Source organism: Barbus barbus, assembly GCF_936440315.1.
Source record: "Barbus barbus genome assembly, chromosome: 49".
NCBI classification, from domain to species: domain Eukaryota; kingdom Metazoa; phylum Chordata; class Actinopteri; order Cypriniformes; family Cyprinidae; genus Barbus; species Barbus barbus.
The window spans coordinates 18,483,978-18,556,066 of record NC_136727.1 but is presented as its reverse complement, the minus strand read 5'-3'; the positions used below and the strand labels follow the sequence as shown (position 1 = coordinate 18,556,066).

The 72,089-nt window shown below is 42.4% G+C and overlaps 2 protein-coding genes and 1 pseudogene across 3 annotated transcripts in view; 1 reads left to right on the top strand and 2 right to left on the bottom strand.

The window, feature by feature from the left end:
• LOC306867614 (sialoadhesin-like) overlaps nt 1-6,805 on the bottom strand; it is a 12,308-nt gene extending 5,503 nt beyond the window's left edge. Inside the window, exons 1-6 of the mRNA XM_079413378.1 lie at nt 6,756-6,805; nt 2,577-2,612; nt 2,034-2,306; nt 1,827-1,961; nt 1,471-1,641; nt 554-835 (exon numbers count right to left, since the gene is read on the bottom strand). Coding sequence (XP_079269504.1) covers nt 554-835; nt 1,471-1,641; nt 1,827-1,961; nt 2,034-2,306; nt 2,577-2,612; nt 6,756-6,786 — 928 coding nt within the window. The 5' untranslated portion in view covers nt 6,787-6,805. The remainder of the gene's footprint in view (nt 1-553; nt 836-1,470; nt 1,642-1,826; nt 1,962-2,033; nt 2,307-2,576; nt 2,613-6,755) is intronic.
• A 17,198-nt stretch (nt 6,806-24,003) lies between these two features.
• On the top strand, nt 24,004-27,391 carry LOC306867512 (NLR family CARD domain-containing protein 3-like; annotated as a pseudogene). Its single transcript has 5 exons — nt 24,004-24,062; nt 24,133-24,243; nt 24,580-24,664; nt 25,295-25,487; nt 25,642-27,391. The product of its transcript is annotated as an NLR family CARD domain-containing protein 3-like (transcript).
• Nucleotides 27,392-41,467: 14,076 nt separating this feature from the next.
• LOC306867615 (sialoadhesin-like) lies at nt 41,468-63,401 on the bottom strand. Its single transcript, XM_079413379.1, has 9 exons — nt 63,359-63,401; nt 55,759-55,794; nt 55,218-55,484; nt 55,011-55,145; nt 54,656-54,826; nt 53,451-53,735; nt 43,095-43,337; nt 42,891-43,004; nt 41,468-42,509 (listed from the first exon to the last, which is right to left on the bottom strand). The coding sequence occupies exons 1-9, from the start codon at nt 63,387-63,389 to the stop codon at nt 42,475-42,477; spliced, it is 1,317 nt and encodes a 438-aa protein (XP_079269505.1). The 5' UTR covers nt 63,390-63,401; the 3' UTR covers nt 41,468-42,474.
• Nucleotides 63,402-72,089: the final 8,688 nt, after the last annotated feature.

Below are 72,089 nucleotides of genomic sequence, written 5' to 3'. Positions count from 1 at the left end.
GCTGTCACTCACTTCAATTTATCCTTTATAATAATAATATCTTATTTACATTGTGTCTATGTGTGGCGTTTAGCATTGAGTGACTTCTGACGGTGTCACCTTGTATCTATTTATTTATATCTGTATTAATATATTAATATATCTTATGTTAACCGTTTGCACACACAAGCATTATCCGACTCTGCTCCTGACTGCAGACGCAGGTTTACAAGACACTTTTTACAGCATTTTTCTGTTAATTTCTTGACTTTTCCTCTCTTATGAACAACACACTTTAGTACACGATAAAAGCTCCTTGTGTTTTCTCAGTTTGACTGATTTGAGCAAATGTTGGGTAAATGACGGCACGATTCTGGATAAATTTAGAATCACAATATTTTTATTTATTTTTGACAAAAGTGAAAGTTTGAGTAGTGGCTTATTAGTCAAAGGTTATTATTTATTAGTCTAGCGGACTCATTGTTATTCAGGAATACGATTGTGTCGGTGACTGAATTGATAACATAAAATAAGGGCTTTTGTGAAATGAATAAATACAGAAACACAGACTCACGGTGTACAGTGATATTAACAGGAGGATATTTCTCTCCAGATTCAGACACACACCAGTACACTCCAGTGTCATCTGGGATGGTGTGTCTGATTGTACATGTAGATCCTGTTTGTGATCCCCACACTGATGATGAACAATCTTCCAGACTCCAGCTCTCTGTGTATCTTCTGACTCTCCATCCAGTAGAGTTACTCTGGTCCTCACAGCTCAGAGAGAGAGAGACATATGTGAAGTGTTGAGTTCTGTTGGGTCTGACGATCAGAGAGACTGGAGGAGAAACACCTGAGAAGACAATTACAGCTACAATTTAGAAATCAAGTCAAGACAGTTTTATTAATAAAACACTTTACGCAACTTACATTGTTTCAAAGCAGCTTTTCAGAAAAAAATATTCAAGTTCTAATAACTGAAAATTTATAAGTCTTCACTAAGTATTTATATTTAAAACTACATAAACAAATTTATACCTTAAAATATTTGTCATTACGTGTTGGTATAGTGTCTAGAATCAAGGTTTGTTTACAATTACATAACAATTTAAAAAAACTATTTATTAAATAGGTCAGAAGATACATTTTTATTACACTTATTTGATTATGTTCTCTGAAGTCCACTTATGTAATTAACACTTTTGTGCCACAGTAGTTATATTTGAGTTTTTCATGACAATTTTCCACCGTTAGAATTGAACATTTTACATTTGTTGCAGCTAACCCAGGAATCAAGGTGTTGCTCGTTAGTTTGGTTTATTTAGGCACTGCTAGTAGATGCAGTAACTACACCTGACAGCAGAAGCATCTTTCTCCATTCACACCATTAATAAGTAGCTGTATATTATGACAGGATAACATTTCAAGACACATCAAGCTTCAATTTCCAGAGTGTCTCATTCATTCTGTGGTTCAGTCTGAACTCACCAGTGACCCATAGTGGCTGTTTGTTGCTGATGGTTGTGTCATAGCCTGGATCTCCTCTCTTTGCTCTGCACATATAAACTCCTGTGTGCTTTATAGCAGCAGAAATGACAGTGTAGTTTCCTCCAGCTCCTCTGCTGCTGTCTGAGAGCAGATGATATTGATTGCTGTTGTCTGTATAAAGTGAAAAAGTGCAGTTACCTCAAGTCATGAGCAGACATTTATACATGAGTCTTATAAATTACCTTTATTGGTATAATCAGAGTATTCAGATTGATTAAGTATTTTTAATCTCTACAATATTTTTTTATGAATCCAGTTTTTTCAGATGTTACTTCATGAAGCACATTATATCTTACCTGATGAGACAGTTACAGTGAACCAGCTGAATGTCCAGCCTGTAGAGGAGCCCTCAACCTCACAGATCAGAGTCACTGGATCTCCTTCAGTCAACCACGTCTGTGGAGAAACACTTAAAACTGCTTGGGCTTTATCTGAAATCGAGAAATCCCTCATTAATAACATGTTAAACTTGTGTGTGAATGTGAAGAGATGATCAAACTCACCTGATACTGTCAGTGTAACTTCATCAATGAGGTGTGATGTTCGTGATCCTCCGCTTTCTGCTCCATAACAGAAGTATTTACCTGCGTCAGACTCAGTAACAGAACTGAATGTGTGTTCCTGTAGTTCACTGAAAGCATTGCCTGAACCATCTTTATACCAGCTGTACTGCCAGCTAGTGACTCCTTCAGCATATATGTCACATCTGAGAGTGACTGTCTCTCCTCTGAATACATGTTGAGCAGGTTTGATGGTCACTGTGGGTTTTGGGGTTTCTGTACAATGACAACAATTCACAATACAATATAGAAACAGTTGTGAGTTTTTTAATAAAAGTTTTCCAACAGAAGATCTTGTCTCTGTTCTGATTTCACAGAGAATGCAATATATATATATTTCTGCTGTTTTTGATGGATGATATATTTTGTGTTTCTTGTCACACCTCAGAATTGTCACATGAATAATTAAACTTGTTAAAAGGGTGCATTTATAATGCAATTTAATGTAGAATCACTCATATGAAAATATGAATTAAATTGACTCACCTTCAGTATGTTGAGAGTAGATGTTTGAAATCAGCACTAAAACAGAGAGAACAACTGATAATGTGAACAATGAACTGATAATTTCAGTTAAAATCCAGTCTCCACACAAACTACTGATGCAGCACACATTTATCTAGGTTTAATGTTTAAACATTGTTATATGCTTGAACTGTTTTAGTGTATCTATAGACCTTATTTGAGAAGGCTAAATTGATCAAACATGCCTGCCGGTCTGCTGCTGGCAGCTTGGTCGTTACTTTAAGAAAGAAAAATACGTATTTAATGAACAAAAAATGCTCCAAACATTTTTTCTAAATTAACTTAATAAAAAAACCTAAAAAGAAATATAATAATTTTGCCATTACACACAAAGCTGAACTATTTTAATGGCTGAAACGAGCTGTTTTTTTTGGGGGGGGGTAAAGCATGCTCAGGTCGGTAATTCTGATTAGAGCCCTGCATTTCGGCCCAGGCCAGACGGGCCCCGATTTTTTTACGCCTCTTGGGCCGGGCTTCGGGACAATTTCCAGTCATAGTTCAGACGCGGGCCGGGCCTCGGGCCTGTTTTGGGTTTCTCCTTATTTTTATATTGTAGACATCCATCGATTAGTGATGAAAAAATCACCGCGCTGGTGGAAACAACAGGAGACCGGGACTGAGAGCAGCTCGATGGTGTTTAGTGTCCCGCAGCAGCAGCAGGTGACTTCAGCGCAGATGAAGAGTTCTGCGTTCTAATGCATGCAATAGGCTAAGGCTTGCTGCAAAACCCCAGCAAACATAACCATGAATGTGTCTACGGGAAATACTAAGGAGATATTTGAACTATTTACTAATAAACTAATGTTTTCTGAGTCTGTGTCGCAAGGATGAAGTTGCTGATCCTGACTCTCCGTCTCCTCATTAGACGCGCCTTTAGAGAGAAATGCATCTTTATTGATTATGATTAAGATTATAATAAAAGAGTTTTTGTTTTCGATTGTTTTATTTCGTTTAGTAATAATTTAAAGCTTTCTATAGATATATTTATCATGTCTGTGAGGCATGTATTTGCTCAGCTTCGGTTCAAGGCGGCAGAAAGCACATCATGTTTGTTTTCTTTGTTTTATAAAATAACTACCTTTTGTTGGTTTTGTGAGTGCGCACAAATACAAGTAGACCCTTTACAGGTCCGAATGATGTATTACTCTTACTGTTATAAAAAAAACAAACAAAACAAACAAAAAATGACAGTGTAGGCTATTTTAATTTGTTTCCACTGAAAAAAATCCCAAGCTGGTGCCTCCACGTCCTGCAGAGCGCTTTAGCTTCCACTCTCCACACAAACTGAGATATAGGCTAGCGCACATTATTATTATAGAACAGGTTTAACGTTTAATCATTGTTATATGCTTGAACTGTTTTAGTATATCTATACATTATTTTATGCAAGTCCTGATGATATGAGAAGGCTCAATTGATCAAACATAGGCTTTGATCAGCTCATGCAGCTGGCCGCTTGGTCATTACTTTAAAGAAAAAAAAAAAACTTTTTATTTAGGCTATTTAACGAACAAAAATGCTCCAAACAATTTTCTAAATTAACAAAATATGATAATTTTGAACTATTTTAATAGCCGAAACAGTAGTATAAGCTGTTTTGGGAGAAGGGGGAAAAAGAAGGGCTCGGGTCGGTAATTCTGATAAGCTGTCGGACGTGGACCGGGCTAGGGCTTGAGCGTCTCGGGCCAGGGCCGGGATAGGGCCTGAGCGTCTCAGTCCAGGGCCGGGATAGGGCCTGAGCGTCTCGGTCCAGGGCCGGGATAGGGCCTGAGCGTCTCGGGCCAGGGCCGGGCTAGGGCCTGAGCGTCTCGGGCCAGGGCCGGGATAGGGCCTGAGCGTCTCGGGCCAGGGCCGGGATAGGGCCTGAGCGTCTCGGGCCAGGGCCGGGATAGGGCCTGAGCGTCTCGGGCCAGGGCCGGGCTAGGGCCTGAGCGTCTCGGGCCAGGGCCGGGATAGGGCCTGAGCGTCTCGGGCCAGGGCCGGGATAGGGCCTGAGCGTCTCGGGCCAGGGCCGGGCTAGGGCCTGAGCGTCTCGGGCCAGGGCCGGGATAGGGCCTGAGCGTCTCGGGCCAGGGCCGGGCTGGGGCTTGAGCGTCTCGGGCCAGGGCCGGGCTAGGGCCTGAGCGTCTCGGGCCAGGGCCGGGATAGGGCCTGAGCGTCTCGGGCCAGGGCCGGGATAGGGCCTGAGCGTCTCGGGCCAGGGCCGGGCTAGGGCTTGAGCGTCTCGGGCCAGGGCCGGGCTAGGGCCTAAATTTGAGGCCCGTGCAGGGCTCTAGTACATTTTGTCATTTTATTATGTTAAGTTTTACTTCTGTAGTTATTTTGGTGAAAGTAACTCAAAAGTAATACAGGAGTCATGTAACGCATTACAATTCTGAGAGTAATATTGTAAGATAAGGCGTTACTTTTAAATAACAGTAATAAGTATTGTTATTCTTGATTGTATCTTATTATTTTCAGTGAATTTATTGTTTAATTTTTTTTTTTTTTACAAAAAGTTAATCTATTTTTGGCACAACATATGACATTAAAAATGGCATTACAACGGTTAAAAAAATACTTTGATTCAAACATCACCTTTATAATAGTAAGGTTAATTTCTGTCATTGATCAGAAGGTGTTCCTAATTTATTTATTTTTTAAGTAGAAGCATTAGTGCTCCTGAAAAGAAACGTAAGTGTAGAGTCCTTACGAATGTAATGTTACCTTTTTAAAACCAATTGAAAACATTTTTGCAAAGTGTAAACTATTAAATATAATCTACAAATCATGTAATACCGTACCGCTAAATAAGACGTGTTTTGAGGACTTGGCTAATCCGGCCAATGAGAGACAATCATTCTAATATTTTATGAAATCATTCATTCATTTCACTAATCAATGTTGTTGTTTTTTTTATTAAACACAAGAGGTCATTAATAATTATATTATAAGATGTACAAATTCAAACACAACGTATCTTTAATTTGGGCAGAATTTCAGACGCCTGTCTTAATGTACAAGAAGGTTTAGAGAAAATATGACAAGTTGTTAATGAATGTTTTCATAGATTATAAATGGTTTTATGATTAAATACATCCGAAAGGTAATCTAAAATTACCATTGTTACCCCCCCCAGGAGCTGGGGTCCCACGGGTGGATTGATCTTCCTCCTTGTGGTGGTTGTTCTTTATCGTGTGCGGTGTACACTTTGAGTGTTTGATCAGACTGCACGGGACGGGTGCGTGTGGACGTGTACCCTTGTAAAACCAAACTCTACATTGATTCCCGCCGTTTGGAGCCTCAGCCCTGCCGGTATTATTCAGTTTTTGTTTGACATATACAATAATTGCTACCTACTAAGTTGGTTTGTATTATCTTTTTCCTTTTGTAATTTGTTTTTGTTTGAAGTGGGGTGTCTAGTGTCTCTTGGTTTTACTGTACAACATTTTAAACCATGTCTGTATTAATAAACATTTGTATTTTTATACGTTACTCACGTCTCTTGCCTAATTCTCTGAGGGGACCGAACCTGTTTGCTTTATTACTCAATTTGAGTGGTTTGAGTATTTTCCCTGGGGTTAACTCCTAGGGTGGCATAGTCTGACTTTCTTACTAGTAAAAACTTAGGCTTGTGTCTCAAAATTGCACCGCCCCGCCACATAAAGATGAACAAATATTAAGATATCATGTGGGGACTATATATGTGTCTAGATAAACATGAAAACATCTGACTGGTATTTTATAGATTTGGTCACAGCAGAAAACTGTTTAGAGAACTTGAAGGAAACCGTCTGATCACGAGCAGAAGAATAAAGACAAACTCTTACTAACTGTGTACTAGTGAATATTACGATAACAGCAACAATAACTGCAAAACAAACCAACAGAACTGATTCAACACCATTACACATCACAAAACTGACTGACTGAACAAACACTGATCTACAACACAACAGAGTGCATTTCTCTTTCACAAACAGCACTAACTGCACACTTCCTCTCTCAAACTCATCCTTCACTCATATATCATGGACTACAGCTGGATCTGAAACTCTGAGAGCAGCAAGAAAAGACATAAATCTAGGAACACTAAAACACTTGATCATCTACATAATATAATAATTCCACTGAAATACATTTAGAGAAAATAATACTCACAGAGCACAAGAGGAAGTGGACTGAGCTCCATACTGACTGAATGATGACCGACGGTTAAAGACACAGACTGTGTTAAAGACTCAAGACTTCCTGAAACCGGCAGTCAGATCTTTAGAAACATTGTGACAGACTAACGACATACAAATATACCTCATGTGTTACAGAAGATCTTTTGATAATGTTGATAATCTTGTAACATGTTTTGACAGAATGTCAGACTGAATAACATGCAAGCTTTCTACTGAAATGTTGTCGTGACCCGCTCAGTATTAAATTGAACAGGATTTATGTGCTATTATGAAAAGTTGTATTCTGGTGTGTTTAATGAACAAGAGAAATAGAGCAATATTTTGATGGTTCTTTTTTGTAATTATGGTATTAGCTGTATTTATAATGATGTATTTATATGACAATAAAGTGAACAACTGCTGCTCCTCCTTCACTGGTTCGTGTGGTGAAGCTGAAACAGAACAAACCACAACTATGAGCTCATCTATCTATTTATATTCTATCAGGCCTCTGACACTGAAATATTTGTTCCTGTGAACACAGTTTAATATTCATACACCAAGGCAAGGGATGGGCATTGAAACATATTTAATGATTATGATTCCAGTTACAACAATTCAGACTACACTGGTATGTTTCACACTGTTACTGAGTAGAAATTGAAGCAATAACATATTCTTATAAATATGTTAAGCCTACATCAGCCATGCATCAATATTTAACTGAGAGAATGATGTGAAAGAGGAAGTACAAGAGAAAGAATAAACAGCTTGCATTAACTTCTGATGATGAATTTCTGATGATGCTGTGATGCTAAATAAAGCACATGTGTGTGAAGAGAAGCTCATATCAGTGGTGTTCAGATCTTGTTTTGTTAGTTCTTCTTGCAGAATGAGAAATGTTGATAAAACTAAACACATACGAATTTTTATCAGTTGAGAAGCATCAATATTTATAAAAAATATAGTTTCTTTGGTAACACTTTCTATGAAGCCTACATTTATAATAAATTATAAGGGTATTCTTAACGCATTATAATGAATGTATAATGCATTATAAAATACCTTATAATATGTTATATCATCTTATAAATAATCAGTACAACAATTATAATACATTATAATGTTTACGCATTTGTGCTTATAACTTGTAAGATTATGATTATTCATAACACACAATGAACACCATATTAAATCTAATTTTACATTTATAATGGACTATATATCTTAACATTGTTTGTTTAAGATCTGTACAGTATCTTTCTACATCTTGTAAGTGGTTAGGTGTGGAGTGTTATTTGAGTGTTCCCTGTGAGGCTAATATTAATTTTGATGTGAGCTAGTTAATAATTTCAGCTGAAGACAAGAAAATGCAATGTTTATATGTTCGGTTATATTTTATTTTGATGGTCCCCTTAGTCTGTTGACTATAAGCAACTTTCAACTAACCCTCATTATTAGTAGAGTATTAGTAAGCTTAGGTTAAGGTTAGGGTAGAATGTTGACGTACTTGCAGAGATACTTATAGTCAGTTTGTCTGTTGGGGAACCACCAAAATAAAGTGTTAGCATATATTTAGCAGACATACTACTTGTTACAGAGGAGGTTCCTGTGCCGCCTCCCTCGCACCACCAGAGGGAGCCATCGCCTGAGTATTAGTTTTTATTCGGACTCCATTTCCCATAATGCCTCATACCTGGGACTGATTGCACTCACACACTTGCATCTCATTAACACACACACACATATAAGCTGCCACATCACATAGACACTCCGCGAAGTCTTGATTTGCCCCGGCTGTCATTTCTGAGCGTTATTTCCCTTTTCTGTGAGTTTTGACCTTGGACTGTTTACCGTTATTGATTGTTTGCTGCCTGCCCTGACCTGGATTGTAATTCGGATTCTGATTCTTGCTTTCTGCCCCGATCTTCTGCCTGTATTCACAACTCTGTCTCTGCCTCGCCTACATTGCTGTTTGCTGTTGATTGACCCTGCTTGTTTGACTATCCCGAATAAAGAGCTGCAAATGGATCTAACTCCGTCTGGTCCTTCGCAACACTACTAATACTCCAGTGACTGCTAGTTGACATGTAGTTGCAGAGTTACTTATCGACAGCTGTCTAAAGGGTACCATCAAAATAATCAAACTGATATTACAATAAAAATAGTTCAAAGCAAATATGTCATATTACACATTCATCTGATCTGATATCTGATATTATGGCTGTTTGAGAAAAAAAAAATATTAGTAGTATTATTACTATAGTGGTCTTTGATAAAGTAAAGTAGAATATGTAAAGTAGTATAAAAGATGGCAAGATATGAGATATATAATACATTATAACTATTGTAACTTAAGTGGATGCAACATGTTCACTGTGTTATAAATCATCATACTCTTAAAAGATATAACCACAAATACGTCAATTTTATAATACATCAAAACTGTTCTTATAATATGTTATATCATTTTATGAATATGCATAAGGTTTTTTTTATAATGCATTATGCATTCATTATAATGCCTTAAGAATACCCTAATAATGTATTATAAATATGGGTTTCATAGCAAGTGTTACGTTTGTTTTTTTTGTAAATCTCTATTCATATTACAATTTTTCTCAAATAATATATGATGCTTAGACACTAAAATCAATTATAAAAGCCAAATGTCACACACATAGAAACAAAGCACATTTTTTAAAATATTTCTCAGAACTATTAACACTATTCTGGTGTTTCACGGCTCTATTCAGCTTTTGACTCCATGTGTTCCTGTTCAGTAGCGTTCACAAACCATCAATGCCACCAAAAGCAGCAGTTCTCATCATGTGAACACTAGTATGCAGCATTTTCACACTCCAGTCAGAACCACAGGATGTGTAAAAAAGAATAACATGTGAATTCATTGGCTGTTGATACAAAAATGCAAGCTCAAATCTGTTTTAAATTTGATAGTTTTAGTTTTAACTGCAGGTTAAATGTAAAGAAAAAAAAAACATGTAGCATTTTGTTCCAAAGTACAAAATAATTGACATGTAAAACCTGATTGACTGCAGTAAGAGGTTCATTTGCTGCAAGAATGTTTAACAAAGCATCAGCTCCAGAATTAGGCAACGTCTTTATTAAAAGAAGGAAAACATGAACAGTTCAAAATAAGAAAAACCTACAAAGCAGTGATACAAGTCAGAAGACTTCCATTAAAGTAAAGTAAAAAGTAAAAAAAAAAAAAAGTCGTGACGTATGGTGAAAAGTAAAAGTATGGTGACCCATACTCGAAATTGGTGCTCTGCGTTTAACCCATCGAAGTGCACACACACAGCAGTGAGTAGTGAACAAATGCACACACACACACCGTGAACACACACCCGGAGCAGTGGGCAGCCATTTTATGCTGCAGCGCCCGGGGAGCAGTTGGGGGTTTGGTGCCTTGCTCAAGGGCACCTCAGTCGTGGTATTGAGGGTGGAGAGAGCGCTGGACATTCACTCCCCCCACCTACAATCCCTGCCGGCCGGGGGCTCAAACCCACAACCTTTGGATTAGGAGTCCGACTCTCTAGCCATTAGGCCACGACTTCCCCGGCCACGACTTCCTCATTAAGAAATGAGGAATATACTTGCTTATAAATTACAGTGTGGATTCATGTGGATATAATTTGTAAAGCAAACAAACATCACAGAGACTGAATAGCATTGCTATACTGAGCCTTATATTAGGACTGAACTGCTTTATAATAGGGGTGTGTGATATTTACCATTGTTATGCTAATGACACACAGCTCTACTTTTAATTTCAAACAAATCTCAGACTGCATTTCAGCATGAAAATCAGACAGAGCTTCTCGTCTCTCCAACAATACAGCACAACTTCACCATCCAGATAAAATCATCAATAATCAAACCAACCAGTTCAGCCAGAAATCCTGGGTTAACCTTTGATGACCAGCTGACCTTCAAAGACCACTTTGCAAAGACAGCACTGTCAAGCAGGTTTGCACTGAACAACATCAGGAAGATCTCATCCAGGCTCTTGTCATCTTGTCAATGCTCTTCTGTCTCCACTTCCAGCATGTGCAATCAAACCTCTTCAAATGATCCAGAACACAGCAGCACAACTGCTCTTTAATGAGTCCAAGAGAATCCACGTTATACCTCTCTCCTGTCTTCACTGGCTGTCTGTATCACGTTTCAAGACACCGATGTTTGCATACAGATCAGCAGCACTCAGGACATTTGTAAGTCACTCTGGATAAAAGCATCTACTACATGAATAAATGTAAATGTACTATCTATGATAATATTGTAAAGGGGGTCGCACACTACATGAGAAGCACAGCAGCGCGTTGTGTCACATCTTTAAACTTGGAACACATTGTTTTCTATGAGTGTACACACACCGGCGGCACCCAGCTACGACTCAGGACCTTGTTCAAATTCCCGCACCACCACAAAGCATCATCTACATAGTTTTATATTAAATAACATCATATTTGTCTCAAATCGTTGTTAATACATTATACCAAGATTCCACTGCTGCAAAATAATACATTAAATTTAGAGCTTGAATAAAATGTATAACTAAATGTATAATAAACAAGTTCTTTTAATCTTTTATTTTTCTCTTGAGACATTTTTACGTACGCAAACTATTTCAGTATAGGCCTATGTAACGTTTGCCTGTCGTGATTACATTCACTGTCGTCTGCTGCCACCTACTGGATTTACCAGGACACTACCATCACTTCAGGTAATTTAAATAGTGGAGTAGCGTACCGCAATGGACGACGAAAAACTAATCAACGAAGAAGGGAAATACCCAGATTTATATCCAACAAACCATAGATTCCCAGAACGCTCTCCTGACCTCTACATTCTGATGCCTGTACATAAATAATCAGTCAATAAGCCACTTCTTCTTCATAGTTTATTGTTCACAAAACATAAGAATCTTATGAACCATGAATTAAATGGTATTAAAAAATAAATATAACTTCCATTTAAAGAAACGATCTCAATCTCTGAAATGAGATATGAACATTTTAAACAAACAAAATTTACATCAATAGGTATGAAAATGTGTACGGTGAACATGAAACTGTGAACAACTTCTCCAACGTCTTCACTTCACCATCAGCTGCAAATCAAAAACAAAGGGAAAAAAAAGACATGAGTCAGATAGAAATTATAGGCCTAACAATTTGACTGTTATTACTACAATTAATTTGCCCTGCAATAATTTAGATGCGCATTACCGCATACGTGACGCGCAGTGAAGATAATAAACTAGGGTATTAGTTTGCTTCTCATAGAAAATATTTGTGCAATGAGTTTGTCAATCATCACATACAGTACAAAGAAAAACCGTGTGTGTGTGTGTGGGGGGGCAATAATGAAGTTTTGCTGATGTCCTGTAGACTGGTGTTATGATATTCACTGCACAAATACTTTTTACATTCATCTAGTAATTATACTTTCTAAGTTAAAAGTTTAGATTTTAGGCCACTCATCCCTAGATGTCGCTGTAAAGTTACAAACCTTATTAAAGCTAATATCAGCCTATAAACCATGTCAAAAATAACAAGAGAAAAATGGATTTTGCATGAGGTACATTGAATCATTGAAAATTAAAACAAAACTGACACGATTGCTTACCATTTTAAATGCCTGTGTGGGGCACATTTTAGGACCATTGAATGAGGTCTTCAATCTCACTGGCCTTTAGAGACTTGTACCACTTCTGCATTGCCCCTAGAAGTAGGAATAATATTATGTTAACATTGTAGCTATTTGAGATATGGTATTATTTAAAATAATGTACATTGGGACCAGAACAATTTTCCAAAGTGCAACAAAATTGGCTATTAATATAAAACATGACTGATAACTTACCTATGATTATGTTACAGATCTTCATGTGTTGGACAGCCTGATCTCACACACAAAGTGTACATATTTAGACGTAAATTAAAACGGTCCAATACGCATATACCTTATATATTATTTAGTATATAATATTTAGTGTAAGAGTCTGGAAAATACGGTAAATATTAAATATGCAAAAATATTAAATATTGGTGTAAAGTGTAGTTTAGCGATTTTCTTGATGATTAGATTTTGCTTTAACAATCTTCATTAAAATACTGCTGTCTGGAAACACTTCACAGAATTAATGATAAACACAGGCTAAATGACAGATGCAGAGCAAATATGAGTATCTGGCAATAAACAACAACATGAAGATGTGCAGGGCTGGAGAGCAGATGACCAGTCTGTGGAAGGGGAGTAAGCCCCATAAACACACCAATAAGTCACTGACTAACAAATGTAGCAATGATGTCTCTTTCTCTTACAGGTTCGTGGGAGCAGACTTGGAGATAGGAGAAAAGGAGAGGAACAACAGGAACAAGGATGCAACGAATAATGCTGTGGGTAAATACTTCAGGTAAGATGTACATTTAAGACTTTGGGTAGTCCTAGCCAAGACCAGACCTAAAAAGATCATGATGTGTGGGTTTTTTGTATAATAGAGTGTGAGCAGGTAGAGACTGGAGCTGATGACAACTGTAGATTCATTTAAATAATGCAAAAACTACATTACTTGTTTTTAGCCAAACTTTTTTTAATGGACATCGCCTCCACTTCGCTTTGTCTGGCGGAGTGCAGTTTTTTACAAGTTTCCTTGTGTTCGTAAATGTCCAGTAACAGAACATATCCTGACAAAATAAAGGTTTACTTGAACTGATTTAGTAATGTAAATGAATGTGAAAACTTATTGAAATCAAAACAATACCTCTTTGGTTTCCTCCAACCATGACATTGGAATAATTTCAGCAGCACTATCCTCAGCAAATTCCATAACTGCAAAACTTTTGGGTCCATCTGTTGAGATAAAAAAATATATATACAGAAGTAAATATTTAATAAAGATAATTTACACAGTGTATTATATTTATTCAAAAACGTATTGCTTATAATAACTGATTTTAATGACCTTCACTGTTTATCCTCATTGGTTTCTCTGCATGTCGTTAAATGGTAAATTAACAGTAGATCTTAACATTAATGCATTGGCAGTCTCTTGGTGTGTGTGTGTGTGTGTGTGTGTGTGTGTGAGAGAGAGAGACAGAGAGAGCGAGAGAGAGACAGAGAGAGCGAGAGAGAGAGGGATAAAGGTGGAAGGGGCAGAGAGGGAGAGAGTTTTGTGTTATGAATTATAAAAAATACTGAGTTGACAATGAATTAACACTGAGCTTTTCTAATTTAATGAGATGTTGTTGTAAATAAATCACATAATGTGCACAATGTAAACCACTGTGAGACCATAGAAGGTCGTCATCATTACACATACTGCAATAATAGAAAGTCGAGACATTTATGTATTCCTTTATTTATTGTATTTATTTATTACACATCCTCACTGAGATGCAGCTTTCCATTTGAGAAACACACCAGGTGTGTTAAATTAGAATAACATGCAAAATGTCCAGAGCTCCAAGACACGTTTAAAAACCCTTGCAATAGAGTTAAAGATTTGTTTGGAATAAATGAAGCCGTGTTGATATTTAATTCCAAAATTGAATGTTAATCAAACATGTCAGACAAGTACCAGGTGCATCCATATGTTTATTAGCTGTGTAAATATCTTGTTTGTTGTTGAATGAAGCTGTTGGTTCAGTAAATTTTGGTTTTGCATGTATTTAAAATAAACAGTCAATTGGGTGAAGTTATTGTTGACATTGTGTCAATTCTGTCACTTTAAAGTCATCAATAACATCATCAATGATGTTAAAAGGTCAAATTCAAAATTTAGAAGTCAAAGACTCATGGTTGAGCTGTTGTGTAATTTAAGTAGCCTGCCTTCATTTTACCTGAAGATTAGTTCATGAAAAAATGGTTTATTATTTTAATGTATAAGTCTGTAAACATCATACCTGTTTTCCCATATTCTTTTCTAGTGAGATGTGCATTGGGAAACCAGACTCATCCTATTCATCATTCTCTTCAATGGCTTCACAAAATTATCTCCCCCCACAATGAAGGCATTGGTCATTCTTGTGTTTTGAATTTTGTGGCTTCCACCGATTGAATCTGTGGAAAATGTAAAATCTTAATCTCCATTAAGCCTGCCAAAATTAATTGCCTCAGCTGGTACATGTATTGGATGCTATTGGATGTTGCACACCATGAAGTGGTTGCCAAGTTCGTTTTGTTGTGTTTGCCAAGCAGACATTAGACGTTCACACCTTTCTTCTCAACCAACAACTGGTTAGTCAGGATTCATTTCAGCCTGCCACTGAACAAAGAGTGAAGTAGCAAAGGTCAGTAGCCTTTCACCTGTCAGTGTCCCTTAATAATAAACGCTTTTAGAAAAGTGCAACCTGGTTACACTTTATTTTGATAGTCCACTTTAGACTTTCTACTAACTATAATAACTTTGTAACTACATGTCAACTAATTCTCGTAAATTTACAACTACATGTCTACTAACTCTCAGAGTAGGGTAGGTTTAGGGTTAGTCGAATAAGTTGACATATACTTGCAAAGTTTCTGATAGTCAGTATGTTGTATGTTGTGGACCCATCAAAATAAAGTGTTAGAAGATATTAAACAGACAGTCTACTAATACTCTAATGACTGCTAGTTGACATGGAGTTACAAAGTCACTGACTGTTAGTAGAATGTCTAAAGTAGACATTGCATAGAATAGCAGCAGAAGCGAAAGAATAAGCGGCAAGATTACAGAGATTAACAAGTGCTATATTCCATTATAATAGGTTGATTCTGAAACCCTTAAGGCTTAAAGAGACAGAAATAATACTTACCTGATTGAGTATTTAAACCGAGTGGGGAAAAAAAAAACTGGTTTTGGTGATTTTATTGAACTTGATTTAGTTGTTTATGTTTAATACCAGCTAAAGGCTAATGGGCGTACGGCTAAAACCATAGATATACACCATTTATCAGTGATTGTTAACAAGATATGAATGTTTATATGAAAGATGGAGTGGTGACTTTACAAGTGACCACTCCACCCCTTTTTGAGTCAATTGAATGACGTAGCATGATGCTATGGTTCCCAGTGTTTGCCAGTCTTTATTGTTATGATTTATACTGATAGATTAAACACCCTTAGACCCTCATGTAATTTCATCCAAAATATCTTAATTTGTGTTTCGAAGATGAACATAGGTGTTACGGGTTTGGAATGACATGAGGGTGAGTAATTAATGACATCATTTTCATTTTTGGGTGAAGTATCCCTTTAATGGTAGTACAAAATTTGTCCCTCTGTCTTTTCCCAGTACAATCAGTAATGTAGATTTCGAAATCTATATGGATGGGTCGATCCATGAAGGTGATTTAGACACACAAATGACTTCAGAAGAGGAAAGCCCAGTACCAGAGACAGCAGGGACTGAAAGTGAAGAAGTTCTAGAACAGCCCCAGAGACCCAGAAAAAAAGAAGAGACAACCCAAAAAGTCCGAACACACAAATTAATGAAAAACTTATGGACTTTTGAGTAACACCAACAGTGCCACCAAAATAACATGATGAAACGGAGCTATTCGTTCTAAGTTTAGCACCTCAAATGAGATCTCTGGGAAAAAGAGAACAAACCAGAGCCAAAATAGAGATGCTATGTATCCTGGATGACCACATCATGGGCCAGGTGTGCCTAGTTACCACACAGGACCACCACTGTTTGGTAGCTGGAATGCTCCACATGAAAATATTGTGGCACACTCAGCTTCCTCAACATATCTTCTGCCATATTCACAGTCATAATTCAATGAGATGCAATTTATTTATTTATTTATCTGTCTGTCTGTCTTGCTTGGTTGATTGATTTGGAAATTGTTTCCTAATCCTGTTTTATGTTTTAGATTACATAATGATACTGTTACTGTAATTATTTGTATTAAAAGTATCCATGTGTACATTACTGTGTTATCTTGTCATATGGCTCACACGGTAAAATCCATTTAATGAATTATTGTTTTGAAATCATTTATTCTTTCTTTCTTCCAACAACATATTATTACAGTGTAAATCAGATATACGAATAGGTTAAATAGAAAATTGCTTACCTCAATGTCACTGCAAGTTTTTCCTTTGGCCCAAATGGTGTCCGGTAATTTATAGACGTCCCTGTGATGCCAGATCCAATAATTGACAGCAGGTTCTCCATTTGCTGTGTACTCATTTTGAAGTACTGCAGATGATTTTCCAGGCTTATTTGCAGCTCCTGAACAAGGTGGTGGTAAGTGCCAAATTCTGTCCTTTTTCATTTAGAGTGTGTACCCAAATGTGAATTTGGGTGACTATGTGTGCCTGGGCTACCACGCCGACCGGCTTAACACTAGTGGCCTATGACTGTGTGCGCCTGGGCTACCACGCTGACCGGCATAACACTAGTTCAAGTTCAAGTACAAGTTTATTTGTATAGCGCTTTTTTACTGCTTTTTACGATACAAATCATTGCAAAGCAGCTCTACAGAAAATTAAGTTTCCACAATATATTCATATATTGCAGAAATGTAATATTTAACTTATGGCAAAATTTGGTAATTCTGTACGCTGTCTGAGCATTGGCATCCTCTGAGGTCCTCTGAAGGGTTGGCATCATCTCTTCTCAGGTGTTTGGTCATCTCAGATCATTTAAGGGTTGGATCCAGACTGAATCGTCTGTAATTCCTAGTTACCACGGGATCTTAATTCCGTGACAGAAACAGAGAAACAAATAGACAATTAGCGTAGCTGCTCTTCCATCTAAGCAAAAATGATTTGTTCAACCCAAACTAAAGAATAATAATGTACATTTGATCAGATATAACTGCAGTACAAGATTATAAGATGCATTATGTGAATGCTTGGCTAAAGAGATGTGTCTTTAATCTAGATTTAAACAGAGAGAGTGTGTCTGAACCCCGAACATTATCAGGAAGGCTATTCCAGAGTTTGGGAGCCAAATGTGAAAAAGCTCTACCTCCTTTAGTGGACTTTGCTATCCTTGGTACCACCAAAAGTCCAGAGTTTTGCAACCTTAGGGAGCAGGTTGGCAACATGTATATTGAAAATAGCAGAGGACCTAGGACATATCCTTGTGAGACTCCATACTTTACTGGTGATAATTGAGATGACTCCCCATTTGGAACCATTTGGGAACTCCCCACCGTTTGGGAAATCGGACCACGCCGCCATCTTCCTCATGCCTGTTTACAAACAGAGGCTGAAACAGGAAGCCCCGGTGCAGATGGAGGTCCAACGCTGGACGGACCAATCGGTGGCCGCTCTGCAGGACGCGCTAGATGACGCAGACTGGGACATGTCCCGGCGCAGCTCTGATGACGTCAGCTTGTTTACAGAAGCGGTTGTGGGATTTATAGAGAAACTAATGGATGATACGGTGCAGAAAACCATCATCAGGACATTTCCCAACCAGAAGCCGTGGGTGGATAAAACCATCCGCGACGCCCTGAGATCCCGCTCCGCTGCCTACAACACAGGGCTCATCACCGGGAACATGGATGACTACAAGGCTGCATCTTACAGCATGCGCAGATCGGTGAAGGAGGCGAAGCAGCGCTACGGGAGGAAACTAGAGTCGCCATTCCAACATGGCGGCTCTAGGAGCCTGTGGCAGGGACTTAGAACCATCACGGACTATAAAACACCACCCTCCAGATCGGGGAATGCGGACGCTTCTCTGGCTGACGAGCTGAACACTTTTTATGCTCGCTTCGAGGCTGCAGCTAATCACGCTAGCGGCGCTAGCAGTGCTAACTGCATGCACGCTGAGGAAGCCGGTGAGGACAACGTATTCACCATCACGGAGCATGACGTGAGGAGGGCATTCAGGAGAGTGAACATCAGGAAGGCAGCAGGACCAGATGGCATCACAGGTCGGGTTCTGAAGGCCTGCGCTGACCAGCTAGCACCGGTGTTCACTGAGATCTTCAACCTCTCCCTGGAACAGTCCATAGTCCCCTCATGCTTTAAGCAGTCCACCATTGTTCCTGTCCCCAAGAAACCGCAGCCCACCTACCTAAACGACTATCGCCCTGTAGCCCTCACATCAGTGGTGATGACGTGCTTTGAGAGACTGGTCAGAGACTTCATCATTGCATCACTACCAGACACACTGGATCCACTACAGTTTGCATAGAGGCATAACCGCTCCACGGAGGATGCAATCTCACACTGTTCCTGAAGGACAGACAGCAAGCCGTACGGATGGGTAAACTCACCTCATCCTCCATCACCCTAAGCACTGGAGCCCCTCAAGGTTGTGTTCTGAGCCCCCTGCTGTACTCACTGTACACTTATGACTGTGTGGCCACTTCCAACTCCACCACCATCATCAAGTTTGCTGATGACACTGTTGTGTTGGGCCTGATCTCAGACAACGACGAGACGGCCTACATACAGGAGATTAAGAACCTGGAGAGTTGGTGCCAGGTGAATAGTCTACACCTGAACATCAGCAAAACTAAGGAGCTGATAGTGGACTTCAGTACGAAGCAGGAGCGGTCATACCAGCCGATCACGATCAACGGGACTCCAGTGGAGAGAGTGGACAGCTTCAGATACCTGGGTGTTCACATCACGCAGGACTTGACTTGGTCCTGTCATACCAGCACCCTGGTGAAGAAGGCCAGGCAGTGTCTGTACCATCTGAGACGCTTAAAGGACTTTAGACTTCCCTCTCGGGTGCTTAAGACTTTTTACACCTGCACCATCGAGAGCGTCCTGACGGGCAGCATCACTTCCTGGTTCGGGAACTGCACTATGCAGGACAGACGAGCCCTCCAGAGGGTGGTGCGTTCAGCGGAACGTACCATTCACACCGAGCTCCCTGACCTGCAGGAGATCTACAGCAAGCGGTGCCTGACCAGGGCCAGGAAGATAGTGAAGGACCTCAGCCATCCCAACAATGGACTCTTTTCTCTGCTGCGTTCAGGGAGGCGCTTCCGCTCCATGAAGGCGAACACAGAGAGAATGAGGAGGAGCTTCTTCCCGCAGGCCATTTGGAGTCTTAACCACTCTCCACTCTAATCACATCACCCCACACTTCCACTTTGCACACTTTCAAATACAATCTGCACTAATTTGTAGAAGGTTACGTAAGGATAAATGAGTGGGACTTACATACCATTTGTCTTTGTCTTTAGTATTCCTTTTACTCACTTATACACTTTACTGCACTGCACAGCACACGGACACTTTATCACTGACATACACTTTACTTTTTATAGAATCTATATAGAATCATATTCTATTTTTATTCTTCATATCTATTTGTTATTTTATTTTATTGCTAGTTTATTTCTGTATATATGTTTACTGTACTTTTTCTATTTGTATTTTTGTAAACTTGAGGTTTTTCTTAATTTTGTTGGACAATTTGTTGGACAGTCGTACAATACATTTCACTACATGTCGTACTATGTATGTATATGTATGTGACAAATAAAATTTGAATTTGAATTTGAATTTGAATTTAAATGAACAAAGTGGTAGCGATCAGACAGGTAGGATCTAAACCATCTTAAAGCCTGCCCTTGAATACCAGTATAGTTTTGTAATCCATCTACGAGTATGTTATGGTCTATAGTGTCGAACGCAGCACTAAGATCAAGTAAAACTAGCAATGACATGCAGCCTTGATCTGAAGCAAAAAGCAAGTCATTTGTAATTTTAACAAGTGCAGTTTCTGTGCTATGGTGAGGCCTGAAGCCTGACTGAAATTCTTCATATAGATATTTATTTTGCCAGGAGGAACACAATTGAGCAGATACAACGTTTTCTAAAATTGTAGACGGAAGATTTGAAATGGGTCTGTAATTTGCCAGTTCATTAGAATCTAGTTGTGGTTTCTTAATAAGAGGCTTAATAACCGACAGCTTGAATGGTTTTGGGACGTGACCTAAGGCTAACGATGAGTTAATAATATTGAGAAGCGTTTCTTCTGCTACAGGTAACAATTCTTTCAGTAGTTTAGTGGGTACAGGATCTAATAAACACGTTGTTGGTTTAGATGCACTGATAAGTTTATTTAGCTCTTCCTGTCCTATAGTTGTAAAGCACTGCAGTTTTTCTTTGGGTGCGATGAATGAAGCTGAAATACTAGACGCAGTAGAATCTACATTTGATATTGTATTTCTGATGTGATCTATTTTATCAGTGAAGAAATTCATAAAGTCATTACTATTAAACTGTGAGGGAATATTTAGATTGGGTGGTGTCTGTTTATTTGTTAATCTAGCCACTGTGCTAAATAAGAACCTTGGATTGTTTTGGTTATTATCTATGAGTTTGCGGATATGCTCTACCCTGGCAGCTTTTAGAGCCTGTCTATAGCTGGACATACTGTTTTTCCACGCAATTCTAAAAACTTCCAAGTTAGTTTTTCTCCATTTGCGCTCAAGATTACGAGTTTCTTTCTTGAGAGAATGGGTATAACTGTTGTACCATGGCGCAGTACGTTTTTCTCTAACCTTTTTCAGTTTGAGGGGAGCAACAGCTTCTAATGTGTTAGAGAAGATAGTGCCCATGTTGCCATATAATTGATATCAGTAATACGCAGCATGCACGATGCAAGGAAATGATCAGTAACATCACTTTGAGGTACGATATCTATATCGGTAAGATAAATTCCATGCGATATAATTAAATCTAGCGTATGATTAAAACGATGAGTGGGCCCGGTGACGTTTTGCTTGACTCCAAAAGAGTTTATTAGGTCAGTAAACGCAAGTCCTAACGCATCATTTGTATTATCAACATGAATGTTAAAATCTCCGACAATTAGCACTTTATCAATATTAACCAATAGATCTGAGAGGAAATATGTAAATTCTTTTAGGAAATCTGTATACGGCCCTACTATACACAGTAGCCAGAGCAAGAGATAGGAGAGATTTCTTTAGCATATCTAACAGTGTAACATTAAGCAGAAGTATTTAGAATGAGTTAAACCTGTATCCTGTATTCTGAGTAACATTGAGAATATCACTATATATTGTTGCAACCCCGCCGCCACGACCAGACTGACGCAAGTACTCCAGAGTGCAATCTGGACGATTGGGGCGGGGCGACACATTGGAACACCCCCAATTTCATTGGTTTATAACACGGCAAATCTTATTGGTGTGCGCATTCCTTTGTATACGATTTTGGAATTGATTTGGCCATATTACAGAAATATTATGTGCCAACTAGTATCATAGGCCTATCTTAATTATTATCTCATTAGTAACCATGGTAATTTTAGTCAGATGAAGTCATTGTTTACAAATAAACTCTTGATGACGGCACCTCCTGGTTCTTCAGGCTGAATAACGCTTCATTCATATTTCCTTGAGGATCAGCACTAAATTAGAATAATTTAGATGTATTTTAGAAATGGACAAACACAAACATAAGCGGCTGATTTTACGTTTTAAAGCACAACTGTTTTTTGTTGTTGTTTAAAGAGATGAATTATAGCCTACGTTGCTCAATGCGTCACAAACTTGTAAGTTATAAAGTGCTAATAAAATGTTTTCATGACAAGCTCAATGTTTGCTTGTTTATATCTTAATAAAATATTTGAGCCTATATTGATTATCTTAAAGGTTCCTATATTATAGTAGGCTAATAACGTAACATCAGATATTAAAAATCCAGTTATTTATGTGTCCACACCCTCATTATGTGTGCGTGTTCAAATCTGTGTAGAGGATGAATTTAGATTAATTAACACTCGATCATTGCAGCCATATAGACCTGCATAACTATCGAATAGTAAATCACTCAGAGCTGTAAATCTGTGCAATATACGTGAGCACTTTTAATGAGTAAAAGAGACCGTCTCTGTGATTAATATTTTTTATTTATTAAATATATAATAACTATAATAACTAACCTACTAAAAATCTAAAATCAGTAGGTCTAATATAGGATAGTGATTCCTGGTCCTTTTTAAAGGATTGAGCCACAAAACCATTTAATTTGTGCATAGCCTATATATAAAAGTATAAATAAAATTTTTACAGAGAAAATATATGAACATTTATTGCTTAAATACGCACTAAAACACATTAATAATATTTGATTCGATTTGATTGGTCAGATTTAATTTAACAGCTGTTTTAGTAAACAAAAACATTTAAAATAGGCCTATATGCAAAATAATAATAATAATAAAATTAAATATTAAGGTTTTCATTCAATCTCAAATAGTGGATCATTTTTATCAACATCGCCCAGCTAAAACTGCTCAATGACTATTTTGTGTAGCCTACTGTGAAAAGTGCAATAATATCTGACTTCATTTAACGTGCTATAGCATAGGAAGGAGTATATCATGGCCACAAATTAAGAATTTGTTCCCCAGACTTAATTCGTGAGCCACTCACAGCTCTGTTCTGCCCGAAGTACTCTGAGATGGCGCCACCAAGCCACACATGTCGCCCCGCCCCATCGTCCAGGGTGTACTCTGGGGCTACTCGTCTGCCGGGGCTCATGTTTATAACAGTAGCTTGGTGAAGTAGACTCATTTAGACCAATATATTCATTTGGTTTAAGCCAGGTTTCAGTCAGGCAGAGTACATCAAAATTATTTTCTGTGATCATTTAATTTACAATAACTGCTTTGGGTGCGAGTGATCTAATGTTTAGGAGCCCAAGCTTTAAAAATAGTTTTTGTTCATTTATTTTGCGTTTTTCTGGTTTAATCACGATCAGATTTTTTCTAGATCCTGCATTAAATTTATATTTTGACCTCGCTATTCGGGGAACAGACACAGTCTGTATAGATTGGACAATGCAAGTACTTCTATCATTTAAGTGAGTAGAACAAAAGTCATCATAGCAGTTATTTGAGAATTGGCTTACTAGTCAGATGGAGCGTAGCGTCCTGGAGATGTTGTCCGACAGGAGTTCCGCTCCGACTCTGCTGGGGTGCAGGCCATCAGCACGGATAAGCCTAGGACGCTCCCAGAAAAGATTCAGATTATTAACAAAGAGCAGTTTCTGTTCTTTACACCATTACAATAACCATTCGTCTAAAGCAAAAAGTCTACTGAACCTTTCGTGTCCTCGTCGATATGTGGGAAGCGGTCCTGACACGATGATCGTCGTCGCTGGTAATGTGCTGCGTACTGTCTCAATCAGGCTCCTGAAGTCCCTATTCAGTGTCTCCGTTTGCCGCAGCTTGGTGTCGTTAACCCGTTAACATCTGCTTTTAGATGAAACCATGGCCTTCAGAATGAATCTCTCTGAAGAACATGACACAAAGAAAAAGACAGTCAAGAGGTGAGAAAACTTGAAATTTTTAATGTTCAGAAACAATAAATGCATACTACAATAGTATTTTCATTCATAGTCAGATTCAGGGGCATGAATCAGATTTACCCGAACACATCGATGTGAGGAAAAACCAACCGATGGATCTTTCAGATTTCTCCAGAGAGGAAGACTCTTCTGTTGAGCCCAGGTGAGATATTATGAGTGTCATATATATTGTAGGTGAGGTGCATTATGGACATTGTCAACAGATGTCCCTGTTGCTGCTGGATGGCTTTATCTATGTGTGTATTGCTCTATTTTATTCTATAATGCATGAATGAAAAGGGCACAAGGAGCAGATTCCTTTTATTTATAGACAAAAAATACTTTAATCTTTTAACTCTCAAGACACAACAGACTCCTCAAGTGAAAGATGAACATTAAATGGAGTTTGAAAGAGTAAAGGTGTTTCTTTCAGAGCAGTGTGAGATTTTCAGAAACAGTTTGTATTACTGTTCAGTAATACTGTTTGTATTACTTTCAGTCTGTGGCAGAATGAATCTCCTGAACCCAGCTGTGTGTCCATGAAGGGCGACCGGTCAATGAGTCCTCCAATTCATTTCAGTTCGGCAGAATCATCTGCTGATTTGAGGTGTTGTTTAGTTTACAGTATGAAAAATATATATGACATTCATTAATTTACTGATGTGTATTAAGTACATTAATACATATTTACAAAAATGCAATATTTGTTTAACTACAGTCAAAAACATGAAGAACCAGAATCACATACAGCAAAGAAAAACGTGGACTCCATTTTCAAGGTTGTGTGTGTGTGTGTGTGTGTGTGTGTGTCCATGCCAACACAATAAATAACCCTCTCGGTAAGGTTTAATAAAATTCTGTGAAATCCTCTCTGTAATAGTCACATTTACTTTCCAACCAATGTAAGATAATTTGTAGGCCACTATAAAGCAGATCAATGATCACTAAAGTAGAGAAGCTGAATCCATATGTAACCTGACTGCTGCACAAAGATGAACATCAATCTAGCAAACAGCCAATCCAGTCAAACTCCCTCTTTTAACCTCAGTATCTGTAGACGCTGATGTCTGAACATTCAGTGGAAGTTATTGGTGTGATATAATTCAGTTATTTTTATTAGTATTCATGCCTTGACTCTTGTGTATTGCACCTTTGGTTCACTTTCTCTGTGACTGAATGGAGGTTTATTGTTTGAATATTTACTATGATTTCAGGAGCTTGAGCACAAAATCATTTCTGAGTTAAAAAGCTTTAAGAGACTACTGAGTCCAGATTACCCAGAATGCTCTGAAAGAGACCATTATGCTGACGAGGATCATAGCAGAGTCAGAGAGGGGCTTCTGAAGATAACACTGTTCATCCTGAGGAAGATGAACCAGACAGACCTCGCTAACACACTACAGACCAGTAAGAGCTCTGGATCAGCTAATTATAGCCTGTGTTTTTATTATGAACCTTCTGTCTTTAGTCACTAATGTTCCTGAATCTCAGGACACAATCTAATATCTAACATATCAAACCTATTGCTCTGCCAATAACAACAGTTAATTCCTTTGCTCAGAACTGATGCCTGTGCATCAACAAAAACTCAAATCCAGACTACAGGATAAATATCAGAGAATCAATGAAGGAATGTCCAATCATGGAGACTCAACACGTCTGAATGAGATCTACACAGAGCTCTACATCACAGAGGGAGGCAGTGGAGAGGTCAATAATGAACATGAGGTGAGACAGATTGAGACAGTGTCCAGGAGACCAGAGACACAGGAGACACCAATCAACTGCAATGACATATTTAAACCCTCACCTGGACAAGACAAACCCATCAGAACTGTGCTGACTAAAGGAGTCGCTGGAATTGGAAAAACAGTCTCTGTGCAGAAGTTCATTCTGGACTGGGCTGAAGGAAAAGCCAATCAGGATGTTCATTTCATATTTCCACTTCCTTTCAGGGAGCTGAATCTGATACAAAATAATCTCAGCCTCAAGCAACTTCTCAACTACCTTCACACAGAAACCAAAGAATTTAAGTCAGCAGATTATGATGACTACAAAGTCATTTCCATATTTGATGGTCTGGATGAGTGTCGACTACGTCTAGATTTCCAAAACAATCGGAGCTTGTCTGATGTGACAGAATCAGCCTCAGTGGATGTGCTGCTGACCAACCTCATCAAGGGCAATCTACTTCCTTCTGCTCTCCTCTGGATCACCTCTCGACCAGTAGCAGCCAGTCAGATCCCTCCTGAGTGTGTCCACCAGGTCACAGAGGTACGAGGATTCAACGACCCTCAGAAGGAGGAATATTTCAGGAAGAGAATAAATGATCCGAGTCTGGCTGATAGGATCGTCACACACATCCGATCATCAAGAAGTCTGTTCATCATGTGTCACATCCCAGTCTTCTGCTGGATTTCAGTCGCTGTTCTGGAGAGGATGATGGGTAAAGCAGAGAGAGCAGAGATTCCCAAGACTCTTACACAAATGTTCACACACTTCCTGATCTTTCAGACCAAACTGAAGACTCAGAAGTATGATGGGAAATATGAACTTGATTCTGATCAGGCTAGAAATTCTGTCTCTAGGAAAACTGGCTTTTGAACAGCTGGAAAAAGGGAACCTGATCTTCTATGAAGAGGACCTGAAAGAGAGCGGCATTGATGTCAGAGAAGTGTCAGTGTCCTCAGGAGTTTGTACCCAGATCTTCAGAGAGGAGTCTGGACTGCAGCTGGGGAAGGTGTACAGCTTTGTTCATCTGAGTATTCAGGAGTTCCTTGCTGCTTTATTCAAGCTGCTGTCCTTTTCTGAACAAAACACAGGACAGAGGAATGAGTTCAGATCACCAATGACCAATTTACTGAAGAGAGAAGTGGACAAGGCCTTACAGAGTGAGAACAGACACTGGGACCTTTTCCTCCGGGTCCTTCTAGGTCTCTCACTAGAGTCTAATCAGACTCTCTTACAAGGCCTCCTGAGAAAGACAGTAAGCAGCTCTCAGATCAATCAGGAAACAGCTGAATACATCAAACAGAAGATCAGGGAGAATCCCTCTCCAGAGAAATCCATCAATCTGTTCCACTGTCTGAATGAACTGAATGATCGTTCACTGGAGCAGGAGGTCCAAACATACCTGAACAGAAGAAGTGACTATCGTCTCTCTGTCTCCTGCTCAGTGGTCGGCTCTGGTGTTTGTGCTGTTGAACTCAGAAGAAGAGCTGGATGAGTTTAATCTGAGTAAATATGATTGATCAGAAGAATGTCTCCTGAGGCTGCTGCCAGTGATCAAAGCATCTAGAAAGATTGAGTGAGTATTTTACAGTGTCTTTGTTTTATTGACTTTATTTAATACAGAGTAGGCCTGTGTTTCTCTATACTGTTTCTGTATATTTCGAGGTCTTTCTTATTTGACACACTCAGCTAACATCACAGAGCGCTCTACTAATGACCTGAAGTGTTGAATCAAGTGAAGTGTGTTTAATAAGAGAGATTCATCCAAACTGTGCAAAGCTGAGGTGCCTTCAAGAACAGGGTTGTGACTCTCTGATATTACAAATACTGGATTGGGATCATCAATCACTTGATGTTGCATTCAGGTTTATTGAAATAAATGAAAATAATTCAAATTCATTCTAATAATACGTAAGTATAATGATTCAATTTCATTAAGTTGAATTATTAGAAAAAATGTTTCTTAGTAAAACTTGGGAAAAAGTCAAAGTTTTTAGTCAATGCCACTCAAGGAAGAACAGATGCATGCAACAGCCATTTATGGTGCTGCCATTTTTCTTTTTTTTTTCAGAAAAGGTTATACTGTTTAATATATATATATTGTGACGAGTCGGCTGCCTCCCCCCTGTCCATCATCACCACCCCATCCTGTATTCGCCGCCCTTCACCAGGCTCCCGACAGGAGTGGGTGTGTGAGAGAGGAGGGGCGCTGAAACAGCCAGGGCTGGCGGCGTGTGATGAGGCGCACCTGACGTGAGTAGAGCCTCATCACCGCCGCCGTTTAAACGCCGAGCGCGCCTCTCCTCGGGAGACCGGTCTCTCCTCCCGCCACAATATATATATATATATATATATATATATATATATATATATATATATATACACAGTGCCCTCCAAAACTATTGGAACAGTAAAGACAAAATTGCTCTGTTGGCTGTGGAGTGTGTGACCCTGGATCACAAAACCAGTCATACATGTCAATTTTCTTTTTCGAAATTGAGATGTATACTTAATCTAAAAGCTGAATAAATATGCTCTCCATTGATGTATGGTTTGTTATGATAGGACAATATTTGGCCGAGAGACAGGTATTTGAAAATCTGGAATCTGAGGGTGCAAAAAAATCTAAATATTGAGAAAATCGCCTTTAAAGTTGTTCAAATGAAGTTCTTAGCAATGCATATTACTAATCAAAAATTAAGTTTTGATAAATTTACAGTAGGAAATTTACAGAATATCTTCATTGAACATGATCTTTATTTAATGTCCTAATGATTTTTGGTATAAAAGAAAAATCAATTTTGACCCATACAATGTATTTTTGGCTATTGCTATAAATATACCCCAGTGACTTAAGACTGGTTTTGTGGTCCAGGGTCACATATGTGTGTTTTAGAAAGGCGGTCTGTGTTGCAAGTTCATTACACTGAATGGATGGGTGGGATATCTAAATTCACTGAGTAATCTCAGCATGATGGTTGAAGATATCCAATTGAAATTAGTAATTAAAATACTGCTCTGATTATCCTGTCTCAATGTTTTAATATTAGTAGTTGGTGTCAATGGCTCTCATGGTTCTTGAGTGCACCTTTCCTCAGCTGCAGGAAATTCCAGATTCTGGAAGAAAACTATCGAGGATGTTGCAACGGCAAAGAGCGGTTACCAGTGAGCATGTGGTGATTTCTCAATGATGGGTAAGATCCTCTTTTGGCCAGGGGATGACAACCTAAGACAGGGGGTCACCGCCACTGGGCACCTGCCCCGAAGGGAGGTGTTATATGTGAGATGGTAGTGGAGTTGAGCGGATGCTTGATAGGCCTAAAAGCATCGTTAAGGGGGGAACTGTAAGAAGTTACAGCAATCTGCCTCAAAAAATGTGAGCTCCTCCAGACCTGATCACCAGCAACCACATTCCTTGATGGCTTGTTTTTCATTGTGACAAGCGTCCACAACTTGATGCAACTATGCCAGGGGATCACACTCTGAGGAAAAGTCCCACTCTGACTTTATAAAGTCAATGGCAAAGGGCTTTCAATAACCATCTGAGACCATGTGATGACAGCCATTATTTTGAGACAGTTTCTTAATTTGTATCAGTAGCACGAGGTTGGTTGCTTTATTGGCAACAACTGTATAAAAAAAATTCATATTCAGCTTTATGATGACTTCCTGATTCAATGAGGCTGAGATGATAATGAACTAATATATCTATCATACAGTAGTTTTTACTCATGCAGGTCATAAGGCATGGCATAGGATAATTACAAGACATGGTGGTGGCTAAAAATGCTTTGGATAACAAAGGTCAAGGGAATTAAGCATTTGAGGTAAAGATGATTTTAAGAACTGCTCATATTACTTTAAATAGTAAAAATTGAGATCTGAAATAGAAACTTTGACATCTGGAACTTTGGTGAATGATGAAGGGATCTATATTGTAATGAATTTAATATTATAGTCTACACTCACCTAAAAGATTATTAGGAACACCATACTAATACTGTGTTTGACCCCCTTTCGCCTTCAGAACTGCCTTAATTCTACGTGGCATTGATTCAACAAGGTGCTGAAAGCATTCTTTAGAAATGTTGGCCCATATTGATAGGATAGCATCTTGCAGTTGATGGAGATTTGTGGGATGCACATCCGTTCCACCACATCCCAAAGATGCTCTATTGGGTTGGGATCTGGTGACTGTGGGGGCCATTTTAGTACAGTGAACTCATTGTCATGTTCAAGAAACCAATTTGAAATGATTCAAGCTTTGTGACATGGTGCATTATCCTGCTGGAAGTTGCCATCAGAGGATGGGTACATGGTGGTCATAAAGGGATGGACATGGTCAGAAACAATGCTCAGGTAGGCCGTGGCATTTAAACGATGCCCAATTGGCACTAAGGTGCCTAAAGTGTGCCAAGAAAACATCCCACACACCATTACACCACCACCACCAGCCTGCACAGTGGTAACAAGGCATGATGGATCCATGTTCTCATTCTGTTTACGCCAAATTCTGACTCTACCATCTGAATGTCTCAACAGAAATCGAGACTCATCAGACCAGGCAACATTTTTCCAGTCTTCAACCGTCCAATTTTGGTGAGCTCGTGCAAATTGTAGCCTCTTTTTCCTATTTGTAGTGGAGATGAGTGGTACCCGGTGGGGTCTTCTGCTGTTGTAGCCCATCCGCCTCAAGGTTGTGCGTGTTGTGGCTTCACAAATGCTTTGCTGCATACCTCGGTTGTAACGAGTGGTTATTTCAGTCAAAGTTGCTCTTCTATCAGCTTGAATCAGTCGGCCCATTCTCCTCTGACCTCTAGCATCAACAAGGCATTTTCGCCCACAGGACTGCCGCATACGGGATGTTTTTCCCTTTTCACACCATTCTTTGTAAACCCTAGAAATGGTTGTGCGTGAAAATCCCAGTAACTGAGCAGATTGTGAAATACTCAGACCCGGCCCGTCTGGCACCAACAACCATACCACGCTCAAAATTGTTTAAATCACCTTTCTTTCCCATTCTGACATTCAGTTTGGAGTTCAGGAGATTGTCTCGACCAGGACCACACCCCTAAATGCATTGAAGCAACTGCCATGTGATTGGTTGATTAGATAATTTCATTAATGAGAAATTGAACATGTGTTCCTAATAATCCTTTAGGTGAGTGTAAGTTAAAAGTTTGGTGAAACTGTCAAAAGATAATTTGCAGCGTAAGAGAGAGAGACTGCTGGAGTGGAGGCAGGGACGGTGCTCAGCCTCTCTTATCAGCCTGCTAAGCACGAGTAACCAAAAACAAAAGCAATAATATTAAGGCCAAACATTCCAGTGATTTTTCCTCAAAATAAAAATCCTTAATGAACAGGCTGTAACGGTGGTGGCCATACTAAGCACAAAAGCCTTTTAAAGAAATAATATATTTGTCTGTTCGGGCGCCAGCCAGGAATTTCCTGACAAGAATGTTATTTTACCCAGGATAGCAAAAAACCAACTGTTACAATATAAAAAAAAAAAAATAGATGTCAGAAAAACTATTAACAAAATAAGTTTTATTTTACAATGACCAAAAATCAAAAACACAGAAAAAACAAATGTTCAGCAATGAAGGTCAAGGTTGAAAAGAAAAGGAAAAATCCCTGTAGAAATCGTGTCACCTATGTCACGGTTTCCGATACGCAGATTCGTGTCCATGACCATTCATAAATTTTCCATAGAAAAAAAAAAAAAAAAAAAGAATAAATATGGTTAATTACTTCAAAGTTAATAACATCAACTAACAAAAAGGCACAATAACCAATAAACAACCACAGTAATACCATAAGCATATCAAAAAGTGCGTGCGTGAATGTTTTGCAAGTGCGTGCGTGAATGAATGAGTGTGTGTAATGGCGGCGCACAGGTACTGACCAAGTTTGCAATCATGAAGGGAAACTAAAGAGTGTTGTCATCAGGCACCAGGATAGGTGGATTAAGCGGCCATCACTTGTCCTCTGAACAGCTTCATTAAAAACAGATGATCTTGAAGTGCAACGCTTAAAAAGTTTAATGAAACTCCACGACGCACCAGACATCGCTCACAGGAAGCAACAGTTCGACAAGCACCGTCTTTCCATTTCCTTCGATGATCCAATCGCTCTCGTAAATGCAAACCTTACTGATGACGCCCACTTTCTCAGGTACAAACCATTTTTATATGCTCCTTCCTTCTGCCGTCAATTGAAATGCTCCACCCCAACACGCAAAGTGAAAGTAAAAAATAAAAGTAAACAAAACAATGATGTGGCATAAAGCTCCTTTTTTTTCTTAATCGCCACACTCTCCCTCCCTGGAAGAAAACAACCCACGGTTGTTTAAAAAAAACATGTATTAGAAACCTAAGAATTCTTCATCATCAGAGGGTTCTTGAAATAGCTCATACAGTTTTTTTTTTTCCAGAGACTCCAAATCTTCCGCTGTTGGAAAACACATTTTTAAGTTACAGACATGTGCTGTACGTACATCTTCTCCGGTGTCTTCCAGGGCTATTTGATAGTTCAGTGGACCCAACTGCTTCAGGATACGGTAAGGCCCTTTCCATTTTGGTGCCAACTTTGCACTAAATTGATGTTTTGCACTTGATTGGGGAAAGTTTCGCAACCAAACTCTATCTTTATATTTGAAAGTTGACTCTCTCCTCTTTTTGTTATAGTTCCTCAGTTGTCTCATCTTGGCTTTTTCACTACTTTCTTTAGCTTGCATTTGCAACTGGTGGAGGTGATGGACTACATCGTAAGAAGCAGTGTCTGGAGATAAGTTAGGGCCATGAAGCATTTTATCCATTGGTCCTTGGAGCTTTCTGCCAAGCTGGAGTTCTGCTGGAGATAGTCCAATGGTCTCTTGGGTGGCGGAATTCAGGGCGAATTGGAACTCGGGCAAGAACTGGTCCCACTTCTTGTGATTTCCGTCTACGTAGGCTGCCATCATAGTTTTGAGGGTACGATTCACTCTTTCCGTCATGTTCGTTTGTGGATGGTAGGCTGTAGTTAGTTTGGGTGTAATGCTCCAATTCTCACACAGCTCTCTGAACATAGCGGAGACAAACTGAACACCCCTGTCTGAGAGGATGAAATCCGGAACGCCCCATCGAGTCAGGATCTCTTTTCTGAAGATGGAAGCAACACTTTGTGCAGTGGCCTGACGGATGGGAAATAACTCAACCCATCGAGAATAATAATCAACAAACACTAGCAGGTATTCATTTTGATTTGAACTCCGGGGTAAGGGACCCATGATGTCGACTCCTAGCATTTGGTTTGGGTGTGTGGTGGTAATTTGCTGCAATTTTCCAGCAGGTTTTCGATTATCATTTTTCAAAGTTTGACATTTTATACAGGTTTTGACATGACGTTTCACATCAGACCACATGCCAGGCCAAAATGCTACTTCCTGGAGTCGCTTATACGTTTTGAAGATTCCTCCATGGCCACTAAGAGGACTGGAGTGATAGTGCTGCAGCAGAGTGGGCCGAAGACTACTGGGAACATACACACGGTAGTGCAACTGGTTATTTGGGAGGTATCTTTTGTGATATAATTTGTCCTCAACAACTTCGTATTGTTCTACCAGACTTGAGCTGTTTTCTGCAACTGCTTGCAATAGCTTTGTAACTTTGGTGTCTTTGTGTTGTTCCTCCCATAAAACAACATCGGACAATGGAAGCTCTGTTTCCTTGTGGCTGGTGTACAGACTGAAACTTGAAGTTGGAGAAGATCTGGATAGTGCATCTGGTGCTACATTGAGTTTCCCTTTTCTGTACTCTATGATAAAATCTAATTTCTGCAGTCGCAGAACCCAACGGATGAGACGACTGGTGGTTTTGGTGGAACCCATGACCCATTGTAGGGCGGAATGGTCTGTGACAACGGTGAAAAGTTTGTGTTCCAGGTAGTGTTGCCATTTTTCTAAAGCCCACACAACTGCCAGACATTCCTTTTCAGTTGCTGTATAATTTAATTCAGCTCCTGTTAAGGATCTGCTTGCATATGCAATCACTTCTTCCCTGCTAGTATCTTTCCGTTGGACCAGAATGGCACCCAGACCAGTGTCACTGGCGTCAGTGTAAACGGTGAAGGGGAGTGCAAGATCTGGATGGCCAAGGATGGGTGATGAGGTGAGGCAAGACTTTAATTGTTCGAATGCTTGTTGGCACTGTACTGTCCACTGAAATCGTTGTCCTTTCTTTTTCAGTGAGTTGAGGGGGTCGGCTATTCTTGAAAAATTCGGGACAAACCGATGGTACCAGCCCGCTAATCCAAGGAACCGTTGAACCTCCTTCAGGTTTTTTGGCACAGGGTAGGCATGAATGGCCTCTGTCTTACATGGGTCTGCTGAAATGCCTTGAATGCTGACAACATGTCCCAGAAAGGTGATTTCTTGCAGACAGAACTTGCTCTTCTTCAAGTTAATAGTTAGCCCAGCCGTTTCCAACCTGTGAAGAACAGCCTGAAGGTCATAGAAGTGCTGGGTGATCGAAGGTGAGTAAATGATTATATTGTCTATATAGACGAGGCATATTTTCCTTCTTAACTTCCCCAGGACGGTTTCCATAAGTCTCTGAAAAGTGGCGGGAGCATTTTTGAGACCAAAAGGCATAACATTAAACTGATAGAGCCCTGCAGGGGTGATGAAGGCAGTCTTGGCTTTGCTATCGGGGCTCATTGTCACCTGCCAATAGCCACTGTTGAGATCAAGAGTAGAAAAAATGGCAGCTCCAGAGAGTGACTCCAGGATTTCTGTAATGTTTGGGAGAGGGTAAGCATCACTTTCTGTGACCGAATTAACTTTTCTGTAATCCACACAGAATCTAAGTTTTCCATCCTTTTTAGGAACCAAGACCACTGGTGAGGCCCAGCCAGAGCGAGATGGTTCAACAATTTCTTCCTTCAGCATTTCCTCAAGTTGCTCATCCATGGCAAGTTGTTTTAGAGGAGACATGCGATATGGCTTTTGTTTAATGGGTACTTGGCAAATAGTATAAATGTGGTGTTGCAGAACATCAGTACGTCCAGTCCGGGGAGTACACACCTGAGGGTTGCTTTGCAGGATGTGAAACAACTTTTGTTTACCATCTGGAGGTAAATGAGCTTCACCCACTGCTTTTTGAATTAACATTTCTTTATCCATACTGTCAGGGTGTTGAATTAACGGTTGAGTGGATGGAGGTGGAATAGAACTTAGTAAAGACAGATTCTGTGTGATTTTCTTCTGTTGCAGGTTTCCTTGTGGTGGACTTACAATTGGCACACTGGCATTGCCTGGTTGAAAAGGATACTCTTTTCCAGGAGAAAACTTGAAAGAATATTTTTGGTCTGTGACATTAAGCTGCATTTTACTGAAGAAAATAAAATCCAACCCTAGGACTACAGCATAGGCGAGAGCTTGGGACGTCAGAACAGCAGCAGGTATAGTGAAAGTTTGGTCATGGAGTTGTATGGTGGTATTCATCCATCCTAATGGAATCTCTGCTTTTCCATTTGCCAAGTAGAGAGGTCCACGGGACCATGGATGGAGCTGAGTGGATGATGGAAACAGTTTCATGAGATTTTCATGAATAAGTGTGAAACTTGCACCAGTATCCACAATGGCTTTTCCGGTCCAGGCAGCAATACTGATGGGAACAACCAATTGCTGAGGTATTGTCATTGGTGCATTAGGGCCTGTGGGTATTGTGGTTTTCTTGATGGTAGAGGGAGGCTTCTGCATTCTTGTGGCCGTAACAGAGTTGTTCGAAGACTGCCCTCTTGTCTGAGGAGAGGAATATGGATGCTTGCTGCTGGTGAAAAAGTGTCCATCTGACTGCGAGGACTGTGGAGGTATATAGTGTGGACACTTCCCTGGTGGATGCTGTCCTCTGCATCTCCAACATTGAACTTGGACTTTCTCCACAGGTCTGTTCGGTGAGGGCCTTTGTGATGTGGTGGGATGCGTTGGACCCAGTCGACCTTCATATCGAAGCTGTTGTTCATGATCTTTTTCCAGTTGGTGTCCTAACTTAACCAACTCCTCCACAGTACCCACTCGACTACGCAATTGTCTGGCCAGGTACGGTTTAATGTTTTTCAGTATCATCTTTACAATTTCACCTTCTGTTAGATCAGCCTTCCATCTCTTACAAAGTGCTCTGTAGGAAAAAGCAAAATCTCTTATAGATTCTTTCTCACCCTGGATCTTTGTTCTAACCCGTTCAGCCAGTTTGTCCTCATAATCTTCAGATAAGAATGCAGAAAGAAAAGCAGCTTCAAACTCGCTCCATGTGGTTATGCTGGAACGTCTGACCTCCCACCAGTCACGTGCGGTTCCATGTAGGACAGTACGAAAGGTGGCCAAGATATTCACATCAGTGAGGGGATGAAGAGCTAAGAAATCCTGACACTTAGTTAGGTACAGTAGGGGGTCTGCATCATCTGATAGCCTTCCAAAAGTGGGAAAAGTTAACCTGATATGGTCACTTTTTATTACAGATGACGGTTGAAGAGTTGCAGAAGTTGAAGACTCAGATGGCAGAATTGAAGTAATGGGGGTGCTAGAAACTGATGGTGCCACTCTTTGTTCCTCAATCTGTTTTTTGAGACCTTGAAACCCGTTTTCCATCTCATTTTTTATTTCATTTACACCGGAAGAAATCTTGTCAATTTGGATGACACATTTCTCAAGTTTTGTGGTAATGTGATCGTGGGTTGGTTGAAATGCATGTTGAACAGCCTTGAGGTCCTGCTGAACTTCTGACTGAAGTTGATCCACCATGAAACGCATTTCGGACACCATGGTAGATTCCACCTTTTGCAGTTCATCTGTAATCATTTGCTTCACAGCTTTAGTCAACTTGTCTGTTTCAGATTCCTCCTGTTGTTTGGTGGTGGTCAACAGAGTGAAAACTTGACTATTGTTATCCTCCACTTTTGCAGTAAGGTCAGCGAGTTGACTTTTGTGGCGAGAAGTGACTTTCATTTCTTGGGTAAGACCATTCAAATTTTTTTCATGTCTTTTCATGAAATCAAATAGGATATCCCAGTTCCCTTGTACCTGAGCAGTAAACTGTTGAATTTCCCTTCCAGGAGTTGGTAGAACGTTTGGCAGGTCGTGTTGTGCAACTGAAGATGGAGTTTCTCCTTCGGATGATGTGCAAAGCTGCATGTTATCCATTTGGGGTGCCCAGGTGAGAGTTTGCACAGGAGTGCTGCCAGCTAGAACAGGTGAAAACCTTGGCAAAGTGGTTACAGGATGCATGGGACTGAATGGAATAGGGGTGTTATACACTGCAGAGACACCAGGTGGAGGTACTTGAGGTATCAGAGGTCGCACTGCTGGTAACCATACTGGAGTTGCAATATCTGGGGGAGACTCCCTTTCTACAAAAGTAGATGGGGAAAGAGGGGTAGCCGCCATATTTGTGTTCATGTGAGTAATTGAAGTGTTGGCAGAAAATCAGTAAATGTAAAATGTAAATTAGTAATAGTATTTGTGTCAATTTTCTCACACCACGGTTCACAGTTTTCACAAAACCCCACGAAGTAATGTTTCACAAAATACTTTTCCCCAATGCAAGTAATTATCCCCCAGTTAGAACACTTAAACACAGTTTTCCATCAAAAACAAGATCACAGGATTTGAGTCACAATCATTTTCAAAATGTTAAAGATTTTGTAGCAGGTTCACACAAAGTAAACAAAGGGTTTTTCTTTTAAGGTACACAACCCCTCAATCCAGAATTGTCTTTTAGGTTGCAATAATTCCCCAACAAAAAAAAAAAATTCACACAAATACAATGTTCATGTTCAAGTCCCTGTTCTGGCGCCACTCTGTAACGGTGGTGGCCATACTAAGCACAAAAGTATTTTAAAGAAATAATATATTTGTCTGTTCGGGCGCCAGCCAGGAATTTCCTGACAAGAATGTTATTTTACCCAGGATAGCAAAAAACCACCTGTTACAATATTTAAAAAAAAAATAGATGTCAGAAAAACTATTAACAAAATAAGTTTTACTTTACAATGACCAAAAATCAAAAACACAGAAAAAACAAATGTTCAGCAATGAAGGTCAAGGTTGAAAAGAAAAGGAAAAATCCCTGTAGAAATCGCGTCACCTATGTCACGGTTCCGATAGGCAGATTCGTGTCCATGACCATTCATTAATTTTCCATAGAAAAAAAAAAAAAAAAAAAGAATAAATATGGTTAATTACTTCAAAGTTAATAACATCAACTAACAAAAAGGCACAATAACCAATAAACAACCACAGTAATACCATAAGCATATCAAAAAGTGCGTGCGTGAATGTTTTCAAGTGCGTGCGTGAATGAATGAGTGTGTGTAATGGCGGCGCACAGGTACTGACCAAGTTTGCAATCATGAAGGGAAACTAAAGAGTGTTGTCATCAGGCACCAGGATAGGTGGATTAAGCGGCCATCACTTGTCCTCTGAACAGCTTCATTAAAAACAGATGATCTTGAAGTGCAACGCTTAAAAAGTTGAATGAAACTCCACGACGCACCAGACATCGCTCACAGGAAGCAACAGTTCGACAAGCACCGTCTTTCCATTTCCTTCGATGATCCAATCGCTCTCGTAAATGCAAACCTTACTGATGACGCCCACTTTCTCAGGTACGAACCATTTTTATATGCTCCTTCCTTCTGCCGTTAATTGAAATGCTCCACCCCAACACGCAAAGTGAAAGTAAAAAATAAAAGTAAACAAAACAATGATGTGGCATAAAGCTCCTTTTTTTTCTTAATTGCCACAAGGCAAACTAAGAGACTACGTACAAACTAGGTAAAACTGATAGGAAAATTTTAAGTTTAAATCCTTCCAATTTAACACATAAAGCAGACCTTGAATAGGAGCTGTTTCAATATTCATGTGTCTAGTACATATGCCTGTGTGAGGATGAATACTCTATATTTTGGGGAACGACTATGTTCCTGTTTTGTGTATATTGTGTCACTAACATCTGGAATGAGTGTTTTATCATTACAGATAGGTTAAGTGAAATGGCTTTACAGAAGTGGATAATTCTGAGTGAATCTAACGAAAAGAGAATGCCGAATATGGGAAAAGCTGTTAGTGGATTGGTGATCCAGCTCTGTCTTCTGTGGGTAATAACAACTTATTGTGTCCTTTATATAATGCTGATTTGAATCACTCTCTGGATTAATATGTTTAAGATGATTTGGATTTGTGAAATTGAAGATTGCCGTCAATAATGGGTTAAAATCCATGTCTAAATTCAACCGAGGGTCTAAATTTAAACAAGTTAATGCTTTGTTATTTGAATGGTTAAAGGTAAACATTTTAGACTTGACGGCAGAGAAACAGTGACACATTGGCTAAGTCACTAACCAAATTATCCAGAGAGAGAGCCCTCACACAAAGAAAGGCTGGTGGGAAAACAAAGGAGTGAATCCTGTTTAGGTAATATGGGTTAAAGTCAAAAGCAGCTATAAGGCTGTCTGTGTGTGTCCTCAAGGTCTGAATGACGCAATCGTTTGGGTTATGTATAATATAGATAAGTTGAACAAATTTGTTTTGGGGTCTGCTGGCTAACCAGTGGATGGAGAAATACAGTGACGAGTAGTGAAATGAAATATAGCAACTACAGTTAATGTTATAAACAACAAAATTGTAATTGGAGCTATGGAACTGTTTATGAACACCTGTCAAGTCAAATTAAATTAAGATAATTATTGTGAACACTGACCGGGCTTTTTGATAATGTACCCTGTTTAACAGGAACTGTGGATGTCTTTTAATTAATATTTGGCTGTTTAGATCTGAGCAATAGAATCCTACTGTTTGATAGGATTGTAAATCGTACTCGGTTACTAACATAACCTCGGTTCCCTTAGATACGGGAACGAGTACTGCGTCGCTAGACGCTATGGGAAAACTCCTTTTTCTCCTCGGACTGAAGACTTTTTCAATCACGCAGTGTGACTGCACGGCTATTGGTTCGTGCAGTAATAAAAAACAAACCAATGGCTCGTCAGCGGCGCTGCACGAGCCTATGGTGGGAAAGCCCACCAGAGCCCGCTAGAAGGGGCGGGGTCATCTGGCTATATAAGCGGGCACTTCGCCATAGGAAAACAGGCCAATTCGACTGAAGCGACGACCTGAGTCATACAGCTGCATGGCATGGCATAGTATGCAGTACTCGTTCCCGTATCTAAGGGAACCGAGGTTACGTTAGTAACCGAGTACGTTCCCTGTCGATACTTCACTCGTACTGCGTCGCTAGACGCTATGGGGAACAAATACAATCCCGCCATGCCATGAAGAGAAACGACAAACATAAACTGGCCTTGAGCAATAAGGCTCAGAGGGACCAATTATGAGCAGGAAGAATCCTGCAGGAGGCATGAGGACCAAACTCTTAGAGGTCTGTCCAGCCTAGAAATCGTTTCAACGGTCATAAGTACAGCCTCAGCACCAGGAATGGGGCCAAGAGCGTTCTTGGAGAATCAGGCAATGCCTGAGGGGACCGCTTAAGACAGGCGTGTGCCATTTAAGCAGAGAGAACCCGAGCCTGTAAGGCTGGGACATCCAAGTTATAGAACCTGGCAAATGTGGACGGCGAGGCCCAGCTGGCCGCCGCACAAATGTCTGCCATAGACACACCACTAGACCACGCCCAAGAAGAGGCCACGCCTCTAGTGGAATGGGCTCTCACTCCAATGGGGCTCTGGAGGCCCAGGGAGGAGTATGCTAGTGCGATAGCGTCAACTAACCATCGAGATATTCTGTGCTTTGTGACCGGAGAGCCCTTGGTGCGGCCTCCAAAGCAGACAAAGAGTAACTTGTGTTTAGATATAATTGACAGTGGGAAAACTATGATTCGAGAACCCCAGACAATTAGTGGAAAGATTTCTAGCCTAACCAAGTTTACATGTGGCTGCAGGTATCCAATATTTTTTTTATGGGAGATTAATGGTTTGATAGGGAAATCTATTTTGTCCGTTTTTAAGGCCCATTTCTTCGGTTCAAGAATTAAGAGATTTGCATTTTTAAATCGAGTTTATGTCATTGTCTTTACCATAAGATAGTCCATGCGGTTAGCCCTGAGTGGTACTCCACTGATAAGTATAAACATGGTGACTGTTTTAACTAAAATATTGTAACGCTAATATGACTGCTTCCACCGAGTATTACCCTCAATTGAAATCCAAGTGGGCTAAGGATAAGTATATTAATAATTAATGACAGCTTAAGACTACTGAGGTGTTCGCAGGATATGAATATTTGAATTCTCTGTGGCTTCGATAGACAGGGTCACCGTTTTTGTCAGATCCTAAAGAACACACTGCTTTAGCGTTAGCATGGATGTTTGCATTTACAGTGGGAGCAGTTTTTACAGATGTGACAGATTCTGTAGAAGAGTTTGTGGGAGAAGCCTGGAACGATTTTGTTGCAGCATCAGAGGACGCGATTATGGGATTAATAAGATGTGTATTTAAAGTTCAAAGCATTATCTACAGTAAAAGCTCCTGAACCGGATGGTTTTGTTGCAGAGTTTTTAAAAGTTTATGTCACAGAACTCACTCCATTAATGTTAGAAGTCGATATGGAGGCACTTTGGAGGGATGAACTGCCACCAATAATCCCAGCTATGAGTGTTATTGTTCTGAGAACATCATATAGCAAAGTTTATTGTCATCAGCTTCACAGACTGTTTCATGGCAAACAAAGATTATAACAATTCAGTAGTACACAATACAAAATACAAAAATTAAATAAAGCAATTATAAAACAAAGATTTATACATAAAACTCTATAAAAGATTCTTTAAATTTACTTTTGAAAGAAATTGTAAACGTTTTTCTGGGTCCATCTTCTAAAACAAGTCCTTAAGAGTTTGTTCTGATAATAACCTTCGTCTCATGACATTAAATATTGTGCAGAGCTAAAGCACATGTTTCACCGTCAAGTGAGTCCCGCAGTATTAATATTTTGGTGCTTCTTCAGCAATCAATAAATGTCCATGAGTTAATCTAGTATATGTCCAATATGACACCTTGTATACACAACTTGCTCACCCAGGAAATAGAGATATAACCCTTTTTCATCAATATCGCACACCACTAATTATGATAGTAAAGCAGAAAAACAAACTATGGTGACACTTTATTTTAGGGTCTCTTAACTAGTTGCTTATTAGCATGCATATTACTAGAATATTAGCCATTTATTAGCAGTAATTAAGCATATGTTAATGCCTTATTCTACATCCCTAATCCTACCCAATACCTAAACTTAACAACTACCTTACTAACTATTAATAAGCACCAAATTAGGAGTTTATTGAGGGAAAAGTCATAGTTGATAGTGAACAAGTGTTCCCTATTCTAAAGTGTTACCTAAACTATATATAACAGACTTTATTTTACAATCCAATTAATTCCTGATGGATCAAATCAAGTTCTTCTCCACACGTTTTCTCGTTGAATATTCTGTTTCACTCAGAAGTCAAAAGAGTTGTGATGCTGGTTCATGATGACTTTAATAACTGTGAGATGCTAAAAGGAGTCACTCCCAAAACATGACTTTTACAGTAAATAATCATGTTCGGTCTGAACTGAGATTCTGAGAGATTCCAGGATGAAGTTCTCTCACCATCACGACAGATTCAGATCAGATTGCAGTTTCTTGCTCTTCAACAGATGCAGCTGTTAAATACACACAAAACAATCAAGCATTTACTTGAACAGCTATGCATGATTTTTGTCTTTGTTTATTGTTTTTTTTATGAACTAGCTACCATCATCTTTTAACTACATTTTAATATTTTAAAACATTTGACTAGAAAAGGCAAAACTAAAAATCATGTATTTTATCAGTGATGAAAGATTTGTAGAGTAAAAGATAAACCGAAGGAGTGAGGCAGATTCAGTTTAACTAATTTGTATTACAACAATTTTCACAATACATGCTGTTTCAAAGCAGCTTTAATAACCTTACAAACCCAAAGCATGACAAGCTACACAGTGTTATCGATAATGACCAATTTGGAGTTTAACTGAATATAATGTAATAAATCAGACATTTACCTCTCATCCTGCAGCATTTGAAAATCAGCACGACTGTCACTAGCAGATATGGAGAAACTGCCAGAACAGAACTGAGTGTGTGGAGGACAGAGATCTGAGATCCTGAATGAGACGCTGAAGAAGAGACACAAACACTTTATCAAGCACCATATCTGAACGAGAACATAAGAAGAAATAAATCAGCTCAGTTTCATTGACTCTCACCTGTGACTGAGATCCAGCTCTTGGGTGACTCTCCTCTCTCTGGGTGTTTGCAGGAGTAGAAACCCTCGTGTGACTTTGAGACAGTAGAGATGATCATCTCTGTAGTTTGACTCTGGATGAGTGACCCATCTTTATAGAAATCATATCTGAGGTTTGGTGGGGCTGAATATTGATATAAACAGCGTAGAGTCAGAGTTTCTCCTTCAGTCACAGGATGAACAGGACTCTCCAGAATCACACCAACTACAGAAACAGAGCAAACATCAACTGACAAATAATAAGAATATAGTAAGAATGTATCAACAATGTGGAGACAACAGCAATAATAATAATATTATTAATAATAATGCATTTTTACACCTTAATGACAATCATAAATTACAGGACAGTAATACAAAGCAATATCTATTCAACATTAAATTAAAATGAATCAGGAAAAGCTAATTTAAAAAGATGAGTTTAATACGTGATTTAAAAGTAAGAAGAGAATCACTTTCACATTGTTGTATAAGAGAGTATCAGAGACGAGGAGCAGCTGAACGCTCTGAACCCTACAGCGGTCAAATAAACAGGAGGAAGAACAAGAGAAACAGATGAGGAAGATCTAATGTGTGAACACCAAAAGTGAATTGAATTATTTGCACGAGTAGATTACATACAAAGTTAATGCAAAGACACAAATCAGAGAGATATGTGGGCTTCTGCAGATGTGCTCCGTGGAAGAGGTTCTAGTTTATGGAGTAACTCAAATAGGTTGTTTGCAATCACGTGGTTCTGATGACGCACGAATGCAGCTGGAGGGCAGGAAGTGATTTTTCTCCATAGTAATCAGTAGCAGAAACTCAAGATGCCTGTGTTTTGTGTTGTTTATGAATGTTCAAATCAGTCAAACCGAGAAAACACAAGGAGCTTTTATCGTGTACTAAAGAGTGTTGTTCATAAGAGATGAAAAGTCAAGAAACTGATCAAACAACGCTGTAAAAAGTGTCTTGTAAACCTGCGTCTGCGGTCAGGAGCCGAGTCAGATAATGCTTGTGTGTGCAAACGGTTAATATAAGATATATTAAAATATTAATACAGATATAAATAAATAGATACAAGGTGACCGTCAGAAGTCTATGCTAAACTCCACACATAGACACGATGTAAATAAGATATTATTATTATAAAGGATAAATTGAAGTGAGTGACAGCTTTTTTTGTGATTATAGCCTAGAAATCGAGCAAATAGTGCTTCCATGTAATCAAATCAGAATTTTAGGGCTGCCACTAACGACTATTTTTATTCCGATTAATCTATCGAGTAATTTATCGATAAATCTAAACGATTAATTCCAATTTCAATACAATTTTACTTAAGTATATTTTATTAAACCAAATGAAATCCAAATTTATATGAAATCCTTTTTTAAAGCAAAAGTAAAGTGCAACATCGAGTGCAAGAAACAAGTGTCCAAATCACTGAAATCACAGTTCATTATTATTAGTCTAAGAATGACAACATATCCATGTGTTCTAGTCTAATAATACAATTATAATAATAAAAGGAGCATTTACCAGAATTTATTTAGGTGAAACATTTAAATGTGCAGTATTTCTTAAAGAAAAAAAAAATATATATATATACTTTTAATATAAAATCAATTAATTGGAGATGCTTTTGATTATTACAATTTAATGGAAACATTAAAATGGAATCCAGAAAATAATGGAAAACAGAATTGGGTACAAATAAAACTGTAAAACTCAATTAATTAGACAGGCTTTTTGATTAATAAAATTTAATCTAACCATTAAAACAGAGTATAGAAAAATGTAAATGGAAAAAACTGAATTTGGAAATAAAACTGATTTCATACGGCCCTATAATTATGAATCGTTTTGTGGTAATAAACTGATGAAAGTGATCAATAGCTTTTAAAATGACTTAAAATACATATATAATAGCAATTATGCAATAATAATTAGTTCAAATACATAAATGTATTCTAAACAATAGAGCTACTGTAGATGACGCAAACGTACACTTAATCTTTAATATTTGTCCATTTCTTTAGGACAGAAATGGTATAGCCGCTGTAATTAAATGAATATGTGGACATCTATCCGTGTAAACTCAGAGTGAGGGTTTGAGCTTTTATTTTGAAATCTCGATGTATTCTCCTGTTTGTGTAGAAGTGATTTACCTCACAAATCTGATGAAACGGCATTCCCAGATGAATGTTATAATAAACACAAACTCAGAACATCATGCAGAGATGAGTTTGAGATGCTCCACGTGTAAATGATACAGTTTCTGTGGAGCCGCTGTGAGACGCACGTGCTTAACTACACGCATGGAAATAATTAAAGAGCATATACTGTGTTAGAACTGCATCACATGTAATTATTTAATTAAATCATAGCGTTTGTAAATTCACAATTATGCTTAATTATGATTTTTAAATGGGTTTAATATATCGTGCAGCCTTGGAAAATAGTGTAAGGCTGTATCCGAAATCGCCCCCTATACCCTCATTCACTATTCCCTACATTAGTCCACTCATACAGTTCACTTGAAGGAGTGAATGAAAACGAGTGAGTGAATTCTGCAGCTTTTGTGTAGTTTGCTTGCTGTTTAATAATCATTTGAAACGGGCAGCTCCAGTAGTAAGATTGAAGGATATATCTTGAACTCTGTCACGGAAATTATGTATAAACCCTAATAGTCAATTTACAACTTTGTACCTGTGTTGTATTACGCTGTATTACGCCGTGGACGAGTGCTTCTAAAATGAATGAATGGATGATTCAGCTGCAGGCGCCATCTTCTGGCGAGACGCGGGAATTGACTCGGTGTGCGATTCTCGCAGTGCATTCTGGGGATTCTCTAGCCGTTGAGTGTACATCGTTGTACACTCGTTATTGCAGTGCATTGTGGGATTGAATGAGTGCACTCCAGAACATCCACTATTGTTTCGAACACCACTTAAAATGGCTGTCCCCTCAAATAGTGCACTATTTAAGAGTATAGGGGGCGATTTCAGATACAGCCTAAAAATGTGTTTTATGGATTTTTGTCCTGAAATGCGCCACTTCCGGTATTTTGCCGATTAGTCGACGCAAGCAAAATTAAGTCAATGATTTTTAAAAATCGACTAGTCGACTAAAATCGACGAATCGCGACAGTCCTTTACATTTACATTTAGTCATTTGGCAGACGCTTTTATCCAAAGCGACTTACAATTGGGGAGTCCTACAGAATTTAAATAAAAGTTGTTTTCGTGCTGCTAACAGGATCCACACAAACCCTGTACATGCAGCAAAGTTTCAGGAGTGACATATATCCCATATCCCTCATTTAAACACCGGATTCACTTTCAAAATACCTTGTTTGTGCTCAGGGTTAGTTGCTTAGCATATAAACTGCAGGCAAGTTTTTCAATTTAGTTAAAAACATCGCTCCTCTTTATAACATAAGGATCATGTAACACAAGTTGTGTTTTTCTGTTTATATCATTGTCTTGTTACAGCGCCTAAACCCGTACAGTACGGACTTTCCTCTCTCATCCGTTCTCTTTTTCAGTCACCCCTGACACATTGCTGCATACAGGGTTTGTGTACGTGGGTCCTGGTAGCAGCACATAAAACAAAACTTTTATTCAGATTCTGAATATTTTATAGCCTTGAAAGCGAGTAAATAGTGCTTCTATATAATCAATAAAAAGCTGTCACTCACTTCAATTTATTACAATCTCACAATGTTCCGTTATAATCAGTGAAGCTCTCTGAACTGCAAATAATATCTTATTTACATCGTGTCCACTGGCGTTTAGTATTGAGTGACTTCTGACTGTCCCAGGCTGAATGCTTGAGGTGGCAGCCCTGGATTATCTATTTATACCTATATTAATTCCCTTAATATATTAATATATCTTATATTAACGGTTTGCACACAAATCTTATATTAACCGTTTGCACACACGAGCATTATCCGACTCGGCTCCTGACCGCAGACGCAGGTTTTCAAGACACTTTTTCCTGCATTTTTCTGTTAATTTCTTGACTTTTCCTCTCTTATGAACAACACTCTTTAGTACACGATAAAAGCTCCTTGTGTTTTCTCAGTTTGACCGATTTGAGCATTCATAAACAACACAAAACACAGTCATCTTGAGTTCCCATTCAGTCGGTCACGTTCGACGTACGTCGGACTGACCGACGAATAGGAATCTCGCTAGAGAGGCCAATCTGCTTCGAGTGTAACTAAAACGAGCCAATGCACATTGGCATGCAATCATATGCTCAGTGCATATGGGCTCAGTGCACGCTGAGGCAGCGTTTGTGGATGAGTCATGTACCCATTGTGGGAAGATGACCATCTCGGAGTTGCGGTCAAGACTCCAGCTCCTGCAAAGGGGCGGAGTCCCAGTGCCGCTGCCTCGTTCCAATCCTCCTCAGAGGGTTGCTGCGGGTGGCGGCGCTGGTGATCTGAGGATCACAGTGAGTGCGCTTCCTTCGGGGAACCAACCCCCTAGGAACCCTCACTCCTCCTGCACTCCGCAGCCAGTGGAGCTGCCAGGGGAGCGCGGTGGGCCATCTCAGAGGTGTGCACCATCTGTGTCCTTCGGCGCTCCTCCCGATGACCGGATGTCGATAGCTGCATCGGAGGGTGAGTCAGACTTTTCCGGAGATGATGTGTCGGCGCAGTTGCCTCCTTCGGGTACAGTGGCTGTGCCCGATACAGATCCAGAAATGATGGCTATGCTTTCCCGGGCCGCCAACAGGGTCGGGCTCGTGTGGAATCCTCCACCGTGTCCTGAGCCCTCGAGGCTGGATGATTGGTTTCTCGGGGTGGCACGAGCTGGTTCTCAGCCACCCACCCCGGTTCCTTTCTTCCCGGAAGTGCATGAAGAGCTCACTGGTACGTGGAAGGCACCTTTTACTGCCCGAAACCGTGCCAGTGGGTCCTCCTCCCTCACCACCCTTGATGGCGGCATGGCTAAGGGTTACACGCGCATCCCCCCGGTGGAGCAGGCCGTTGCTATGCAGCTGTGCCCTAACTCAACCTGGCGGGGGGAGCCGCCTCTCCCTTCCCGGGCCTGTAAGCACTCGTCGGACCTTACCGGCAAGGCTTACCGGGCCTGTGGGGAAGCCGCCTCCGCCTTACACGCTATGGCGTTGTTGCAGGTCCATCAGGCCAAGGCACTGAGGGGCCTGCACGAGGGTGGTCATGACCCGCAAGTTCTTCAAGAACTTTGTGCCACGACAGACCTTGCGCTTCGGGCGACGAAGGTGACTGCACGGTCAGTGGGTCGTGCGATGTCCACTTTGGTGGTCCAGGAACGCCATCTCTGGCTGTGTCTGGCCGACATGAGGGATACCGACAAGGTCAGGTTCCTTAATTCCCCCGTGTCCCAGACCGGCCTCTTCGGCGACGCGGTCGAGAACTTCGCCCAGCAGTTCTCGGCTGTACAGAAGCAGTCTGAGGCGATCAGCTACATCCTGCCACGGCGGTCCGCTGCTGCATCCAATCCACCGCCGGCGGCACCTCAGCCTGCTCGTCGCCGAGGGCGACCCCCTGCGGCTGCCCCCGCTCCCGCGCCGCAGCAGCAGCCTCCACCCAAGCGGCGCCGTGGAGCCAGTCGTAAGCGAGGTCCCCAGCCTGTCCAGGCCCCCGCCAAGAGAGGCGGTAAAGCCAAGAGCAAGAGGCCCTAGGACGGGCGACCCAGAGATGGTTGGGACTGCTCTTCAGGAGATGGTGACTGCACCGCTCCTTCCCCCGGAGGAGGGCCGGGTGGTAAATCCTTTGTTCCCTTTTCTTTTTGTTCCGCCGCTGGCCCAGCAGCCAGCGGTACCCAAATTTTCAATAAAAGAGCAGTTTCTATCATCTCCCGGTCCGAAGAGGGCTCGGAGAGTAGTGGGAGGAGCAAAACCTCTCCACTCTCATCCACCTCTTCTTTCGCCAGCGGACAGCAGCGCGCAGTTCGAGATGGGCACCCAAGCCTCTCCTGCAGCCCCCGTCCGATCGTGGAACCAGGTAAGTGTTGGACAGCACACACAGACCCCGCTACGGGCCGCCTCCCAGGGAGAGCCCCCCGAGCTGCGTCCCTGCGTTCCACCTCGCTGCCCCACTGCGGGTACGCCTACGGTCCCCTTGATCCCGCTTGTGCGGTCTCTGCGAGCCTGGTTAGCGCTCCCCAGTCCGTCTCGCTGGCTCATTCGGACCATCAGGCTCGGCTATACGATTCAGTTCGCCCGGCGTCCCCCCAAGTTCAGAGGTATCCACTTCACTTCAGTGAAAGCTGTCGATGCCCACGTCTTGCGTGCGGAGATTGTAGTCCTACTGGCGAAGGACGCGATAGAGCCGGTCCCTCCAGCCGATATGAGGTCAGGGTTTTACAGCCCTTACTTCATTGTGCCCAAGAAAAGCGGTGGATTACGACCGATCTTGGACCTGCGAGTTTTGAATCGGAGCCTTCACAGGCTACCGTTCAGAATGCTCACGCAGAGACGCATTTTCGAGTGCATCCGTCCCCGAGATTGGTTTGCAGCGAAACTTTCATGTCTCGATTCTTCCTCGACACAGGCCGTTTCTGCGCTTTGCGTTCGAGGGTCGAGCATATCAGTACAAGGTCCTACCCTTAGGGCTGGCCCTGTCTCCCCGCGTCTTCACGAAAGTCGTAGAGGGAGCCCTTGTTCCCATGAGAGAACAGGGCGTTCGCATCCTCAACTATCTCGACGACTGGCTCATTCTTGCTCAGTCTCGGGAGCAGTTATGCGAACACAGGGATTTGGTGCTCAGTCACCTCAGCCAGTTGGGCCTTCAGGTCAACTGGGAGAAGAGCAAACTCGCCCCAGTGCAGAGGATCTCTTTTCTCGGTATGGAGTTGGATTCGGTCGAACAGTCAGCACGCCTCACAGAGGAACGTGCTCAGTCGGTACTGAACTGCCTGAATACATTCAGGTGCAGGACAGCGGTCCCACTGAAACTTTTTCAGAGGCTCCTGGGGCATATGGCAGCCGCAGCGGCAGTAACCCCGCTCGGTTTGCTTCATATGAGACCGCTTCAGCACTGGCTTCACGGCCGAGTCCCGAGATGGGCGTGGCAACGCGGCACGTACCGAGTGGCAATCACTCCGGAATGCCGCCAAACCTTCAGCCCGTGGTCAGACCCCTTGTTTCTTCGGGCAGGAGTGCCCCTAGAGCAGGTGTCCCGGCATGCGGTAGTCTTCATGGATGCCTCTGCCACCGGCTGGGGGGCCACGTACAACGGGCATGCAGTGTCAGGGGTATGGACGGGCCCCCAACTGCATTGGCACGTCAACTGCCTCGAGTTGCTAGCAGTACGTCTTGCCCTGGGCCGTCTGAAAGGGCCGTTACGGGGCAAGCATGTGCTGGTCCGCACGGACAATACTGCGACCGTGGCGTACGTCAACCATCAAGGGGGTCTGCGCTCCCATCGCATGTCGCAACTCGCCCGCCATCTCCTCCTTTGGAGTCAGAAGCATCTGAGGTCGCTTCGCGCCATTCATGTCCCTGGTGTGCTCAACCGTGTGGCCGACGAGCTCTCACGAGCTGCGCTGCCGGGAGAGTGGCGACTCCACCCCCAGGTGGTTCAGCTGATTTGGGGAGAGTACGGCGAAGCTCAGGTAGACCTGTTTGCCTCGCCGGAAAACTCTCACTGCCAGTTGTTCTACTCCCTGTCCGGGGGAACACTCGGTACAGATGCACTGGCGCACAGCTGGCCCCGGGGCCTTCGCAAATATGCATTTCCCCCAGTGAGCCTACTTGCACAGACCTTGTGCAAAGTCATGGAGGACGAGGAGCAGGTCCTGCTAGTTGCGCCATATCGGCCCAGCCGGACCTGGTTCCCGGAACTCACGCTCCTCGCGACAGCCCCTCCCTGGCGAATTCCTCTGAGGAAGGATCTTCTTTCTCAGAGACGGGGCACCCTTTGGCACCCGCGTCCAGACCTCTGGAAACTCCATGTCTGGTCCCTGGACGGGACGCGGAGGTTCTAGGTGACTTACCCCCTGAGGTACTTAACACCATCGCTTCGGCACGTGCACCGTCTACGAGACGTGCTTACGCCTTGAAGTGGAACCTGTTTGTCGAGTGGTGTTCTTCTCGCCGAGAAGACCCCCGAAGATGTTCGATCGGTGTCGTGCTTTCTTTCTTGCAGCAAGGGTTGGAGCGTAGGCTGGCTCCCTCCACCCTCAAAGTTCATGCTGCCGCTATTTCCGCATGCCACGACCACATCGATGATAAGTCCGTTGGTAAGCACGACCTGGTCGTCAGGTTCCTCAGGGGGGCGAGACGGTTAAATCCTCCTCGACCCCCCTCCTTACCCTCTTGGGACCTTGCTCTGGTGCTTCGAGCACTCCAGATTGCTCCCTTTGAGCCTTTGCAGTCAGCAGACTTAAAGATTCTGTCTATGAAGACTTTGTTGCTGGTTGCACTGGCCTCCATCAAGAGGATAGGGGACCTGCAGGCATTTTCGGTCGACGAATCGTGCCTAGAGTTTGGGCCGGGTGACGGCCACGTGGTACTGAGACCCCGGCTTGGCTATGTGCCCAAGGTTCCTACCACTCCCTTCAGGGACCAGGTAGTGAGCCTGTAAGCGCTGCCCCCGGAGGAGGCAGACCCAGCCCTGGCTTTGCTCTGTCCAGTTCGTGCTTTGCGACTGTACATAGACAGAACTCGAAGCCTCAGGACCTCAGACCAGCTCTTTGTCTGTTACGGAGGCCAGCAGAAGGGAAAGGCTGTCTCCAAGCAGAGGATGGCCCACTGGGTAGTGGACGCCATCGCCTTGGCTTACCAAGCACAAGGCGTGCCCTGCCCGCTCAGGTTGCATGCCCACTCTACGAGAGGCGTAGCATCCTCCTGGGCGCTGGCTCGTGGCGCCTCGCTGACAGATGTTTGTAGAGCTGCGGGCTGGGCGACACCTAACACGTTCGCTAGATTCTATAGCCTTCGCGTCGAGCCGGTCTCCTCCCGTGTTCTCACCTCAGGTCAGAGGCACGGAGAAGTCCCAGCTTAGTGTCGGCTTGCTGCGTTACATGCGCTTATTGCTCCAGAGAGTCCCTACAAGGCAGACCCTGTTGAGTCCTCCGATCACCCTTCGGCAGCCAGACGTGGCGGAGCGTTGGCGCCAGGCCTTTACTCCATTGTATCCTTGAGAACTGGATTTAGGCTGGGTTCCATATGTGTGACCCTACGGGGATCCCATGTGTATTTTCCACGAGTTGCTCCTAAACGAAGCCCGTGTCTTTCCCTCTGGGAGAACCCACCTCTCGTCGGGTTGGAGTCACCCCAGTATTCCATGTGTAGTACAATCCTACGGGGTTGGTCCATATGTACTCTCCACATAACTCCTTCGGGGAAGGACCCGCAGCGTGGTTCCGCAGCGGTCCTTTCCAAGGAAAGGGTACGCTTTCCCAGTGTTAATCATTAGTCTCACTGAATGGGTTTGGGGAACAGCAGTGATCGACACTCTCTGTGTTGGCCCTGAAGCACCGTCCTTAAGCAAGGGGGTTCAGGAGGCTTGCTACAGAGCGCTGGAAGGGGGCAGCTCCTGTGGCGCTTTGGTAGGGATTCCTATTCGTCGGTCAGTCCGACGTACGTCGAACGTGACCGACTTAATGGGAACGTCTCGGTTACATAGGTAACCCTCGTTCCCTGAAGGAGGGAACGGAGACGTACGTCCCGTCGCCACAGTCGCTGGACCCTGCTGATGCTGCCGCCTTACCTGTTCGGCTCCTCAGCGAAAACCTAAAGATGCAATGCACCTGCTGCTCATTATATACCCGCGCTGCGAGGTGAGCAGCTGCTGCATATGATTGCATGCCAATGTGCATTGGCTCGTTTTAGTTACACTCGAAGCAGATTGGCCTCTCTAGCGAGATTCCTATTCGTCGGTCAGTCCGACGTACGTCTCCGTTCCCTCCTTCAGGGAACGAGGGTTACCTATGTAACCGAGACGTTTCTGCTACTGATTCCTATGGAGAAAAATCAGTTCCTGCCCTCCAGCTGCATTTCGCGCCACAGCAATGACGTCATGTGCAAACAACCTATAGGACAGAGTTAATCAATACAATAATAATCATAATGATAATAATAATACATTTTCTCATGGGAGTTATGAAATATGTAAACAAACATGACGGCACGATTCTGGATACATTTAGAATCACAACATTTTAATTTATTTTTGACAAAAGTGAAAGTTTGAGCAGTGGCTTATTAGTCAAAGGTTATTATTTATTAGTCTAGCGGACTCATTGTTATTCAGGAATACGATTGTGTCGGTGACTGAATTGATAACATAAAATAAGGGCTTTTGTGAAATGAATAAATACAGAAACACAGACTCACGGTGTACAGTGATATTAACAGGATGATAGTTCTCTCCAGATTCAGACACACACCAGTACACTCCAGTTTCTAATATGCTGGTGTGTCTGATTGTACATGTAGATCCTGTTTGTGATCCCCACACTGATGATGAACAATCTTCCAGACTCCACCAGTTGTCTCTGTATCTTCTCACTGTCCATCCAGTAGAGTTACTCTGGTCCTCACAGCTCAGAGAGAGAGAGACAGATATGAAGTGTTGAGTTCTGTTGGGTCTGACGATCAGAGAGACTGGAGGAGAAACACCTGAGAAGACAATTACAGCTACAATTTAGAAATCAAGTCAAGACAGTTTTATTAATAAAACACTTTACGCAACTTACATTGTTTCAAAGCAGCTTTTCAGAAAAAATATTCAAGTTCTAATAACTGAAAATTCATAAGTCTTCACTAAGTATTTATATTTAAAACTACATAAACAAATTTATACTTTAAAATATTTGTCATTATGCCATCAGAAAGCAAGTCAAAGACAGCTGTGACAACCAACAAAATCCTCCATAAGGTGTTACTTTTGGAGAAAAAAAAACTTAAAAACTTGTAAGAAACCAGACTCAGCTCTGTGATCGGATCTTCTTTGTCTGTACAGTGTGAACCTAGTAGTGTTTATAGTTAGCTGAGATTGTTGTATATTAACTTACTAAGATATAATTATTAGGCAGATTCTAATCAAACTGTAAAATCATTGATTAAGTGTTTATATGGTGCATCCTATAAAATGTTCTGATGTGCACATTGAGTGTCCTGTGTTGTTGGTATAGTGTCTAGAATCAAGGTTTGGTCAATTACATAATTTAAAAAACTATTTATTAAATAGGTCAGAAGATACATTTTTATGACACCTATTTGATTATGTTCCCTGAAGTCCACTTATGTAAGTAGCACTTTTGTGCCACAGTAGTTATATTTTAGTTTTTCATGACAATTTTCATCCATTAGAATTGAACATTTGTTGCAGCTAACTCAGGAATCAAGGTATTGCTGGTTAGTTTGGTTTATTTAGGTGCTGCTAGTAGATGCAGTAACTACACCTGACAGCAGAAGCATCTTTCTCCATTCACACCATTAATACGTAGCTGTATATTATGACAGCATAACATTTCAAGACACATCAAGCTTCAATTTCCAGAGTGTCTCATTCATTCTGTGGTTCAGTCTGAACTCACCAGTGACCCATAGTGGCTGTTTGTTGCTGATGGTTGTGTTATAGCCTGGATCTCCTCTCTTTGCTCTGCACACATAAACTCCAGTGTGTTTTATAGCAGCAGAACTGACAGTGTAGTTTCCTCCAGCTCCTCTGCTGCTGTCTGAGAGCAGATCATAATGATTGCTGTTGTCTGTTTAAAGAGAAAAAGTGCATTTACCTCAAGACATGAGCATTCATTTATACATGAGTCTAATAAATTAGCTTTATTGGTATAATCAGAGTATTCAGATTGATTCAATATTTTTAATCTCTATAACATTTTTTATGAATCCAGTTTATTCAGATGTTGCTTCATGAAGCACATTATATCTTACCTGATGAGACAGTTACAGTGAACCAGCTGAATGTCCAGCCTGTAGAGGAGCCCTCAACCTCACAGATCAGAGTCACTGGATCTCCTTCAGTCAACCACGTCTGTGGAGAAACACTTAAAACTGCTTGGGCTTTATCTGAAATAGAGAAATCCCTCATTAATAACATGGTAAACATGTGTGTGAATGTGAAGAGATGATCAAACTCACCTGATACTGTCAGTGTAACTTCATCACTGCGGTGTGATGTTCGTGATCCTCCTCTCTCTGCTCCATAACAGGAGTATTTACCTGCGTCAGACTCAGTAACAGAACTGAATGTGTGTTCCTGTCGTTCACTGAAAACTAAACCATCTTTATACCAGCTGTACTGCCAGCTAGCGACTCCTTCAGCATATATGTCACATCTGAGAGTGACTGTCTCTCCTCTGAATACATGTTGAGCAGGTTTGATGCTCACTGTGGGTTTTGGGGTTTCTGTACAATGACAACAATTCACAATACAATTTAGAAACACGAGTTGTGAAAGTTTTTTAATTAAAGTTTTCCAACAGAAGATCTTGTCTCTGTTCTGATTTTGATTTCACAGAGAATGAAAACATATATATATATATATATATTTCTGCTGTTTTTGATGGATGATATATTTTGTTTCTTGTCACATGAATAATTCAGCTTGTTAAAAGGGTGCATTTATAATGCAATTTAATGTTGAATCACTCATATGAAAATATGAATTAAATTGACTCACCTTCAGTATGTTGAGAGTAGATGTTTGAAATCAGCACTAAAACACAGAGAAAAACTGATAATGTGAACAATGAACTGATAATTATAAATGTAACGGGAGTAGGTGATTGACAGCAGGGTATCAGCGACAGTGTTGGGAGTAACGCGTTACAAAAGTAAAGTATTACAGTAACGTATTACTTTTTGCTGTAACTCAGTAGTGTAAGGCATTACAACTCAATTTTCAGTAATATTTTACTCTGTACATGTTCAGTAACACTTGCGTTACAACACACTTTTAGCCCAACATTCATTTATTTTTTAAATTTTAATTTAAAATTTAAAATGATTTTTCCACTTCCAGTCTCCACACAAACTACTGATGCAGCGCACATTTATCTAGGTTTAATGTTTAAACATTGTTATATGCTTGAACTGTTTTAGTGTATCTATAGACCTTATTTGAGAAGGCTAAATTGATCAAACATGCCTGCCGGTCTGCTGCTGGCAGCTTGGTCGTTTCTTTAAGAAAGAAAAATACGTATTTAATGAACAAAAAATGCTCCAAACATTTTTTCTAAATGAACTTAATAAAAAAAACAAAACGAAATATAATAATTTTGCCATTACACACAAAACTGAACTATTTTAATGGCTGAAACATGAGCAATTTTTTGGGGGGAGGGGTGTTTTAAAACAGGCTCGGGTCGGTAATTCTGATTACCAGACGGGCCCCGATTTTTTTACGCCTCTAGGGCCGGGCTTCGGGACAATTTCCAGTCATAGTTCAGACGCGGGCCGGGCCTCGGGCCTGTTTTGGGTTTCTCCTTATTTTTATATTGTAGACATCCATCGATTAGTGATGAAAAAATCACCGCGCTGGTGGAAACAACAGGAGACCGGGACTGAGAGCAGCTCGATGGTGTTTAGTGTCCCGCAGCAGCAGCAGCTGAATAGTTCTGCGTTCAAATGCACGCAATAGGCTAAAGCTTGCCGCAAAACCCCAGCAAACATAACCATGAATGTGTCTGCGGGAAATAGTAAGGAGATATTTGAACTATTTACTAATAAACTAATGTTTTCTGAGTCTGTGTCGCAAGGATGAAGTTGCTGATCCTGACTCGCCGTCTCCTCATTGTCACGAGTCCGGGCCCTGCGCTTCTCCCTGTCGCCACCAGAGGTCACCATCTCCCTTCCACCCGGACTCACCTCACGTAATCACGAACACCTGCCACATCATGTACACCTGCCACATCACGTACACCTGTCACATTACACACACCTGTTACACTCATTACACCCGCAGCTGTTCCCCATTACCACGGACCATATAGTCACCCCTCTCTCACCACTCTGCCTGGGTTCATTAATTGTAATTTGTAATGTGTTGCTGTGATTGCATTTCGAGTGTTTGCTCTGGGCTGGGATACACGCACCTCGTTGCCGTTTTGGTATCCCAGTCATTTTCTGTTTTGTTTTTTGTGCCGTGTTGGCCTTTTTTGTTTTGATTAAAGAACCTTACCTGCAATTGGACCCTGACCTCATCTTTTCGCGGCGCTTCTTCGCCGTACCGTGACAGAATGAACCCAGCCAAGATGGGTCCAGCAGGGAGGTGCCTCCACATCCGCCAGGGAGACCGGAGCATGGAGGATTATGCCAGGGACTTCATTAGAGGAGCTCGTCAGTCGGCGACGGAGAAGACCTGCCTCATGGTCTTCTTCTGGGGAGGCCTGGCTGAGCCCTTCAAGTCCCTGGTACCATACTGGGACCCCGGGGAGTCGCTGGAGGACTACATTAACCTGGCTCTGCAGGTGAGCGGCTCAGCCTTCAGGTTGGAGTTAGCGGCGGAGCCCGTTCACAGTTCTCCCGAGGCGGCGATCCGGGGGACGGCCGCGCCCAGTGCCTCGCGCCCGCTTCCAGAGCATCCTGGTCTGATGTGCAGCGTGCGGGAACCCTCGCTGATGTCGGTGCGAGCGGCGTTGGCTGCTCACATTCCTCCCGAGACAGCTGTGCTCGCTCACGTTCCTCCCGAGACAGCTGTGCTCGCTCCCGAGGCGATGGTGTTCGCCCACGTTCCTCCCGAGACAGCTGTGCTCGCTCACGAAGCCCTCCAGAGAGCGGTGCTCGCTCACGAGGCTCCCGAGACAGCTGTGCTCGCTCACGTTCCTCCCGAGACAGCTGTGCTCGCTCACGAAGCTCCCGAGGCGATGGTGCCCACCCACGTTCCTCCCGAGAGAGCGGTGTTTGCTCACGAGGTTCCCGAGACAGCTGTGCTTGCTCACGAAGCTCCCGAGGCGATGGTGACCACTCACGTTCCTCCCGAGACAGCTGTGCTCGCTCACGAAGCCCCCGAGAGAGCGGTGTTCGCTCACGAGGCTCCCGAGACAGCTGTGCTCGCTCACGTTCCTCCCGAGACAGCTGTGCTCGCTCACGAAGCCCTCCAGAGAGCGGTGCTCGCTCACGAGGCTCCCGAGACAGCTGTGCTCGCTCACGTTCCTCCCGAGACAGCTGTGCTCGCTCACGTTCCTCCCGAGGCGATGGTGTTCGCTCACGAAGCCCCCGAGAGAGCGGTGTTCGCTCACGTTCCTTCCGAGACAGCTGTGCTCCCTCACGAAGCCCCCGAGAGAGCGGTGTTCGCTCACGAGGCTCCCGAGACAGCTGTGCTTGCTCACGAGGCCCCCGAGAGAGCGGTGTTCGCTGATGTTCCCCCCGAAGCGGTGGAGCCCACCATTGCCCGCTCCAGGGTGGCAGCTCCACACTCACCGTGGTGGTGGCCGCCGGTTCTGCCCTGGGTCTCCATCCTGCCGGCGCTGCCTCAGGGCCCAGGTTCCCTTCCACTACACGGGCCTGGCCCACCATCCCTCCCCCTGTTCCACCTCCCTCTGGACTTTTGGGGGGGTCTTGTGGAACGTCTGGAAGCCATTCCTTAAAGGAGGGGTCATGTCACGAGTCCGGGCCCTGCGCTTCTCCCTGTCACCACCAGAGGTCACCATCTCCCTTCCACCCGGACTCACCTCACGTAATCACGAACACCTGCCACATCATGTACACCTGCCACATCACGTACACCTGTCACATTACACACACCTGTTACACTCATTACACCCGCAGCTGTTCCCCATTACCACGGACCATATAGTCACCCCTCTCTCACCACTCTGCCTGGGTTCATTAATTGTAATTTGTAATGTGTTGCAGTGATTGCATTTCGAGTGTTTGCTCTGGGCTGGGATACACGCACCTCGTTGCCGTTTTGGTATCCCAGTCGTTTTCTGTTTTGTTTTTTGTGCCGTGTTGGCCTTTTTTGTTTTGATTAAAGAACCTTACCTGCAATTGGACCCTGACCTCATCTTTTCGCGGCGCTTCTTCGCCGTACCGTGACACTCATTAGACGCGCCTTTAGAGAGAAATGCATCTTTATTGATTATGATTAAGATTATAATAAAAGTGTTTTTGTTTTCGATTTTTTTTTTTTTTTTTTTTTTTTCGTTAAGTGATAATTAAAAGCTTTCTATAGATATATTTATCATGTCTGTGAGGCATGTATTTGCTCAGCTTCGGTTCAAGACGACAGAAAGCACATCATGTTTGTTTTCTTTGTTTTATAAAATAACTACCTTTTGTTGGTATTGTGAGTGCACACAAATACAAGTAGACCCTTTACAGGTCCGAATTATGTATTACTCTTACCATTATCAAAAAAACAAACAAACAAAAAATGACAGTGTAGGCTATTTTAATTAGTTTCCACTGAAAACAATCCAAGTGTTGGCGCTGGCGCCTCCATGTCCTGCAGAGCGCGCTTTAGCTTCCACTCTCCACACAAACTTAGATATAGGCTAGCGCACATTATTATTATAGCAGGTTTAACGTTTAAACATTGTTATATACTTGAACTGTTTTAGTATATCTATAAATTTTATTTTATGCAAGTCGTGATGATATGAGAAGGCTAAATTGATCAAACATAGGCTATGATCAGCTCATGCAGCTGGCCGCTTGGTCGTTACTTTAAAGAAACAAAACTTATAGGCTATTTAACGAACAAAAATGCTCCAAACGTTTCTCTAAATTAACTTAATAAAAAAAAAACTAAATATAATAATTTTGCCATTACACACAAAACAAACTATTTTAATAGCCGAAACAGTAGTATAAGCTGTTTTGGGAGAAGGGGGAAAAAGAAGGGCTCAGGTCGGTAATTCTGATAAGCTGTCGGACGTGGACCGGGCTAGGCCCTGAGTCATGTAACGCATTACAATTCTGAGACAGTAATATTGTAAGGTAAGGCATTACTTTTAAATGACAGTAATAAGTAATCTATAGTGTATTACAGTTTGGAAGTAACTTGCACAACACTGATCAGCGAGTAGTATCTTCTGTTAAAAGGCCGATTGGCTGTTATCTGGGATGCGTCAGGTCAGTTTTCCCCTTTGTTTCTCTTGTGTTGACGGTGGCTGTAGGTAAGCATGCTATGTTTTAATAGGTGATCATTTGGAAATTGTTGGGGTGTGCATCACTTGAAATCGTTTCTGTTAATCATAGTGCAGCTTTATGTTTCGGTGCCCTTTCGTGCTGCTTAGTGGATTTAATGACTCTTCGCCTCTCAGGTATGTGTATTGTTAAGAGCTCGTTGTATAGGGCTAGTATGGTTGTGTGGGCCTAACTAAATAGGCGTGATTTCCTGTATCCCATTGTGCTGTCGGTGGACATGACTGTAACAATCCGGGCCTATAAAGCATTATATCTGGCGTGATATCCTGATGGTAAGTGTTTTAAACGCAACTATAATTGGGGATATTATGATTGGTAACGTCTACTTTTGTGTTTGCTGTAGGATTCTCCTTCTATTTCTATGCTGTGATTGTTTGCTGCTGTTTAAACAGACGCGATCATCGCCATTAATTAAAGGAACTGCTTGTCTGAGTCTTATCGTGCCCTGCTTCACATCTCTGGCTTGTTTGGGAGGCCTGATTAGCTCTTTTCCTTCATATAAGAGATAAAACTGGCCTGTTTCTTTTTCTTTTCACACCATTTAATCTTTTGTTGTTTTCTTTTACTTTTAATTCTGTGGAAGTAAAGTTTGTTTTGATTGGTTGATTTGACTTTCTTTTCTTTATTCCTGTAAAACCAATTAAGTGGTTGGTTCTTTATGCATGTGATCAATCATCTATTAATGCAACTCGACGGTGTGCAGACTGCAGTTTGTCATTCACTGTAACAAACAAAGTGTAGAGACGATGTAAATAGATTCAGTGTGCAGTGTAGAGAGCTTCATTCACTAAAATAGAAGTTTGTGAGATCGCGATGAACTTAATGATTATAAAGAGTTTGCAAATGTGAAATTGAATTTATACAACACATTTATACATTATTGATTTTATTCAAAAGTTAATATAAAGCGACTTACATTTTAGGAACACTTGTCTGATCTGTTGAGAACTATTTTGTTGATGAAATAAAGCAAACACAGCACTGTTTCAATTATGAATGAATCTTTGTTTTTGAACAAATCTAGTGAGTCAATGATTCAATGACTCCTTCATAAAGAGTCACTTGCTTCATTCCTTAATGAATCAGCCATTTGAACGAATCGATTAGATGAATGATTCAGTGACTTGCTGCCACCTACTGGTTTCATTTTTAAAGTATAAATTTTAATTGTTTAATGTGTCTATATTTAATCTCATAATATCATTTTTATTAAATGTATTAATGCCACCTCTGAGTCTTGTTAAGAAGTCTATAAATATCCCACAATATTCCACTTCTGTTCCATGCAAAGATTAATTGATGCTGATTTCTGGTCTTCTTGATTGTATCTTATTATTTTCAGTGAATTTATTGTTTAATTTCTTTTTTTTTTACAAAAAGTTAATCTATTTTTGGCACAGCATATGACATTAAAAATGGCATTACAACGGTTAAAAAAATACTTTTGAGTCAAACATCACCTTTATAATAGTAAGGTTAATTTCTGTCATTAATCAGAAGGTGTTCCTAATTTATTTATTTTAAGTAGAAGCACTAGTGCTCCTGAAAAGAAACGTAAGTGTAGAGTCCTTACGAATGTAATGTTACCTTTTAAAACCAATTGAAAACATTTTTGCAAAGTGTAAACTATTAAATATAATCTACAAATCATGTAATACTGTACCGCTAAAGGGAAAAAATAAATAAGACGTGTTTTGAGGACTTGGCTAATCCGGCCAATGAGAGACAATCATTCTAATATTTTATGAAATCATTCATTCGTTTCACTAATCAATGTTGTTGTTTTTTTTATTAAACACAAGAGGTCATTAATAATTATATTATAAGATGTACAAATTCAAACACAACGTATCTTTAATTTGGGCAGAATTTCAGACGCCTGTCTTAATGTTAAAGAAGGTTTAGAGAAAATATGACAAGTTGTTAATGAATGTTTTCATAGATTATACATGGTTTTATGATTAAATACATCCGAAAGGTAATCTAAAATTACCATTGTTACCCCCTGCTCCCCCCACCCCAAACTAGAGCCCCCCCCCAGTGAATTTCGGCCAATTTTCTAAGTCCATTTCCATAGTCTCTTAATTTATTTTTGATTTATTGCAGGAGCTGGGGTCCCACGAGTGGAATGATCTTCCTCCTTGTGGTGGTTGTTCTTTATCATGTGCAGTGTACACTTTAAGTGTTTGAGAGTGTGATCAGACTGCACGGGACGGGTGCGTGTGAACGTATGCCCTTGTAAAACCGAACTCTACATTGATTCCCGCCGTTTGGAGCCTCAGCCCTGCTGGTATTATTCAGTTTTTGTTTGACATATACACATAATTGCTACCTACTAAGTTGGTTTGTATTATCTTTTTCCTTTTGTAATTTGTTTTTGTTTGAAGTGGGGTGTCTAGTGTCTCTTGGTTTTACTGTCCAACATTTTAAACCATCTCTGTATTAATAAACATTTGTATTTTAATATGTTACTCTCTTGCCTAATTCTATGAGGGGACCGAACCTGTGTGCTTTATTACTCAATTTGAGTGGTTTGAGTATTTTCCCTGGGGTTAACTCCTAGGGTGGCGTAGTCGGACTTTCTTACTAGTAAAAACTTAGGCTTGTGTCTCAAAATTGCACCGCCCCGCCACATAAAGATGAACAAATATTAAGATATCATGTGGGGACTATATATGTGTCTAGATAAACATGAAAACATCTGACTGGTATTTTATAGATTTGATCACAGCAGAAAACTGTTTAGAGAACTTGAAGGAAACCGTCTGATCACGAGCAGAAGAATAAAGACAAACTCTAACTAACTGTGTACTAGTGAATATTACGATAACAGCAACAATAACTGCAAAACAAACCAACAGAACTGATTCAACACCATTACACATCACAAAACTGACTGAACAAACACTGATCTACAACACAACAGAGTGCATTTCTCTTTCACAAACAGCACTAACTGCACACTTCCTCTCTCAAACTCATCCTTCACTCATATATCATGGACTACAGCTGGATCTGAAACTCTGAGAGCAGCAAGAAAAGACATAAATCTAGGAACACTAAAACACTTGATCATCTACATAATATAATAATTCCACTGAAATACATTTAGAGAAAATAATACTCACAGAGCACAAGAGGAAGTGGACTGAGCTCCATACTGACTGAATGATGACCGACGGTTAAAGACACCGACTGTGTTTTATGACTCAAGACTTCCTGAAACCTGCGGTCAGATCTTTGAAATGTTGTCATGACCCATTCAGTATTAAATTGAACAGGATTTATGTGCTATTATGAAAAGTTGTATTCTGGTGTGTTTAATGAACAAGAGAAATAGAGCAATATTTTGGTTCTTTATTGTAATTATGGCATTAGCTGTATTTATAATGATGTATTTATATGACAATAAAGTGAACAACTGCTGCTCCTCCTTCACTGGTTCGTGTGGTGAAGCTGAAACAGAACAAACCACAACTATGAGCTCATCTATCTATTTCTATTCTATCAGGCCTCTGACACTGATATATTTGTTCCTGTGAACACTGTTTAATATTCATACACCAAGGCAAGGGATGGGCATTGAAACATATTTAATGATTATGATTCCAGTTACAACAATTCAGACTACACTGGTTATGTTTCACACTGTTACTGAGTAGTGACACGGTTGATAAAAACTGTAGCAAATCTGAAGAAACCATTATTTGATTTTGTTTCTTATAAATATGTTTAGAAAGATATAGCCTACATCAGCCATGCATCAATATATAACTGAGAGAATGATGTGAAAGAGGAAGTACAAGAGAAAGAATAAACAGCTTGCATTAACTTGGACACATTACTAAGAATTTCTGATGATGCTGTGATGCTAAATAAAGCACATGTGTTTTACAAGAAATGTTAATAAAACTAAACACAATAATTTTAATCAGTTGAGAAGCATCAATATTTATAAAAATATAGTTTCTTTGGTAACACTTTCTATGACGCCTATATTTATAATAAATTATAAGGGTATTCTTAACGCATTATAATGAATGGATAATGCATTATACAATACTTTATAATATGTTATATCATCTTATAAATAATCAGTACAACAATTATAATACATTATAATGCTTATGCATTTGTGCTTATAACTTGTAAGATTATGATTATTCATAACACACAATGAACACCATATTAAATCTACTTTTACATTTATAATGGACTATATATCTTAACATTGTTTGTTTAAGATCTGCACAGTATCTTTCTACATCTTGTAAGTGGTTAGATGTGGAGTGTTATTTGAGTGTTCCCTGTGAGGCTAATATTAATTTTGATGTGAGCTAGTTAATAATTTCAGCTGAAGACAAGAAAATGCAATGTTTATATGTTAGGTTATATTTTATTTTGATGGTCCCCTTAGTCTGTTGACTATAAGCAACTTTGCAACTAACCCTCATTATTAGTAGAGTATTAGTAAGCTTAGGTTAAGGTTAGGGTAGAATGTTGACGTACTTGCAGAGATACTTATAGTCAGTTTGTCTGTTGAGGAACCACCAAAATAAAGTGTTAGCATATATTTAGCAGATATACTACTAATACTCCAGTGACTGCTAGTTGACATGTAGTTGCAGAGTTACTTATCAACAGCTGTCTAAAGGGTAACATCAAAATAATCAAACTGATATTACAATAAAAATAGTTCAATGCAAATGTGTCATATTACACATTCATCTGATCTGATATCTGATATTATGGTGGTTTGAGAAAAAAAAAATATTAGTAGTATTATTACTATAGTGGTCTTTGATAAAGTAAAGTAGAATATGTAAAGTAGTATAAAAGATGGCAAGATATGAGACCTATAATACATTATAACTATTGTAACTTAAGTGGATGCAACATGTTCACTGTGTTATAAATCATCATACTCTTAAAAGATATAACCACAAATACGTACATTTTATAATACATTAAAACTGTTCTTATAATATGTTATGTCATCTTATGAATATTCATAAGGTTTTTTAAAATGCATTATGCATTCATTATAATGCCTTAAGAATACCCTTATAATTTATTATAAATATGGGTTTCATAGAAAGTGTTACTTTTTTTTTTTTTTTTGTAAATCTATATTCATATTACAATTTTTCTCAAATAATATATGATGCTTAGACACTACAATCAATTATAAAAGCCAAATATCACACACATAGAAACAAAACACATTTTATTTATATATTTCTCAGAAATATTAACGCTATTCTGGTGTTTCACGGCTCTATTCAGCTTTTGACTCCATGTGTTCCTGTTCAGTAGCGTTCACAAACACTGCCGATCCAGACCCAGAGCTGACGGCCATGCTTGCCCGGGCAGCCGTGAGTATCGGGCTGGAGGTCAACAGACCACCCAGTCCCGAGCATTCGCAGCTGGATGATTGGTTCATCGGCGCAAAACGCAACCAGCGGCCGCACTTTGCCTTTCTTCCCGGAGGTGCATGAGGAGCTGACGAAGTCGTGGACGGCCCCTTTCTCAGCCAGAAGCCGCTCGTCTCCCTCCTCCGTCCTCACTACCCTCAATGGCGGGGCGGCCAGGGGGTACGTGGATATTCCCCAGGTGGAGAGAGCGGTTGCAGTGCACCTGTGCCCACAAAACGCCGGCACCTGGAGGAATCGTCCGCGTCTCCCGTCCAAAGCCTGTAAGCTGACGGCCGCACTTGCCGCCAAGGCTTACAGCGCTGCGGGCCAGGCCGCCTCTGCCCTGCATGCCATGGCCATCCTGAAACAAATGCACGAGGGTAGTCCCGACCCGGGGTTGATGCAGGAGCTGCGCACGGCGACTGACTTCACTCTCCGGGCGACGAAAGTCACGGCGCAGTCCCTCGGGAAGGCGATGTCCACGTTAGTGGTCCAAGAGCGCCATCTCTGGCTCAATCTGGCCGAGATGAAGGACGTCGACAAAGTACGCTTTCTCGACGCCTCCATCTCCCAGACGGGGCTATTTGGCGACACTGTCGAGGGTTTTGCCCAGCAATTCTCGGCAGTACAAAAGCAGACGGAGGCAATTCAGCACATCCTCCCTAAACGGCGGGATGCTCCAGCTGCCACCGCTGGCCCAAGGGCCAGGCCCCAGTCTGCTGGTCGCCGTGGGCGCCCTCCTGCGTCCTCCAGAGCTGCTCCGCCCCGTGCTGAGTCGTCACCTAGGCCGGTGCGTCGAGCCTCTCGCAGGAGTGCAGCGCCCCCTGCGCCTCAGCCGGCCGCAAAGTCCTCCAGGAAGACGACAAAGCGGCCCTGACGCGCACAACCCGGAGATGGAGGAATTTGCTCTTTCCCAGGAGATGACGAGGCTAGCGTCGCTCCTTCCCCCGGAGGAGGGCCGGGTGGAGAATCTTGTGTTTTCTTTTGTTTCTGCCAGGGGTACCCACATTGTCAAAGAAAGAGCAATTTCCCTTTCCTCCGGGTTCCCAGGTCTGCGGGCTGACAGTGTGCGACGCACTGCCTCCTCACTCTCACCCGAGACCCATATTGCCAGTGGCCAAGAGAGTGCGGTCTGGGGACGCGATGCCTCCCGCGCACCTCTAGCCAGTCCCCCCGGGGAACGCACCGCCTTCTGTTCCATCCAACCTTACTCCCCCTCGCTGCACCACTGTGGGCACGTCGATTGTGCCTTTGGTGCCACTTGCACGGTATCTGGGGCCGTGGCTTGCGCTACCCAGCCTGTCTCGCTGGCTCATTCGCACAGTTCGACTCGGCTATGCGATTCAGTTCACCAGGCGGCCTCCCAGGTTCAGTGGCATCCTCGAGACGTCGGTGGCAGTCCGAGATGCACCTGTCCTGCGCGAGGAGATAGCTGTCCTTCTGGCAAAGGGTGCAATCGAGCCGGTCCCTCCAGCCGAGATGAGGCAGGGGTTTTACAGCCTCTACTTCAGGATCCTCAACTATCTCGACGATTGGCTCATCCTGGCCCGGTCGCGAGAACAGTTGTGTGGTCACAGGGACCTGGTGCTCTGGCACCTCAGCCAGTTGGGGCTTCGGGTCAACTGGGAAAAGAGCAAGCTCTCCCCTGTGCAGAGAATCTCTTTTCTCGGTGTGGAGTTAGAGGCAGGACAGTGGTTCCGCTGAAACAGTTTCAGCAGCTCCTGGGGCATATGGCATCCGTAGCCGCAGTCACGCCGCTCGGGTTGCTTCATATGAGACCACTTCAGCACTGGTTACACTCACGGGTCCTGAGATGGGCATGGCCCGCGGGACACGTCGTGTGACCATCACGCAATGGTGTCGCCACTCTTTCAGCCCCTGGTCGGACCTTGCCTTCGTACGGGCCGGGGTGCCCTTAGGACAAGTGTCCCGGCATGTTGTTGTCACAACAGATGCCTCCAGCATGGGCTGGGGCGCAACATGCAACGGGCAGGCAGCCTCGGGGCTCTGGACGGGGCCTCGACTGCTTTGGCACATCAACTGCCTAGAGCTGTTGGCAGTGCATCTGGCCTTAAAGCAGTTCCGGCCACTGCTCCTAGGCCAGCATGTGTTGATCCGCACGGACAACACTGCGGCTGTTTCGTACATCAACCGGCAGGGAGGTCTACGATCACGCCGCATGTCACAGCTCGCCCGCCATCTCCTCCTCTGGAGTCAGTCACAGCTCAAATCGCTGCACGCCGTCCACATTCCGGGGGAGCTCAATCGTGCAGCCGACGCGCTCTCACGACAGCTCACGTTCCCCGGAGAATGGCGGCTCCATCCCGAGACGATCCGGCTGATTTGGAGTCGATTCCGGGAAGCTCAGGTAGACCTGTTTGCTTCCCGCGAGTCCTCCCACTGCCAGCTGTATTTCTCCCTGGCCGAGGCCCCCCTCGGCACGGACGCACTGGCACACAGCTGGCCTTGGGCTCTGCGCAAGTATGCGTTTCCCCCAGTGAGCCTGATCGCACAGACACTGTGCAAGGTCTGGGCGGACGAGGAGCAGGTCTTGTTGGTTGCGCCATATTGGCCCACCCGGACCTGGTTTCCGGAACTCACCCTCCTCGCGACAGCCCCTCCCTGGCGCATCCCTCTGAGGAAGGACCTTCTTTCTCAGGGGCTCGGCACCATATGGCACCCGCGTGGGACGCGGCAGACTTGAGTGGCCTGCCACAGGCTGTGGTGGACACCATCACTCAGGCTAGGGCCCCTTCAACTAGGCAAGCCTATGCACTGAAGTGGAGTCTGTTCGCGGACTGGTGTTCTTCTCGTCGGGAGGACCCCCGAAGATGCACGATTGGAGTGGTGCTTTCTTTCCTGCAAGAGAGGTTGGAGCGCAGGCTGTCGCCCTCCACCTTGAAAGTGTACGTGGCTGTTATTGCGGCCCATCACGATGCAGTGGACGGCCGGTCCCTGGGGAAGCACGATCTCATCGTGAGGTTCCTGAGGGGTGCCAGAAGGTTAAATCCTCCTAGGCCACCCCTGATGCCCTCCTGGGATCTCTCTATTGTCCTGGCTGGACTTCAGAGGGGTCCCTTTGAGCCGCTGGACTCAGTCGAGCTGAAATTCCTGTCGGCTAAGACAGCGCTCCTGACCGCGCTCACTTCCATCAAGAGGGTCGGGGACCTCCAAGCATTTTCGGTAAGCGAAGAGTGCCTTGTGTTTGGGCTGGCCTACTCTCACGTTGTCCTGAGACCCCGGCCTGGATACGTGCCTAAGGTTCCCACCACGCCCTTCCGCGATCAGGTGGTGAACCTGCAAGCACTGCCCTCGGAGGAGGCAGACCCAGCCTTGGCGTTGCTGTGTCCCGTAAGAGCGCTGCGCATATACGTGGACCGCACCCGGAGCTTCAGAAGCTCTGAGCAGCTCTTTGTCTGCCACGGAGGTCAGCAGAAAGGGAAGGCTGTCTCCAAGCAGAGGTTGGCCCACTGGATAGTGGATGCCATCGCCTTGGCGTACCAATCCCAAGGCGAGCCGTGCCCCCTCGGGGTGAGGGCTCACTCCACACGGAGTGTTGCCTCCTCCTATGCGCTGGCGCACGGCGCCTCTTTGGCAGACATCTGTAGAGCTGCGGGCTGGGCGACACCGAACACCTTCGCGAGATTTTACAGTCTCCGCGTTGAGCCAGTCTCTTCCCGTGTGTTGGGTAACAGGTAAGTGGCGGGAAGAGTTGGCCGGTGTCACACTTGCTGCGCCATTCCCCCTTACCCGGGGATATGAGCGCCTATTCTCTCCTCCAGTTAGTTCCCCGGACGACGAACCTTGGCGGAGTTCCTCCAGCACCCCCGGCAGTCAGGCTGGGCGGAGCAGTCTGACGCCAGGCCCAGTACCGGTCTTAGCTTGCCCTGGTCTCCGGTCAGCCCCTGTACTCGGCTAGGTGCCCATGTGGCCTGATTCCCTTCGAGTGATCCCACATGTGTATTCATCCACGGTACGGTTTCCCTCACGGTAAACCCGTGTCTTCCCTTTGACAGAGCTCTGTCAGACCCTGCTGGCAGCCCTCCTACCTTCTCCTAGGTAGGATCTGCCCGGGGTCCAGGCGTATGTAGCACTGCCCCAGGCTTGGGCCAGTCCATACCAGTGTCTCCACACGTTACCTCCCTTCGGGCAGGGTGTGGCCTTCGTAGCGCCCTTCTCCGGAAGGCTTGCTTCCCCGTCGTTACTGCCGGGCTGTAACAACAAACAGGAAAGACTTGAAGCAGTCTTTCATAGAAGGTCGAAATCCCTTCCGATTTCTGGGGAAAGGAACAGCGGCTTGGCTATCTCCAGCAGCAATGTACTCAGTGGTCCCTGCGGGCGCCAAGGTTAGCGAATTTGCGCTGGGGCGACGGGAAGATTGCGACCTTCGCATCGCATTTGTCTGTCACGCACTAGCTTGTCAACATCTGCATGCCACAAGGTCGACATAACTCGTAGTGACCGACAGATAGGGAACGTCTCGGTTACGTACGTAACCCTCGTTCCCTGATGGAGGGAACGGAGACGTTATGTCCCCATGCCACAATCTTGAACCATCGCTGGTTGCCAGGGACACGTTCTCGGCTCCTCAGTGGAAAACCTGATGAGTGGATGCACCTGTCGCCCTTTTATACCCGTATGCATGGGGAGTGGCTCAGGTATGCAAAATCCACTAGCCAAATTTCATTGGCGTTTTCTCTTATCAGAGGCAGTCAGGGCTTCCAAGTAAATCCCCTAATGTCATCACGACATAACGTCTCCGTTCCCTCCATCAGGGAACGTCTCGGTTACATAGGTAACCCTCGTTCCCTGAAGGAGGGAACGGAGACGTACGTCGGACTGACCGACGAATAGGAATCTCGCTAGAGAGGCCAATCTGCTTCGAGTGTAACTAAAACGAGCCAATGCACATTGGCATGCAATCATATGCAGCAGCTGCTCACCTCGCAGCGCGGGTATATAATGAGCAGCAGGTGCGTTGCATCTTTAGGTTTTCGCTGAGGAGCCGAACAGGTAAGGCGGCAGCATCAGCGGGGTCCAGCGACTGTGGCGACGGGACGTACGTCTCCGTTCCCTCCTTCAGGGAACGAGGGTTACCTATGTAACCGAGACGTTCCCATTCAGTCGGTCACGTTCGACGTACGTCGGACTGACCGACGAATAGGAATCCCTACCAAAGCGCCACAGGAGCTGCCCCCTTCCAGCGCTCTGTAGCAAGCCTCCTGAACCCCCTTGCTTAAGGACGGTGGGCCAGGGCCAACACAGAGAGTGTCGATCACTGCTGTTCACCAAACCCATTCAGTGAGACTAATGAATAACACTGGGAAAGCGTACCCTTTCCTTGGAAAGGACCGCTGCGGAACCACATCCTTCCCCGAAGGAGTTATGTGGAGAGTACATATGGACCAACCCCGTAGGATTGTACTACACATGGAATACTGGGGTGACTCCAACCCGACGAGAGGTGGGTTCTCCCAGAGGGAAAGACACGGGCTTCGTTTAGGAGCAACTCGTGGAATAATACACATGGGATCCCCGTAGGGTCACACATATGGAACCCAGCCTAAATCCAGTTCTCAAGGATACAATGGAGTAAAGGCCTGGCGCCAACGCTCCGCCACGTCTGGCTGCCGAAGGGTGATCGGAGGACTCAACAGGGTCTGCCTTGTAGGGACTCTCTGGAGCAATAAGCGCATGTAACGCAGCAAGCCGACACTAAGCTGGGACTTCTCCGTGCCTCTGACCTGAGGTGAGAACACGGGAGGAGACCGGCTCGACGCGAAGGCTATAGAATCTAGCGAACGTGTTAGGTGTCGCCCAGTCCGCAGCTCTACAAACATCTGTCAGCGAGGCGCCACGAGCCAGCGCCCAGGAGGATGCTACGCCTCTCGTAGAGTGGGCATGCAACCTGAGCGGGCAGGGCACGCCTTGTGCTTGGTAAGCCAAGGCGATGGCGTCCACTACCCAGTGGGCCATCCTCTGTTTGGAGACAGCCTTTCCCTTCTGCTGGCCTCCGTAACAGACAAAGAGCTGGTCTGAGGTCCTGAGGCTTCGAGTTCTGTCTATGTACAGTCGCAAAGCACGAACTGGACAGAGCAACGCCAGGGCTGGGTCTGCCTCCTCCGGGGGCAGCGCTTGCAGGCTCACTACCTGGTCCCTGAAGGGAGTGGTAGGAACCTTGGGCACATAGCCAAGCCGGGGTCTCAGTACCACGTGGCCGTCACCCGGCCCAAACTCTAGGCACGATTCGTCGACCGAAAATGCCTGCAGGTCCCCTATCCTCTTGATGGAGGCCAGTGCAACCAGCAACAAAGTCTTCATAGACAGAATCTTTAAGTCTGCTGACTGCAAAGGCTCAAAGGGAGCAATCTGGAGTGCTCGAAGCACCAGAGCAAGGTCCCAAGAGGGTAAGGAGGGGGGTCGAGGAGGATTTAACCGTCTCGCC

Coding starts and splice junctions, on each gene's coding strand:
- LOC306867615 (XM_079413379.1), bottom strand. CDS start 63,389: ATGGAGCTCAGTCCACTTCCTCTTGTGCTCT. Junction 55,795..63,358: donor TCCACTTCCTCTTGTGCTCT/GTGAGTATTATT, acceptor TCTGTGTTTTAG/TGCTGATTTCAAACATCTAC. Junction 54,827..55,010: donor CACTGTAACTGTCTCATCAG/GTAAGATATAAT, acceptor CTCTTTAAACAG/ACAACAGCAATCATTATGAT.